This window comes from Saccoglossus kowalevskii, chromosome 12 (assembly GCF_978046115.1).
Source record: "Saccoglossus kowalevskii chromosome 12, keSacKowa6.1, whole genome shotgun sequence".
Classification (NCBI taxonomy): domain Eukaryota; kingdom Metazoa; phylum Hemichordata; class Enteropneusta; family Harrimaniidae; genus Saccoglossus; species Saccoglossus kowalevskii.
In genome coordinates this window covers 26316717-26388805 of record NC_140652.1, presented here as the reverse complement: position 1 = coordinate 26388805, position 72089 = coordinate 26316717, and the positions used below count along the sequence as shown (strand labels likewise).

The window sequence follows — 72089 nt, the reverse complement described above, 5'->3', positions numbered from 1 at the left end:
ACCGTTTTACAACAGGCTGTAGACGAAGAGAATGGACTGTTCCCTACAACCCCAGAACAGTCATCAAATGATCATGTGGAAACATTTTTGGCTAAAAATTCACACAAACATTCGAAAACAAACAATGATGGCAGTTTACAATTGCAAGAAACTCGTACTACTAACCCGCCGTCGAATGGAATATCGATTCTCCCATCCACACTACGAGCTGAACAAACTTCTGAGCGACCAGTCGACAAACAAATGACAGCACCGGAGGGACAGTTTGGAATGACAGACTGCAACACAAAGCCAGTTTCTGAAGAATACATACGAATACTGGCTCGACAACGCCTGCCAGTGCAGGAGCCTGAGATTTACGGCGGTGACCCCGTCATGTTTTGGCCTTGGAAGAGAGCGTTTGATTCCCTGGTGCAGTCGGCTTGTGTGTCAACTGCAGAGAAATTGTCCTTTCTGGGCAAGTACACCACAGGTACAACAAAAACACTGGTAGACAGGTATCGACTGAGAAATGTAGACAACGTAGAAAGAGCATACAAAGAAGCCTGGGAAGAACTGGAGTCAAGATTTGGCAACCCAGCTGTCATTTCCTCAATCATCATAAAACAGTTAAGTACATTCAGCAAAATCAAAGCTGACGACAACCAGCGACTTCTAGAACTTGCAGACTTGTGCGTAGACGCAGTTGCACACATGAAGGACCTACCTCATTTGATTATACTTGATACTCCACATGGAATGAATCCAGTAGTTGAGAAGTTGCCATCATATGTACTGAACAGATGGAGGGAGAGAGTGGCGACTTACAAGCAGATCAACAAGAAATTCCCAACATTTCAATACTTCACAGAATTTCTGACAACCGTAGCAAAAACACAGAATGATCCAGATGTCCCCCGCTTTAATAATACACAGATCAGACCAGATAAAGGTAAAGCAAGTCAACAGCACAGAACCCGGGTTTTCTCCACAAACACAAAGGATGATACCAAACAGTGTGCCTACCACGAGTCTCCTGGCCACGATCTGACTGAGTGTAAAGCGTTCATGAGAAAACCAATCGGAGAACGGCTAGAACTATGTAGAAAAAAGGGTTTGTGCTTCCGGTGCACACAAACACATCTTGCCAAAGACTGTACTGCTGAGATAATATGCACAACTTGCCAGAGTAAGAGACACATAACCTGTCTCCATTCATCACCTGCAGAAAAACTACAAACGACCAATAAAACAGATACAAATCAAGAAGTTACTACCAGGTGTACAAGGTTATCTAAGTGTTCGGCAGGACGTTCCTGCAGCAAGATAATCTTAGCAAAAGTGTACAGAAAGGGTCGGCCGACTGAATTCTTAGAAACATGTGCGGTTCTAGACGACCAGTCTAACGCTTGTATGGGAACTACTAGTCTCTTCAATTCATTGGGAATCCACGGCCCTGACCTAGAATACGAACTTTCCACTTGCAGCACAAAAGGAGAGAACAGGAAGGGACGGCAGGTGTTGACATTATCATTGAATCCTGTGATGGACAGGAACGATACCCACTCCCGGTAGTACTAGAGAACAATGACCTTCCCAGCGACAAAGGTGAAATACCAACACCTGATGTATGCAGAGCATTTGATCACCTCAAACCGATCACTAATAAGATTCCAGAAATTAGAGAAGATATAGGTATAGAACTCCTCGTTGGCAGAAATTGTCCTGATATATTAAAGGTGAGAGAGAACAGAAATGGCCCTGTTGGTGCTCCTTGGGCTCAACGCACAGATTTAGGATGGACTGTATCGGGTGAGTTATGTTTAGAAACAACTAGAGGCACAATTCGTGCTTCTGTTCATCGCACGACAGCAAGCTGCGATGTGACATCATACAACACGAACCAGTGTACCAGAGAAAGATTTCAGTGTCACAATCACATATATGCAAAAGATATAATTGTACCTAAACCAGATAGGAATACTGACATCTTTGAGGAGACAGCAAGGGATGAGAATAAATCGCTGTCAGTAGAGGACAAACAGTTCTTGGATATCATGGATAAGCATTCTCATGTCAATACTCGAGGCAATTTAGAACTTCCCCTACCCTTTAAACAGGAACCAGAACAACTGCCAAACAACTATCAGTCTGTATTTAATCGTTTCAACAACCTTCGGAACCAGTTCAGACGCAATCCAGACTTGTTGAACCAATATGTTCAGTACATGGAGAAATTAATCAAATGCGAACACGCAAGTCCAGTTCCAACAACTGAATTGAATGCAAAGAATACATGGTACTTACCACATTTCGCAGTGCAACACCCTCAGAAATCTCAGATGAGAGTGGTTTTTGACTCGAGTTCAAAGTTTAATGGTATATCACTCAACGATGTCCTGTTACAGGGACCAGATCAAATGAACAGTTTGCTTGGCGTCCTACTTAGATTCAGACGCAACCCAATAGGCATAATGGGAGATGTGGAACAGATGTTCCATAACTTCCACGTCTGCCAAGTACATAGAGACTACATGCGCTTCCTGAGGTTTCAGGATAATAACCCAACAAAACCGGTAATCCAGTACCATATGAACGTGCACATTTTTGGGAATGTGTCATCCCTGGCCATTGCCACATATGGCCTAAGAAAGATCGCTCATGAAAACAGATTGACCTACGGAGATGACGTGAGAGAAATTTATACACAAGGATTTTTACGTAGATGATGGCCTCACCTCTCAGCCTGACATCGCAACAGCAATCAGCATTATCCAACGCACGCGAGAGATGCTAGCAACGAAAAATATTAACTTTCATAAAATCGCATCAAATGACAGACGTGTCATGCATGCTATGCCCAGCGACATTCGTGCCAAAGACTTGCAGCTCTTCAATCTTAACCGAGACATGCTACCTACGCAGCGTTCACTGGGGATCCAGTGGTCCTTACAGGGGGACACATTCACTTTTAAGGTGGACCTGAAAGTGAAACCGTTTTCACGGCGGGGAGTCTTAGCGACTATGAATTCGGTATTCGATCCCTTGGGAATCCTGGCACCAGTTACGTTGGAGGGCAAACTTATTCTCAGAGAACTGCTGAAGGACGAGACAAACGTAGGTTGGGACAACCCCTTATCAGAGAAATACCTTCCCCGTTGGGATCGGTGGTGCAGTAGCCTGACAAGCGTTGAGTGTGTTCACCTGAATCGCTGTTACACCTCCCCAGACTTTGGTTTGGTTAAAAAACGTGAATGCCACGTCTTTTCTGACGCCAGCGACATAGCGATAGGTGCCGTCGCCTACTTACGCTCGATGAACCACGAAAACAAAGTAGATGTTGCATTTCTTCTCGGGAAAGCAAAATTAAATCCAACCCATGCTGTATCAGTGCCCTGTTTGGAACTCTGTGCAGCCGTATTGGCTACACAACTAGTGCAAGTGATTACAACTGAAATGCGAGATGAAATCAACACAGTGATTTATCACACAGATAGCACTATAGTATTAGGTTACCTCCGGAAAAATTCTAAGCGATTTCAAGTTTACGTGGCGAACAGTGTCCAGAAAATACATAGCTGCTTCTCTCCAGTTCAGTGGCGTCATGTACCCTCAACTCAGAACCCCGCTGACCTTGCGTCGCGATCAGTTCCTGCCCAGAAGCTCACTTCTACTATGTGGCTACGGGGACCAAGTTTCCTTTGGCAACCAGACTATGCTCCAGAAAGAGAGCTATCCGATGCTGATCAATACAAATTTGAACTACGAGAAGATGATCCCGAAGTACGCAAGCAACCCGGAGCGTTCTCAATTTCGGTTAGCCAGTCAAAACTAATAGCGAAACTTATAAACTTAGCAATTGCTAACAAGAGAAATATGCGTGGAGAAAAGAACACACCCCATCAGGTAACCTCAGACATTTTGATTCAAGCTGAAAACGTTATACTGCGTACCCTTCAGAAAGAACATTTTCCGGAAGAATACAGCATATTATCTTCCTCAAATAACAGAACTTTAACGAAAAAGAGTTCACTTTACCAACTAAGTCCATTTATAGACAGAGATGGACTCATTCCTGTTGGTGGCAGAATTGGCCAAGCAAACTTCGATTTCGGTGAACGACATCCCATACTGTCTCCTAAGGACAGTCATGTATCCAGACTCATAGTAGAGCATGTTCATCAACAAGTACAGCACCAAGGACGCCAGTTTACAATGGGTGCCGTCAGATCCAAAGGGTATTGGGTGCCCGGTCTACACAACATGGTAAGAAATGTCATAAATCAATGTACAGTGTGCAAGAAATTAAGGGCAAAACCCCTGACACAAATAATGGCCGACTTGCCAACTACAGACGAGAAGCAACTCCACCATTCACCAATGTTGGCATAGATGTTTTTGGACCCTGTAACGTGGCTGTGCGGAAAACCAGGAGTGGAGTGGTAGGAGCCAAGCGATGGGGAGTCATATTTGTTTGCTTATATACCACTGCTATTCATATAGAAGTCATTGATTCTATGGACACCTCTGCCTTTATTAATGCGCTCCGTAGATTTATCGCTATAAGGGGAGCTGTGAAAAGACTGAGGTGTGACAACGGTACCAATTTCGTGGGTGCCAAAAATGAACTCCAGACTGCAATGAAAGAACTTAACCATGGTCTCATTCAAAAATTCTTGGCGGAACAGGCATGCGAGTGGATCTTCAACCCGCCTCACGCTTCTCACTTTGGCGGGATCTGGGAGCGACAGATCGGCACTGTAAGACGAATCCTGAACGCTCTGTATGTGCAGCTAGGTAAGCCACAATTCAGTCATGACCTGCTAACTACACTGATGGCTGAAGTTTCTGCCATTGTCAACAGTAGACCCATCACAACTGTACCCTCAGACAGTAAAGATCCAGTGGCGTTGACTCCAAACATGATTGTGACTATGAAAACAGGCCCAGTGCCTCCACCTCCAGGTGAGTTTAGCCAGCAAGACCTTTACAGCAGAAATCGATGGTGTCGGGTCCAGTACTTGGCCGGCCAGTTCTGAGTACGATGGAAAAGAGAGTTCCTCCAGCATCGTCAAGCTCGACGAAAGTGGAATGTGATCAAGCCCAATATCAATGAAGGAGATATTGTCTTACTTCGAGAGAAGGATCAGTCCCGAAATGACTGGCCTCTTGCACGTGTCATCAAGGCATACAAAAGTGAAGACAACCAAGTGCGTAAAGTGGATGTGATGGTTCACAGGGATGACACAACCCGAATTTATCAGAGGCCCGTTGTGGAGCTTATTCTCATTGAAAAGTGTAACAGAGACAATTTTGAGTAGTTATTATTTCATGTAAAAATGTACTTCATGACATATTTTTAGTGTTCCGCTCGTATCCCCCGTAGATAGACTACGTGTTGACGCCCTCTATGGTACTTTCGTTTTTATTGACATCTTGGAGACTATTATGGGCTGTTGAGTAAGTTGACCACACCGGCGATTGACTTTTCGGGTTTTTGACGTTCAGTACGCCTGTGAGAGAACATTATAGACCCAACGAAATAGGTTAATTTCATTGTAACTGTTTTATCTTTTCGAGTTTATGTTTTAAGAGATTCTGAGTGATAATTGTGAATCTTTGACGTATTTTTCGAAATATCGTTTCACACGTGATTCTGTCGTAGTACATTGTACGCTACTTTTGTTGTTGACAAACTGTCATTTTCTGTTTGTAGTATTCACCGCTTGGAATAAATGATTATCCTACGAAGCACTTGTGGGTGGTTGTTTTTCGAAGTGGTTGATCACAAGTACGGGTATAAAAGCACCTAGACCCCGGAACAAAGTGAGAAGAGGACCAGGGGCGTATGGTGACGATTGTAATTGTAAGAATTTGCTCATCCATAATGCTTCGTAGATGTGGCGACAGTTTCTATCATGTGAGAGAAAAGATCACAGAAACCTGTAGAGCCATTTATACCAAAAAATTAATCACTATGCTCAGAAATTATCTTGATCAGTTGTGAAATTTTAGTCTCATCCAACTTTGAATTCATTAGATAAATTTTTGATAGAATGAGAGATGTTTGAGTTCTTGGTTGAAGTAGAGGGTTGTGTGTCCTCACTTAGTTACATTAATATTGGAAATAAGTGTCAGATGGAAGTGCCAATAGTGGTGCTGCGCTTTAACCTGATTATAGAATTGTTGTGTGCCATGCTTCCTTCCATAAGAATTAACTGGGTGTGGTTTCTCGGAATGTAATCTTTGTATCAGCACATTATCTGAATAAGAATCATCATATGAGGTTTTTAACTGATTTTTCAGTTTTAAATTTTCAGCTAATAATTGTTGTACCAGGCCTGATGCGTCATCGCTATTATTTAAAGCACAAACAGTAGTGGGGTTAAATGTTGTGTTCAGTAATGCAACATATTTTTCTAATTTCTGAGTTAGCATAGCAATGGATGCTTGTAATGAATTAGTAGAGTTATCGCTTTTGGAATCAGACATTAACTCAACCTGTCGACACATTTCCAAGGTTGCCTTCACTGTTAGTTTATCGTCGTGCATAAATCACGTAGTTATGTATCTAGAGTGGATTAGCGCACCGCTCATTCAAACAGAATTTGCTTGCGATGCGTTCACTGTGGGAAATCATTTTACTACGAGACTATGGTGGAAGGAGGTATGCATGGCCAAGTCAAGGTAAATAAATAAACTCGTACTTTTCTGTTTTGGGGAACCAAAACTGTAACTTACACTGAACCTTATGACTTAACATACCCAAACCCGTGCCTGTTTGACGTATGGCGAGAGTTTTCAAAATTAATTGCAAACATAGTATTGTTTGCTCTATTGTAAGCATCAGGCAGTGCTTATCAGAGTATTGTCATAAAGACAACATGTACGCACATTTGGTTCACAAGCCTTTGCACTAATGTTTAGGATCAGCAATTTGCATGTTTAAAGTGTACATTATACACGTATATTACAGGAATCCCAAAATGGCAACAGTAACAGAGACTTCTCTGGCGGCGATGATAAAATACAAACACGGAACCAACAGATGAGGTTTCAACTGGTACTGGTATTATTATACTCTGCAAACATCAAGTACAATAACGCGGTAAAACTCCACTACTCCAATAACTAGATACTTAAACTCCAATACAATTCAACGAGATCTCCGATCTGATCTCAGTGCTGAACAACTCCCCTATATATACCCACACTGTCTATAAATAGACCATTACATCAGCATACATAATGAGTCTGGAATTTACTATAAATTTCTAGAATGTTCCATTACCTTCTATTGTCTCCTACAGTGTTCTATTACCTATTCAACCATTTTCTAAAAAAATATAGAATATTCCACCCAGACACAGTACGGTTCTAGAACATTCTCAGTGACATGGAAGTGGTAAATAAGTCGTATGCGACAATCAGCCATTGAGGGAGGTGATTGCCCATAACACAAAGACCAACTTGATCCCACAAATGTTCAATTGGTGCCATGTCAGGTGAATAAGCAGGCCAATTCCTTCTGTTGAAAATCTTTGACAACACGTGCACGATGTGGTCTGGCATTATCATCATGTAGGACTGCCACAGCTCCTATTCTCTGTAGACAATGTAACACAATAGATCGCACGATCTCGTCCCTGTAACGTAATCCAGTTAACTTGCCATCAATAACATGGGTCCTTTGGTGGTAGCTTAAGCCGCCCCATACCATGATGCTGCCACCACCAAACTTGTTGTGCTGATGGTGGCATCAGTGAAGCGTTCACCAGGGCGTCTTTAGACACAAATACGACTATCCATTGTTCTGCAAAGGGAATCTTGACTCATCTATAAAGACGACAGGGGACCACTGCCGATGTGTCCAACGAATGTGCTGTCGAGCCCAGTCCAAACGAGCCGTTCCATGGCGTGGGAGAAGGACTGGCCTAAAAGCCTGGCGCCTAGGTCTGATATTTCTGCCCCTTAGACGGATTCGCACAGTCTGGTCACTCACGTTGGTATGCTGCTCTGAAGGTCTTGCATAGGGAATTGGCAGTTATGGTTCGGTTACGAAGGGCTGATATGAGGAGGTAGCTGTCCTCTGCAAGAGTTGACATGTGGACGACCTGACCTGGGTCTGCCATGTACTGTATGAGTTACTCTGAATAACAGATGGGCTCACATTTAGCCTTTTGCATCTTCTCGCAAGGAAACGCCCACATTCCACCAGCCTATGGCCATGGCTCTCAATTGTTAAATGGCGGCGTGGAGGCATGCTTGCAAAAGCTGCGACAACGCCATTAGTGAGTGTTCTAAATACCATAATTGGCAGATGTGATCACAAGGATGCATTATGTACAGGGAAAAAACTCAATATTCTTAGAAGCATAAGAATTAGAGCAGGTGTGGGATGAGCAATCTTTTCACCCGTTCCTCCCTCCCCCTGGAAGAATACGTAACTGTCAAATTGAGGGCGCACCTATTCTTATCTACTGGATTGAGAAAGAATTTCAAAATATGTGGCAGATTAAGAACTGCTATTGTGGCAATATTGGTGTTAAATGACATCGATTAACATGGTCCAAACGTATTTGATGTAAAAACTCAGGTGTTCCTCAAGTTGTTTTGAGTAGTATAGTTTGTTTATGATGGATTTGTAAGAGAAGGAGAGGAAAACGTTGGCGAAGTGTATTATTAAACATACGCCTGTCACCGTAACGCCATAAGTTACAGCGTGTCGTAATTTTGAGGTATTTTACGGGGTATTTTCATCCTACTATATAAGAAAATGCAAATCCTAAATATGGATTGAATACGCGTCGGTCGATACTTCCGCTTTACTGTCTTCGTGCATACTTTGAGGTATCCTCGTAATAACCTTATATTCTTTTGGGTCGAATCTGGTGTCTCTACGTGTTAGTATTGTCAGCTAAGCGAGTCAAAGTTTCCCGTTCACAACAAGGGGGAAACAATTATATTATCATTTTACACTCGCAGTAACCTTCATTGGTTACTACGCCGAGTAGTCGTTTCGCTTCGCTCAGATTTTACAGGTAATGTATTGTTTCCAATGCCTCAATATTGTAATTCTACTATGTTAATGAATGTACGCCAGAGCATGTAGCCGGCAGTATTTTAACTAATGAACCATTGTATTATACATGAGCTTTTAATTCCATATCCATTAATTCCTTTCCATTCTTTGTGAGATTCAAAACCTAGAAATTATATTTAACTATTTCCGTCATTGTATTACTCTGTATTAAAAGATGGCGTTATTACAAAAGACCACGTTATTACTAAAGACAACAAGACATGGATTTGATTAATTCTATTCTTGTTTACTAATATAAATGGCGGTCATTGCCTTAGGTGGTCCACACATTGTACTGTCAAAGCTCAATAAGCACAAAAGTTGCCAGTCTCTTGACAAATGCACAACTGCTGCTCTTGTGAACCATCGGGATATTTGCTGCATCTACCAATGCCACGTGTTTCCTGGTCGTGTGCCGCTGCTTTGTTCAACTCTCGGGCATTGATATTCTGAACAGGATCCGATACGACCAGTCCAAACACCAACATACACATGAGGATGGTTATTGTGAAGCGCATAGTAACAGGTTCAATCCGTCAGCTGAAAAAAAAAATATAAAAATACTTTTACTATTAAAACAAATCATTGGTGCGGAAATGAAATTTGTTTTAAATGAATGCTGAGTAATTAAAACATTACCGACATTGAGACTCGTATGTAAATGTATGTAATGGAATTTGTTAGATAATTATATAAGTGGTAGTCAAAGCATGCATGAATACGTATTCATATGTCTGAGCGTTACAACTACCACATTACTCGTGTGTCTATTGCGAAATATGTATATCATATTATGTATCAATCCATGGGAGATTGTGGGCGTTACAATTTTGTTTATAATAACAGCTAAGAGATGCGTCATGTATTGGGCCCAATTATTAGGAATGCCAAGGTCAATGGATCCCCATTACATGTTACTTTATGCTGTACCACTTCGAGACCGGTCACTTATGTTAAATAACTATTATTATCGTGCAATATGCAAGGGGTTTGGGATGCACAGGAAGTCTCAAATATTGATTTATTTATTTAGATATTCGCTTCTAGATTGAAATATCGTTTGTATTTGGAATGCCATGGTGATATTTCAACTATGGATAAACTAGAAAACTATCAAAATTGAACTACTACAATAAAGATCGTCATTTATTATTTAATTAATTCATGTTGACTTAGTAACAAGAACGTTAAATAACAAATAACAGAAATCTGGAACATGTAGACTTCATTAAGCTGACCAGTTGGACGATGACACAGACTATGATTTCATGGTTCATTTATTGTTGATCGAGCAAATTATAGAGTCCTGTTTGTAACCAGTCAAGAAATAATCACAAAACTCGTTCTCAAAATATCTAACCACTGACAGGAAGTTAATTGATTTAAACAACATAACACAATTTTACTTTTGTTTGGATTATTTGAGTAATTGAAATTATGATATATTTTGTCAAATTTATACTGTCAAAATATTCATTGTTAAATTTGTTACTATGTGGCGGAATTCTGAACGAGCGAAAAAAAGACTGCCACCAGGAAATATCTGATTATTTGAAATCTCAATACATTGTCAAATTCTACTACACTATCTGCTTTTCAGTGGGGCATGGTATAAATAGCTATATAAAACTCTAGTTTTTAGATAATCACATCATCAACCTATAGTGAAAAGCATTGAATTGAAATGAACAGTGACCTTTGTAAACCTTGAGAACAAATTTTAGAACTCCCTTGCCAACTGGAGACAGGAAACGCAGATACAACTATATTTGGTTCTATACTAGGAGGCTCGCGATAAGTTACTTTCGCAGTGAGTAGGACTTTGTCGCAATAATTGGTCCTTTCGTCAGAGTTGAGAAAAACGCGTTGAACAGGAAGTCCATTTTGGCTATTTATACACGAGACATTCCAGTAATGAATCGTTTGATTGGCATATCAAAATTCTTCCAAACATATTTTAGTATAAAGTAGTAATCATCATTTCTGTTGGAATTCAAGTACTAGATAAAATCAGATTATATGACTTCGTATAAAATAAATAAATCAAGTTTAGTAACAAAACTGGGATAAGATTCATAGATATAAAATACCTTAGTATTTACAAAATATTTGCACTGTTTTAATTGACAAAAAACGCAATCGAAAATATTACAACACGCGGTATTATTCTGTATTATTCATACAAACTGAACCCTTCTGAGAGAAATTGAACGTGGATTGACGTAATGGCATACGCAAGTGAAAAGGTCGCTGAGAAATAAAATTTACGGTTTTATGCTCGCACACACACACCGACGTTTCTTATACATAAGAATGTTGCTGAAATAACAGTCGTGCTCAATGTCGGTAAAAAAACACGCTGTAAATTTGTATACCAGGCTTACCTTAAGCGTCCAGGAAGAGTATTAAATAATCAGTATCGATAGTGCAAGCGATATTGTGATTTAAAAACTGTTTATATAGGAAATATAGTTGAGGCGCGCGTTAATTACAGTAAATATTGAACAGTTACAGTACAAACAATCTGTCATTTAGGGCGATTAAAATACATGAAGATAGTAGTTTAATAGCAAACAATCATCTTTTGAATTCTGTCTTTTCGTGCGTAATAGGTAAAATTTCATAACTAAATTGTCAATGGTTGGTTAAGAGAATGCGTTTAAAATATATAAAGGTGGTAATTTATTCGCAAACAATCATCTTTGAATGGTTATTTCGTCGTACGTAATCGGTAGAATTTCATAGCAAAATGATGCACTTCAAGGGTCGATAACCCGATAAGATAACCTATAAAAGATGTAATGATTGACACTTTTCGTAATTTCCGATAATTGTTCCGGGAGATTCACCAAAACAAATGATTGATTCTGCCATTAGGGGGTTATAGTTATAGCATGGTATGTGTTTTCTTGTTCATCTATATCTGCACACATACTAACTCGTTATGATTGAATAGGATATATAATCGGTGACCTTAAATATCATTTACGAGTGTAGTTAACGCAGAACTTTACGACAGTTTACAGATCGTTATTTATGTGAGCGCACTCAGCGTGTTCCAATTATTTGCAAGTACTTAATGAAATCATTTATTTTGAAATCGTCAATGTAATTACGATTATAGTGACACATCTGCGGTTTCGCGCATCTTAACGGAAATCGGCAAACAGTTTCAGTACAGTAAAAAAAACAAATCCAGTGCACGGACAGGATATGGTTTCGAGACTTAAAAATGCATTTTGGTGAATATCTTAGACTATTGATATTATAGCAAAAACATTCAAATTCAGCATATATCAAACATTTATCACAATACTCATTGTCGAGTCATCAAATAAGCTATATTTTTGTACTTTTAAGAGATAATCAATCGGTGGCATCACAGTCTCAAATTGTGTTCATGTGTGTGATAGTGCCGGTTGAAATGTCGGATATGAGGTTATTACGAAAATACCTCAAATTATGCACGAAGACAGTACAGCAGAAGTAGCGGCCATAAAAATGTATTTCCCAAGGACGCAGGTCGTTTGGAACAATTTTAAGTTTCAAGTTCGTTTCATGTCTAGAAACATTGTAACGTTGTTATTTTGGTGAATATATAGAACATGTCAAATTCATATAAAGGATTTTGATATGCCAATCGAACAACTCCGTACTGGAACGTTTCCAGTATAAAAAGTCCTCTACGCTCCGAAATTTGACGATACCAGCCCAACATGAACTTCCTTTTCAACGCGTCTTTAATGTAATCAGAGTTGAGGGACTGTGATGTAATTGATATGTTGACGTCGCCGTACGTAAAAACACACTCTCGAACTTGACAACATTCTGTCTCAGACCACTAAGCAAATGGATGGAAATATCGGTTGAATCAATCATGAAAACTGATGATTCGATTGATGGCCGGAATAGCTGTATTGTTCATTTTATATGCAATTGTGATTCTAAATTTATATGTGTAAAATGTCGCTGGTGTGGACAGCGACGGCTTTCTTTCGGGCAGCTGACTTTTACATTTTTTGTTCTGACTTTTTCTCGGTTGAATTTTACACTGATAAGTAAGTATTAAGTAGGACCTGAAGGTAGCATTAATATGCAGCATTAATGGGCAAGTGTCATTGAGTGACAATCCCTTTTTTTAAATCTCATTTATTGGGATTTCCGCATGAAGTAACACGTTATCATAATAGGAAGGAAAAATAATGTCTTTTGTCCAGGTTGTATAATGGATCCCATAATTAATATATCATGGGTATTTTTGTAAAGTGTACCTTTATGTATTACCGGTAAAATATGCACACCTTTAAAATGATAAAAACCTCAAATGCAACCGTAGTACACATACAGAGTAAACACAATTATCGAGAGTAATTTGGGATTACCGGTAGTTAAAATTTTGCAAACATGGTGTGATATTATATATAATTGTTGGTGGGAATTACCAAGCCATATTATAAAATAGTCAACAAATATTATTTGTAACTAACCGTAAAATACACCCATCATTGTCGCTGATGGCATATTTTATATTGCAATTTCTTAATTTTATTTTGTTGTTTTACAACACATTAGTGATACAGTGACCCCTCGCTAAATCGCGGGTGCTGGGATCCAAACAAAAAACGCGACTTATCGGGGTTCGTGAATGGGAGGGGGTTCATGTGTTGAAAATGTAGAAATAGCACATACACACAAGTTTTCTTTATTGAAAAAACATCACAGCTTCTATGCCCACATGGATTCAACTCAATTTTATAGAGCTATATCAAAGGCGGACCAGCCAGGAAGTTTGTAAAGTCGCTATTTGACATTTGATGAGAGGGTGCACTTGAAACTAGCTAGAATATATTACATCTCAGTTAACGTATATGCATTTTTACTACCATAAAAATATGAAATTACACAGATAGGAGAAATGTCTCATGGCATGGAAGAATGCTTTCTTTTGTCCAGGTTATATGATAAATATTTGAGTGTGTATGTAAAAATATGCAATCATAGTACACATGCAAAGTAAACAGAATTATGTGAACTTGCGTTTGACGATTACATTTTTCAGTAGAACCTGCTTGTATTCGGACAGAAAAAATGAAGTTTCCGGGTGACCAAATTAAAAGCTAATAGTGAAATCGGCGAAGCTCCTCGAAGCTTCCTGGTTACAGGGCCGGAAACTGCTGGTTTGGTTTTGATCACTTCTCTTACTTGGATACAATAAATTTGTGCTTTCATTTAAAACATCATTAACTATTTTCCGTGTTGTATTCATATTGTCTTTTGCTAGCATAAACTATGAATAGTAGTATTGTAGCCGATTTTACTAGTTTAGTCAAAAGATTGTGGTATTTTTTGAATTTATTTTTAAGTTCGATATTATTGGACGATCTTTTCATGATACAATACATTAACAACTTGTTTTCGAATATATGATAACAGGGCGTGTTTTGCTGCTACTCGCAGAAACAAGTAGCAGAACGTTTTATACTCTATATCAGTGTCCAAACATTCATACACAGAATTCCATTAGAATTTCAATGACTCGGTAATGACATTTTCCTTATTATAGCGTAGACAATCTTTGTAAGAAACTGCATTTTGGTTAAATACATTTGCAAAATTATTTATGATTGCAAAGGTTGGATAATGGTCACTGTTTTCAGTTTGTATAGATCTACTTTCATTAGAAACATTTACGATCACGTGGTCAATGAGGATATTTGAAGATTCAGTAACTCAAGTGTACGTTTTAATGAACTGACAATAACATCGATTATGACATCAAATGGAGAGTGTTATCGCGTGCTGCACCATATAATACTCCAAGCAAACGTTGCAACTTATGTATTAGAGAGAAATATATTATAATTTTCCAACCACATTACTGTAGTTTAAATAAAAGAAATGAGTTGTTTTTCTTCCTGTTGACAAAGAGACAAATCGTTGCTATGCAACAACTAGTTTTAATATCGTAAACCAACTCCATTGTTATGCAAATCTTAACGCTTATAAGGTAGTCTGTTTTGATGGTTTATTCAATAAAGTCTTAACTCCTGATGAGTGAGGTACTCCATATACCTTACGAAACAGTACTGTAGAGTCAACTTTACTCATGTAGTCGTGTGTCTTAATTTCTCTGTCCACGTATGTATTACTTGGAGCAAAATACAGATCCTAGAAACTTAGTATTTATATTCTTGTGTTTTTGTTTTGTTTTATTCATTTAATATGTTTATGGCTATTCCTTGCTCTGCATATTGTCTGTATCACTGTTCTTGTGGGTTTGTGATGTAAGCCGTGATTGCTGCTTAGGGCACTGGGGCAACGCGACATAATTGGGTTTGGGTCGATTGTCATCGGGCAATGTAGAACCCGTCACCCTATCAGCAGTATGCTTTTATGCTTTTACTATGGGCACGACACTGGTAAGGTAAGACATCGTTTTCACTGGTGGTAGCTAGGTGTTAGTAATTAATAATTTCATCTTTCGATTACTCTTTTATTCACTGTTTTGCTCGGAAACCCGCCACCTCTGCCTACAGTTCAAAATATTCATTTTGACTGACTGGAGTCCACGGAGGGTTTTAACCTGCTCTTCACATAGTCCATAACCACCATAGATTCCGGGTCCTTCCCAACCACCCAACTTTTCTTAGCAATTTGTTTTAAGTCCTTGTATATCAGGGGTGGGTCCAGTAAAATTTACGGAGCGTAAATCGCAGAGAAGCTATGCGTAATCCAGATGATATGAATGATCGTTTGGGGGGATGCCCCCCCTCTGAATCCGCCACTGTCATATATTGAGAAAAAAGGGGAGTGAACAAAAGGCAAGATGGCGCTGACCTTGGTCACGTATTATATGACGTGAAAGAAAATCTATGAGGTCATGGGGCTTCCCCTGACCTAGATTTCTCTTTCCGTCACTGACTGAATCACAGATTAATTCCTACAGTTCAAAATAGTCATTTTTACTGACAAGTTGAAATTTGCCTCTGCCTAAATTTATGACAATTTAATTGTCATCTGTTAGCAGTGACACATGGAAAATTAAAACATATTTTCTGACTTTCCTTTCTGTATGTTTTAGCATATTTATGTGTTTTATATTTAGTGAATTCTTCCATTTCAGTGCCAATAAAATTAATGACTTTAGAAATGAATCTAAAGACCCTGAAACCATCATATAATTGTACAAGTCTGTCAACTCGCATTGGGTTATTTTAATACTGTGATAGCTGAATGTATTGTCAGTGCTCTATTGTAAAAAGTTGTGACTTCTTCAGCTTGCAGAAAATATTAGGAATTTTACTTGCAACTCTTCTATCATGGGATTCTTCGCTCCCATTTACAAATAGTACTATATTTTATTTTACCGGTACTATCGATTCCGTATTATCAGCTCTGCGCTCACCACAAAATGATGTTGACAATTACAAATATTCGGCATCACTATTACAAAATAAACCAGGTGGAAGATTTACTTCCCCAGACAAAATATTTGATCAATATCTTATGTAACCAACCGATTACTATCAGAGTTACCTTTGGTTTGTCATTATTTACAAAAATATCAGATTCATTGTCAATATGATGTAACCATGTTATAGCTTGTGATGTGAATAGTTCACCGTTTGTCACGGGGTGGTTTACTGTTCCCAATATAATATAAGGCCTGTCTTTTTCAAATTGCACAATTTAATGGGTACAGTGTCTGATCCACTCAGTCTTCTGGGTAAATATGTAATGGTTTTGATTACGTCAGCAACTACATTGTGCTAATTTTCTGAAAGATACCCTAGGAGATCAAGTGGGTGCAAGTTGATCATTAAATTACAGAATGTCTATACCAATTACATTTTTATGGAAATTAATAAGCAACCAAAATATTTCTACTTTTACTATGTGGTCTATTCTGACGTTTTACGGTATTGGCTTGTAATGTATATATAATAGAGGTGGTACTTTGTGAAAAAATAATCTATCTTGGAAAATCTTGCTTAGATCAATTACAGATATGTGCACCTTTCCCTTAAATTGGTCTTTCTATTGTGATCGAGGCCCTATATAGTTGAGATCCGTTTCTTTATTTCCGTTTTTTGATGCAGTGGACGCTATTAATGATTGGCCTGTATTCAAATAAAGTCCATTGACAGCTGTCTGGTGTATTACACAATATCAAAATACTCCTGTGACGTGTTTTTAAAAGCCACTTACTGTGTGACTCACACCTTGATATTTCGGCGGGACAGCCACTATGTGGTTTTGGGTACTGCTTGTACCGTTGTGTGCAGATAATTGTGGTTTCATTGTTCCTGTGTTTGAAATATGCCGATTCTTCCCCTGTTCACCGTGTTAACGTCAAAATGGTTTTACGTTGTATGTGACGAGATGCACAATAATAACAATATGTCATCGTTTTTGGTAAGAGCTTTTACATATGTGATTATGTGACTTTATTGGAACTACTTTTATTGTATGCGTTAAAATACATACTTTTGTAATGGTGTTGTATGTCACCTGAGCACCCGAGTGTATTTATATTTAGTTTCATATTTCTTCTATTACAATATTGAAATCAAAACATATTCTGTATTGGGATGTTTTTATTAGGGCCATGATGCGTTTTTCATAAGAATTTACAAACTCGTCGATGTTTTGTGTTTGTTTCATTCTTGATTTCAGTGTACTATTTCTGGCTTTCTTGCCTGATTTTGTACTGAACCATTCAATGTTTTTGCTTGCCATAGTACCCCTTATCTATCAGCTTTCTTTCTTATTTCGAAGATAGCGGAGCTAGATGATTGTCCGTCCGTCATCGCCTGTCAACATTTATTTCAACTTCCTCGCGAAAATTAATATATACTTTGATTCTTTGTATGTATGTATTGAAAATACTTTTTTTTAGTAAAAATGCTATTTTCGACTTGAAACTGCAAGCTTAAATACTTTGGTACTTGGTATCTTTCGCGGACAATTGTCAACTTTGTTGATATCGTGACGAAATCTTAAATATTTTTGTAAACAAATATTTTCGACGTCTTCCTGAAAAAGTACCAGCTCGATTGCTCTGACTTCGGTCAGACATGTTTATTTTGTGACAATATTTCAATTCTCCATTTTAGCCATTGTGTTTTTCATGTTGGGTAAATAAACTGCGGGAACACTGACGACAAAGCTAATATCTTATCGTACAGAACATTATCAATTTTGTTTTGAAGAGGACACAAACTCAGCCGAGGTGTATTGGCTGTTAGGTCACTTGTTCGAATGTTGTTTACATTGTAGTTATCATTTCATCACCGCCCAATCCTAATAACTTGTCCCAAACTAATGTCTGCATTTTATGACAAACTACTTGTTTCTAAAACAATTCTTACAATTCATCGTGTTATCTTATTTAACTTTTATGCAGATATGTGTGATTGTATTGATCAAATTCAGGGAGGGTAAAATAGGTGGAGCACCAACGTTACCATTGTAATTTAGATGGATTCAAGGAGAGTGAGTATACAAATTGTAGGATGAAACAAACGTCACTCAATACTATGTGGGGAAAAACGACTGTGACTAAAGCAAACTAAGACGAATAAGGCTCCCAGCATGCAATCTTGAACAATTGCCACACTAATATTTACACAATCTAGAAAGGAGTAAAAAGTGCTGTGAAGGTATTTATTTTAGCATCCATGTGCAGAAAAATATACTACAACATTTTCTAGTATGCTCCTACTTATACTAATATTAAAGTTATTATGACGTTAAAGGGAAAGGATATTATATATGTATCAGATTTTATACAAATACGATCATCTATTGAATATTCAATTATTGCTGCAGGACACTCTTCACTCAATGTGTATTTATTAACATAAAGAGCCTGTAACGAGAAAAGATATTTTGATTACTAAGCGCATATGTAGCATGTTTGAATTACAAAAGTTTGAATAATTGTTATTGTAATGCAGAGATATTTTTTGTTTGAAAGTGGCGACTGTTTCGGCTCTTGTATATACAAATGATTTACATTACAGTCGGCCATTGGGGCACATTTGTCATATTAAGACAATCGTGAATTCATACTGTCAAACTCTCAAAGGGCAACATACTTGAATCAAAACTCCAGATACCGGGAAATACAAAAAATGTATTTATCACGGCTCTTTGCAATTCTCACAAAAATTGTTTTACAACAAAAAAATAATTGAAATGTTCGTGTTAAAATTGTATCCATTTTAATTGTGGTGTTTTATATGTTTACAATCATTCTTGCAACTTATTTTCTAATGATTCCAATATATAATTTTAGCAACATAATTAAGGTAGAGATGCAGTTTATTTGGCTTGCTTTTTTAATTGAGTAATCAAATTTTCACAGAATGTTCTTTAGATAGAAATCTATATAAAAAACTAAAAAAAAATACTTTTAATTGAAAATCACAAATAAATTGCATCTCTACTTTAAGCCAACTTAATTGTTTAAAATTTCTGGCATTAATCTCTGAGAATATGATATAAAAATACCCGAGGCTATGCTAATGGTAAACACATGCCTGTATAGATTAAATGTACAATATACAGAAATTCTGTTTATTTGACTTTCAAAACAAATACTGTGTGAATTCATTGTTTCGGTATTTTTAACAGCATGCGTATGCGTTTCTTTCCAGGCAACTCAGACATGTCTGTACTGTGTTAAAAGCGCTGTCTATACATAAAAAGCAAAAGTTGTTACTTGTAGGAATAAAAGTGCCGAGTACATGCGTCTATACCTTGACCTAACAGTTTGTGACTGTTTACTGTATCATCTTGCATAATACTAGTGGTAACTGTATGTAACAGTATTTTGTTATGTGATAATGTACAATTTTATTTATTTATATATATATATATATATATATATGATAGTTCATGTTAGAAAAATCTGATCATTTTCAATTGGAAATTTATCTTTGAGCCTTTGTGTTTTTGTGTTAACCAGGGCGGGGAGGTCGGCCTAAATAACGCTTGTTAGCCCGATGCCAACTAATGCGCAAATCCACGTCTTGGTCTCGTTATCCTAAAATAATGGGTGCCACGTCGTCTTTTAGTCCCTAAACGCTGCTACATTTAGGTTGTTTTGCATGTAATCAAGCCTGCTCTATTATTTGCTTTATCAGCTGATGACAAAATAGCAAATAGCGAGTCTGCATGAACATTCGTAACAATTCTATTCTATGCTGCGCTTGTAATGGTATTCCATATTGAAATACGCATCAAATATATTACACGTATTGCTCGACTATTATGTTTCATGACATAAGGTCATTTGTGTCTCTGACATACAAATATTTCACGCAATGTGCGTTATGAAATACTACCAGTTGCATGATTATATATCATTTGCATCGTTGATGTTTCTCAAACTCGCATTTTTTATAAAGTCTTGCCTATTTAACTGTAATAATAACATGTTGATATCCCCAATCTGCGGTTGTTAATTATTACAAGTGATGATCATACTTACTGAGTTCGCAGATGTATCCTTTTTTATGAGCACAATGAGCGTCGTACCATTTCAGCGAACGCTTCTTCCTGTAGTACAATCAATCACCAAATTAGATTTACATTTGACAATGACTCAAATATCGAATAACATTTCACTATGACCTAATACTATTGTTTTCATTCATTGCGGGATGGAACGAATTAGGTGGGGCCGTATGACTTCGACTTAAAGACAAATGATTATACGAGTCTCAGGTGTTTTTTCCCTAGCTGAACAAAATTTCCTCTTAAGCTGTTTTCAGTGTCTTCGAGACTTCAAATATTTATTGACCTAGAACGAAATTAATAAAAAATGATTTCTACTCACGACAACTGAACACAGTCTTGACCTTTAGGTTTTTTGGGGGGCGACTTGTTGTTTGGTTCACCTTTCCCCCAGTTGCTGAAGCTACCAGTAAAAGAAGTCCCGTCGATCCAGACGAACGAGCCTTCAGTGTCAGTATCGTCCAATCCAATCCAGAAGCCACTTTTGACCTCGTCATCTAGATTATTGAACTGTATATAGTTCGTGACATATGTGTTGGATGTCTCTGTGTTCAGCATTGCTAGTTTACCACCGCGGTCTTTGCAGATACCTCTTGCTTCAAACCAGCTGACTTGGTCCGTATTAACCTGGAAATATCGTGAGCCATCACAAATTGTGTTGGTAACTGTAATAAACACAAGTGAGAAGTATGCACAATTGATTTTAGAATGTTTAACCAGCTCGTATAACTACTTCGGAATCAACAGCCGGTGCTTGAATGCGAATGCAAAGCGATATTGTAATACGAATTCAAACAATATGTACTTACTATTACAACAACACGGAATGTCAATGGGTAATACCTCACCATACTGTGAATCAAAAATTGAAAAAAAATTATAACAATTATAAAATTGTTAGTTGTTTCTGTTTCACATCTTACATGAAATTAGAGGTAGTCTCTACTACTAGTTGTACATAACCCTGGACAATATGCAATACTCGTAGCACGGTTATAATATGTATATTGCCCTGTATAACTTCTACAACTAGTTGTAGTATGATTCTGACGTATACATTACCCTGTATAATTTATCCAGATAATAACAGCCGCAGTCGGCTTTCTCAATGCATGTTCCACCTTCATCTAAGAGGAGACCTTCTTGACAGAAGCAACCCTCAGTACACCGTTCAGTACATGATCCCATCGGATAGGGAATTAAACAAGACGGGGGACAAGATGATCCACAAATCGTATATTCCATACCAGATGGACATTCAATCTCTGTAGCAGATAATTAAAAGTTATCATAAGCTTCACTGAAAAACTACGGTGCAAATAGCCCCAAAACAATAAACAAAAATAAAGACAGCAGACAATGTCAACAAGTATAGAATAAGTACCAAACGCAGTAAAGAAATTATTAATTATTTACTTTTTATATGCACTTTATCTCAAAATCACGTAGACGTAGGATTAATCACAAATATTAATGGTTTGTCGATATGAAACAACATTAACCCTTATCTGGTAAAGTCAATGTAAAAGTTCATGGGGTTGGCATGGTAAAACCATTATTAACTGCAACTGAAGAGTATATAAAGATTTGTTTCCGTAATGTGACATTATGTGGTACTATACTATATAATATAAGGTTACAAATCATAACACGCCGTAACGCCATAAGCGTGCAGTAATTTGACGATATTGTACTGAGTATTTTCATCCTACCATATTAGGAAATTTGAATTCCAAATATTGAACGATTACGCGCGTCCTCTACTAATAAAAACAAACATGGCAGCCCCCAGAGTTTGACCAGTCCCCATACAAAGAAGTTCGCTCAATCTGTTCTAAACGTTTTGTATTTCGGCATTTCCATGATGTATCCTTATGAGGAAAAGCGCATCGGTCGATACTCCCGCAGTACTGTCTTCGTGCATACTTTTCGGTGTTCTCGTACAGGCCTACTAATGCCAAGAAATGAGTTTAACACTCATTTGCATTGGACTTGAAGCATCAACTGGTAAGCAATTTTGATTTAATATTAAAAACAATTTTGATTTAATATTAAAGAATACTTTGACACAATTGACTTACAATTCCCCTCTGTCAACGTCATTTTCTAATTCAACTTCCAAACGCAAAATTTCAAATCCAGTCCTACTTCTCTAGGATTTTCGATTTGTGTCGCAGAGTGATGTCAAGATTGTTTGTTAGAATTCTAATATGGTGGAATAAATTCAAGTCATTAAAATGTTTTGTTATAAAAACATTTTAATCGGTATTAATACTAATGTTTACCCACCTCGGTTCCCGGGGGGGGGGAGTGTCACTCTTTATTAAAACCTTTCACCATGTGCGTTCTTGCTAAAAAAAATAATAGGCCCCTAGGACTGGCAGCACATTGCCAAACCATACCCCCTTATTGCGGACGCACTGTAAATTTAGTACCCCCTAGAGCAGACATATTGAAGAAAAAAAACACCCCCTATTGCAGACATATATTGAGAACATCCTACTCCTATTGCGAGCATTCTCTGCCGTTTTTTTGTTCACTCAAGTGGGGTGTGATCAACTCAAACAAGCTATGGATACCATAGGGCGGTGTATGGGAGTGCTTGTTGCAAGAGAGGGCAGGTGCAGCAACTCTGCGAGTTTATACCTGGGGGCATATTGCAGACATTAGAATTTTAAAGGGGGTCTATTTGCCTCTCGCGCGGGCCCGCTTTAGAAGGTGAAAAACACCCCCTTTCCCCGCTAAATTTGGAACGCACATGGGGTAGTAACGGTATATAGAGTGCCCCCCCCCGGCCTCGGTTAACACGGTTATGGTGGCCTTCAGTTAGAACTGTATGTTAACCTCGGGCGGTGTAAACATGTATACATTGTTGACACGACATTGACCATGTAGTTTTAACAGAACACCTCCACATTCACACAATGTCTATTTTTCAATATTTGATAGTCAACTTACCACATTCTGTTCCTGTCCGCCAGTCCCCAATAGTCAAACCTTTATTCATACATTGCGTTACATAATCTGCCACAACGGCGCATCCTCCAGTCGTATCAGGAAGCGAGAATTCGACATCCATTTCACAAGAGAAGCGGTAATTATCCTGATCAACAGTACCCGCACAACTCGGTATATTGCCTGGAATTGATTACATTATTGGGCATTGGGTGACATGAGCAAGAGTGACATAGTTCCCACAAACCCACATGTTTTAATGGGATTGTACGCCAAAACAAATGTATTCATATGGGGATTTACCCGCAACAGGTATATTAAATCATTTGTTTCTTGGCAGTCAACAAGATTCTAGCTACATGGGATTGTAGGGTGCGATTCCTGTATGAATGGGAAATTCCGCTAAAAGAAGTGCAAGATCAGATTGTAGCCGATAGAGAGAGTAAAAAATTCTACCCCAAAACTTGACATTAAAGCAAAAAGCTAATTAGCATAATGAATTGCAGCATACCTGAATTGAAAAGTGTATTACAAAGTTGTTCAGCTTCTTCAGCTAGACCACGTGGTTTCAATTCGTCATCCACAGAACGCTTATTTGTTGGAGCGCAATTCAAGGCCGCTGCCCAACTATCTCCAAATGTATTAGCGGTTGGTGCCTGTTACAAATCATTTTGACAATGTCACAGTGGGTAAAAGAAAATAGTAAATCCTGCAAAGCTCTATAAAATACAGCAAAGTTTATATTTATTTTGTCATCTCTTACCGGAGTGCCATCGGGCTTTATAAACTCGTCTCCGCCGTTGTCATTAAAATTTCCGCATAGACCGCATACTTTTCCTTTATGTTCATTTGATGCATCAATAAAAAGCGAGGACCATCCGTTCCATCTAATTCTTATTCCGAAACCAGTAGTTACCTCCTATCGATAAAAAGACCAATACAGTAAAACAGACACGTTCTCTAATAGACTGAAAAAAACTTGTGCCTTGACACATATTTTTGCGGTAAAATGATATTGGATTTAGTGTGTACCTAAATAGCATATCCCATGATACGTATTTATAAGAGCTGAATGCAATCGCTCAAAATGGTTGAAAGATTAAAGAATTTTGCAAATCTCGTTATATATCCGATTTTAACTACGTTGGCTGTTATTGAGTCCGTCACATTAAAACAGTCGGTACATAAAACGAAATCACATCCATTTGCGACATATAACTTATTTGTAAATTGTGAATACAATCAGTTCATTTATGCATGCAAGACGTTTGATTCAGAACAGTATTTTATAAAACGAAATCCCACAATGATCAATGTGTGTGCTACTTTTAAAAAAGTCCATTATGCTCGCTTGAGATTTTTGTTTGGAATTGCAAATAATCGTGATATTAATGCATTTTCAATACAAAAATGTCCGTCAGTCAGTCATCTTGAATTGAATCTATTTAATATATTAACTCTGATTAGCAAAACAAAATTAAGTGGACTGACTAATATGTGTAATGTACGTACCATGTTTGAAATAGTCACAATTTGGTTCACTTGTAGTGCATCGATCATGGTAAATGTGGCAGTGAAACGAATATATATGCATGTCTATGACATGATAATGAATTTGTCACGTTTGAGATAGATCGATCAGAGATGTGGCTGTACATTAGCATTCATTAAAAAGAAATGACCATCAGTGGGCTAATCTAAAAGACTAAAATACGTGAAGCAAGGCTACAATATGTGTGTTCAATACATTGAACACTAGACGCTGGCGTCAGACAGTTGTTTCAACATTGTTCAATCTCGAACAAATGCACGTGTAACGTAAGTGTGTGTGTGGGGGGGTGTAGTGACGTATTCAGTTGAGACATGGTCGCGATAAAAGTGCGGACGCACGCGTGTGTGAATTATAATATGGTGGCAATACAACCTACCAAAAAGGTCCCAGCCAGGGTTATTTTCACGAGAGGTGTCACTTCATACGGTGCCAATACAGGGATACCATTCACCTTCACTTGCTTTCCTTGCATCAATAGTAATTCCTAAAATACCACACGATGTATGGTTGTAATAAACGAAACTCGTATTTGTTAATATACTTGGCAATGGTGTGATAAATAATCATATACTTAAAGATTTACCAGCTCCAGGGACACGGCACAATTTTAGCTTGACCAGAGTTGTAGCTAGTCCGTATAGAAGTATTGATAAAATAATTTCTGTTTTTGCCAACATCATAAGCATGGAGCAGTCTCATTAAGTTTTAAACTTTAGTGCTATTTATGTCAATGTTGCACATTGTCACTGTAATATTGTGCAACTATGGTTTATTAATTTTTTTGCTTCATTTAAATTAAGAGAAGTGCATTCATATAAATAAATAAATAAATTAAATAAACAAATACAAATACACAACTATACAGTACTAAAAGAAATCGTGAACTAAAATTTCGGTTAACTGATGGTCCTAGCATAGAATCATAACATAGGGAAAAAAGGTGTTATTGAAGTTGCCTAATTTGTATTTATGAATGAGCTTACGTAGTCAAGGGTCGGGCACCAGACCTCCCAGTGCCAACTTTCAGGGTTGAATTAATCTATATTTAAATCCAATAAAACGCTAATTACATACCCAATTGTCAGACACCACACTGATCTCTTTGACCTTGCTTGCTGTAGCGCCCCATGGTTCATTCTGAGTAGTGATTTTAAGATTGTAAGGTGACTGTGGACAATTGGTATCTAACATAGTGTATTCACATAACCCCATGAAGTGGTAATATAAATTGTCGAAAGAAGTGTAGTGAGGGTCGCCGACAGCACTACACGTGGTTATACCTGTAAATGCAAGAATTATTGAACATTGCTCGATTTGTTATGAGTGTCTATTGGATGTCATCATTTGTCAATAACCTCCCAACCTTATATTGCTCGGTGTGCAAGTGGGATGTCATTTTATCAAACTTGTAACAGTATTGCTCGAGTGTCACTGGGATTTCATGTCAATAATCCTATAGTGTTCTGTGTACCAATGAGATGCCATTTCACCAAACTTATAACACTGTATTACTATGATTGTCACTGGGATGACACTTCGTATATACGTAAATTCGAACTGCGTTTATAGTACAATGAGTGTGGCATGTATTTTGCCTGTAGTGGCGAGGGATTGATCGTGACTTCGACTTCTGTATTCCATGTTTTAATATGTATATGTTTGTTTTTATAATTGATTGAATACATGATGTTCATGAAAAAAAAATCGTTAAAATATGAAATGTGAAAATTATATATGAGGTTACCTGCTGAACAGTCATCTATATACTCCGGACAACAGTCGCCATGTTGTATGCATTGCGAGTCACACCAGCAGTTACGTGACATTATTTTCTTTCCACACATGGTTCCACAAAGCACTGTCGGAGACATAACAAAAGAAAAGTATTGATTGGTCGGCATTTCGTAGTTCCAAATTACACTAGCTCAACAATATATGCTTGTGTATATATATATATGTTTGAATAGGTATTGAGACATATTGAATCTGTTATATATCTACTTACCTTCTTCACAGCAAATAATAACTGGGTCGAGTGGCGTGCCGCCCACCTGAATATGACTGTCCCCATAAGTGCAGCTACGCAAGTTATTTTTGATAGGCGACCGACCGTGTGGAACATCAGCAAATCCATAATCAGCGCTATCCGGGCACTTCCAATCTAGAAAATGAACATTCAGCAATAATCTTTTTTTGGTTTTTGTAAACTGTTAGGTGAAGACAATGGTCACTTTCTTGTCTAGCCTGCAATTCTCAACAAAATAGATTAGATATTTTAAACTATTTAAAGATTGAAAAATGTTATTAAAAATGCGGATTGCATTGAATCCTATCGCGAAAGTTTTTTTTAAAAAAAAAACTTTGATTGGACAGTTTCATTACGAGAAAGGTGTTATGATCAAAATCCAATCAGAGGAGCGGGGTTTGATTAATCGAACGTGTGAGGTAAATAACCGAGTGCACGCTTCAGTATCAAAATTAGGTTGGTTACTTAACCTTCAATCTTGTATACGTCCATAGCCCCACTTGTTCCCAGTCCGGAACGACACCATTTAGATTCCCCCAAGTTATCGTAGTCAGCTGATGTTGCTGCAGCATAACATTTGTCGTTCAAAAACACGAAATAAGTGTATTTTTCATCGTATGCTGCTCTTGCGCAACTCTGGAAAATTAACAATGTTTTCAGTCATTTTTATCATCACGCACCAATTAATCATTGACCAAAAAAAAAACAATATTGTAAAACAATAACTTGAAGTATTGCAAATACATATTTAATTTTCATCCAAACCAACGGATGCCCAACAGATACTTAATGTGGCATACTTATGAATGTTAAATAATAATAAAGTTCCCTCCATTATACGCGGTTTCACCAAAGTGGGACAAATAAAGACACACACAGTTTTCCACATATTTTGAGGCTTTTTTTCTTTTCACAATTCGATGGATTACTCGCATTCACCCGGAAGACAATAAGTTATACCTAATATGGGCTTAGGTTACTATCAATGATCACAATGTGAAAAGGTCGTAGTAATACAAGGGTCACCACGGGTATATGTAAATTACTGATATGTTTATATACCAGACACTAATTTATATTTTTATTCAATGCTCACCCTAACTTGATCATTTGGATCCAGATACATGTTACCATTGCCTTCCAATAGTTTGACATGTGTTGTTTTTTTCCAGCATCCTTCGTGCTTATAATCTATAACAAAGCATATTTATAACACTTTCCATGCAACTTCAGTTATCCGAGTGGTATTCGATGCGCAAAAATAACTACTCTTAGCTGTTATGTGAATGAATCAACTGGTGCGAACTAATTGAATGTTTCATTCATTTATGTAACACTTGCCTATTTCCAACGGACACTCGATTGTCATGCAGCTTCTACTATTCCGACCAGTGCATGGTCCTGTGTTGCACGTTCTTGTTTGGATTCCACGATCACACGTTTCTGAACAATCTGACCATCTACTCCACGCTCCATTAACAATTCCTATTCAGGAAAAATAGAAAATTTCACTTGAATAGTCAATATTTCAGTTTGATAATAATCTATGGTTCGCTCTTTTTAATATCTCATGACATGCACAGCAATTATAAAGGTACTAGCGTTTCTGATTCAATTCTCGTATCCCTTATAATAATACATTCTGTATTATGAAACTGCCATACACCATTGGCCGTATACCTACCTATAGTTGCCAATAAGCACAGCATTCGTAGAAGTTGTACAGAATTCATATTTGACTGAAAAGACACATTATCAAAATAATAATTCCAGTTAAACATAGTAAAAATACGTGTATGTGCATAATGCCCAAGTAAATGATATTTTCATGAAGTTTACCGCATATTATTCTTTCTAATATTGTAATACTATATTTCTTAAACGATTGTGTGGTTGTGGTGACATATAAAATAGTGGGGTGAGGCTTTACTTTTCACAGGTTCAAGTTTTTCAATTTACCCCTCAGGCCTGGACTTGCTTGCAGTCTGCAATCCCTGTCTTCTGATTGGTTGAAAAATATTAGACATGTCAATCTAATATGAAGGCGCTTACCTACACTGATTGCAAGTCTGTTGAGATTTCGCGGTTACGGGATATTCGCGTTCACCCCTCGTTCACGTAATTTATACTTATTTTTCAAAAAAATATCATGGGAATCGCAACAGACTGAAAGCAAGTCTACCTTAGGCCTTAAATTGTGAATGCAATTTTTAAATAGATCTGCCGCCTTAAAACCACATAGTCATGGCGTGGATATGAAAATGCCTTGACGAATAATCGATAAGTATCGTTTGGCCGAATATCTTTAGGCGGTGAACTATCTTTAGGCGGTGACATTACATTTTAGTACCAGGGGTCGCGGATTTCATCGAACGTACATTGCCAACTATCTAAATCAGTTTGTTTGGCAACATATGAAATAGAAAACAAAACACCAAACACGTTGTATTCATTTTACTGAGATTCCAGCTTGTGATCAAATAAATTACATCATTTATATTTGTAATCATCGTGATACAAGATGACAATATTTTCTTGCGCTACACGAATGCGATAATATAATGGGTCAGCTACCCCGGATTAAAATATGGCAACCATTTCTATGTTGAAACTTGCTGTCATGACGTGGTTTACCAAATAACCGTGTTATGATAGGTGAGCATACTAAACAATATGAATTCGGTGAAGACCATAAAAAATAAAAAGCAGTTGCCTACAATTTTAAATCATCTTAGTACGACAATAATCAACGTCGGTTTTGATGACCAAATGGGAAATCACAGTAGTGCAACTCGGTAAAAAAATCATCGCACAACAGTAAAGAATGATGCTATTCATTGGCCAATCACAAGTGTTTTTAGCCGCCGGCGCCGGGTTCAGCCTCCCCTAATTCACGATGTCTAAACTTGCTATGTTATGTTAGAACGCTGTTAACAAGTCTAACACAGGCGTTTATTCATCGAAGTTTCGAGGTTTAAGTCGCGCAAGCACACATCGTTTATAAACGAACATTCTACATTTTTTATAAAAATTGGATCGTTGTTAAGACATATACGGAAGTGGTATGAGGAAAATTAAATTTAATTTGTTTAATTTAACCTTTGGGCAGTAAATTTTGAAACTGTGTAAAAAAGGCAAGTTTTAAATCGCTCTGCCCCAAGACGTGGAGATGACAAATTGATATGCGATTCTCTCAATAGTTTTTAATAAATTGAGGACTGATTAGAAGAATTAGATTAAAGGTCACGTTTTGGAATATCGAGAACTGTATAATGTATCTGGCAGGTATTTTATGAGCATGTTTCTGCAAAAGGGTTGTCATATTGTGCGATGCGTTTCACAAAGTTAAAATAATTTTCAGCACACGGTTTCATTATCTCGAGTTTCCAAAACACGGTACGAAAATAGAATAGGCATGTTTACCCCCCCCCTCCCCACCACCACCACCACCACCATCACCACCACCAATGGAGTACCGGGCATTAAGACCTTGTGTGGAAAATCTATTCACAAAGTATCACTCATTTCCAAATACTTTGGTGAAACCTTGGTTTTGATTAGCTCTCAGGTGATAAAGTCGTCCGCCTGTTTCGTGGGTAATGGATTTGTTATCATTGATCACCCTCGTTAAAGTTTGACGAAAGTCGGTGGGTTCGAAGTCGACGCAAAGCTTTCGGGTGATATCGCCCCATGAATTAGTACAGGGTAAACTACGGAAACCTCTGTATAAATCAGATCCCCTTCCTTTTTATTTTTAAAAATATAGCTTCCGACATACTGTTTGGTGTTCAATTTAGTTTCCAAAACGCGGATTTTTTTATAGTATACTGTTGCGTCTAATCCGCACCTCAAGAAAGTTCTAAAATTAATTTTAAAATTAATTAATTTCATAAAACTCAAATAGTTTCTAAACTAGTTTGTTGATGGAATATTAAGAGCACCTCAAGGAATTAACAAAATACTCACGTTTCGAGTAACCGGGTAGTCGATCCACTCTCCCACTGTGACGAAGTGGTGATATCGCGCAGCGAACACTCATATATAGCAAATTGTGTGATATGTCAGGTCTTAGCAGATGGTAGGGACACTTTAATTTGACGAAACATGTAAATATGTTGAAATAATATAAAGATTCGTGCTTGATTATTTGCTGGTATGGATTGTTTGAAGTTTGTTGAGTAAAACACACAGGCAATGTCGTGACGAGAACGGTTGATCATGTTTACCGACCTATTGTAACCCCCCCCCCCCCCCACTGTAGGCTATCGGTTGCTGGACTGACTTGAATATACTCAGTCTATCGTTATGATATACCACCAAAAAAAAGTTCGGTGTCTTTTAATAAAAGTATGTAGTACTAGTAGTTTAATTTAGCAGCAGGAAGACGGAAAGGTCGACTCCTACCCTGGGTGAGTATGCCACAGACTCAATGGGAAGGCCAATTCCACTGGCCGAGATTCGGCCACTAACGAATGCGACTTTGGGAGAACGTTGGTTAAGGTCCGCAGGTGCTTGTGTTCGACCGAGCCAGGTTGACGTCAGCATAGCGCATTAAACTGCCATTTGATAGGAAGCTGGCCGCACACAGCCCTGTCATGTAGTCCCAAACATGAATATGACTTCTGTGGCAAAAAATGCACTGTGTCAGCCCAAGCACTTGCAATTTGCACATACAAAAAAAAAGTCAGGAGAGACAACAGTGACATTCAATGTCCGGAACTGTCGCCTGGCACAAAAAATTAGTTAAAAAATAAATAAATAAATAAATAATAAACAAAATAAATAAACAAAAAAATAAAAAAATAAAAAGGCTTTAAGACGGAACAGTCAATAAATTTGTAATATTTAAATAAATATACTTTATCACGTGTAGTGTGTTAAATGTCGCTCAAATATATGTTTTCAAATGCTATATAAACAGAAGCTTTGGTCTTATTCTACCCGTAAGACCTGAGCCGAACGAAACGAGCACCCTGCATAGTAATCAATGTCGCGGTTACAGTGGGAGTAAAATAATACTATTTTGATAGTTTGGTTAGTGACTACGCCGGGCAGTTTTTACACGCCGCTCAAGTGCTACTAGTAGTAACGCTGAAACTACATTTATTAAACATCTAATTATGAATCCCGCTAATTGTGTGAACTGTTTTACCTAAAATAAGCTTAGAAATATAAAATTGGAGTTGGTTAATTGTCTCATAAATCATAACTCTGAAAACTGACTTTTCGATCACATAGCAGGCTTCTTTAGATAGTGGACGTCGAATTTGTCAAACTTCAAATTATAACTGCGACAAAAAATCATATTGTAACAATAAGTAATATAGCATGTACTATCATAGGTGAAGCAAAAATATCATGTCATCTGTTTTCAAACCAATACCTTTGTTTATACAACTGGTAAACGACATTTACCTATTTTGTTGGCCAAGATAAATAGTGCCACAACATTGGTATGAAGCAAACATACAGAACATTACTCAACATGACATGTGTGCATCGTATATGTGTGAATTAGTTTACCATTACAATTATCGAATAATACAAACAGTAAAACGAAAGGGCATCGTAAACACAGTTTATAGACATAACATTTTATCTGTGTGAATCGTGAGTATAAAGTATGTGCTCTATCAACTACAGATCACGACTGCTCTATGGAATGACAATACTGCACCCAAACTCCGTGTACAATGAATACTAACATGATACGAAATGCCAAATTAATCCCTTATCACTAAACCACTTAGGATGTATTGCTAATCACGTCACTAAACCAGATAAATGTGTATCCTTGATATTGAGATAGTTTGTACTGGATAATGCACTAAACCTTATTAATGTACTATACAGAAATATTTATTACAGTGTCGCAGTTTTTACTATGAAATACAACGGTGCTACTTTTGTTAATATATATATATATTTTCTTATACACAAGGCCAACAATAGTATTTTCAGTATCCATGCACCACAATCATTAATATCATATGTATTAAATAATGCACGAACATTTTGGCTATTAGCTAATTTCCCAAATTACGCACGTATACATGATTGTTTTCTTTTAAAGTCGTCACATGTGTTACAATGTTTCCATCGTCTTTCACACCTTGAGGGCGGGTGTCGATACTGGCGATGCGACTGTCGAACTCTGTGTCCTTTACTGCGTAAATATCTACTTGACTTGTTATTGAAAAAAAACTTAATGCTGCCTACTCCGTAAGCTCTGTCTGAATGTCAATGTCGATCGGTCATGATTCTCTAACTTACATTTCATTATTAATAACTACAACTGGAATAACAGTATCATTACCGATGTGATAAAAACTGGGAAGAGGATGATAACGTGTACACAATAGTATGTGCGTGTGTGTGTGCGTGTTATAACTCGACGGGAAAAATAGGTACAGACTTCAAACTTAGCTGTCACCAGCCCGATACGAAAACGTTTTTGGGACAAAAGGTCATAGTAACAGCATGTTTGGTCGGTATTTGGCTACGCAGAGTAACTGCTAAGAACTTCTAACTATGACAAGTAACCTGTAGAATGCTGTGTGGGTAATATTTTTATATTGATTTTTGTTGCATTTGCAGCAAATAGTTACCAAACAATGAGAAATCTATAGGATTGGATATACCTCTCAGCTGGCTTCACATGCATAGTTCAAGACAGCCTAACCGGTGCTTATACCAGGATTTAGTTGCAGCACTGTGGTCTGTGGTTACAGCTTCATTTTCCGAGTAATCACAAGAAATTGACATTACAATAGAAAATAAAAGACTGGCACTCCCATACAATTAATAGCAAGTGAAATTCCTGGAATTGAAACATAGATTTTGAAGTCACTGTTGTAGGCATTGAATAACTTCAAGTTGGCATAAAGACGAGGTAGTTTATTTAATCAGTGCTGAACTAGAGGTTGAAATTATAATTAAGTTCGTTGTCATATAATTTGTTTATTTAAATTTCTCCTGAATTCAAATAGAATACACTGGTGAAAGGATGTTTTTGAGGTGTGGTTACATTGTGTATGGAGTGGTAGGGTTGGGTGTCATATAATTTTTTCATTTTCAACTCTCATGAAATCACACAGAATTTCACTTAATTTATTTTCGATGAAAAGTTTTCAAGCATACGGTGTGAATCAAATTTTCACTGTGCTGTGTCAAGTCTCAATAGAGTATGAGGGAAATGGCATTTTCACTGGAATTTATTTTAGCGGAAAAATGTTCACAGTGAAAGGAAGTATTCCACATTATTACATATATACTGCAGTTTATTTTGATTCGTCCCTGAAATCAAAATCGGTACTTCCACACCCCATATGCAAATGAGATCTGAGAGCGAATAAAGTAGTCCGTTCAAGAGTAGCGTTTTTCGAAACATAGCAGAAATAAACAATATTTAGAAGTACGATACTTTACGTTTGGGTACATGAATATATTTGCCGAGTGAAATGAAATTTGAACAACAGTAATGGTACTTCTAAGCAGTAACTTATTTTGACTAAAACTAATTTGCATATCACCCATGCAATGATGTTTTTGGTATTTTCACGGTCAATATGCAAATGAACATGGTATTGGCGATTCGCTCCACTTGGATTGCCCTTAAAATCACTTTAATTTTGTGTATCTGTGTGTGTGTGTGATTTCTAGTGTTTTCACGTATTAATTCTTCTGTGATTTGTTTGGCTTGGCCGATTTCGCTCAAACTTAGCAGGTAGGTCACACCTTCACCCTAGTTATCAGGAAATGTATCTCCTACAAATTTTGGATACAACACCTCAGACATAGCTCATTTTGCTCAGCTTGAGTGTGGGCACAAAGTCACTATTGGTAAAATCTGAAAACAAATTCTGACCATCGTTTCCATGGAAACAGCCAACAACTGAATTCTGTAATACCTTCACGCCAAATGTATCACACCCTACATTTCTATGATTAAAAAGCATGGACGTAGCTCATTCTAATCCGCTTGAGTGTGGGCAACAATTTACTGAGATTTTTTTTGGCTTGGCTAATTTTGTTTATAATTGACAGGCAGGTCGTACCGTCACTAATTGGCAAAACAATCCTGGTCCAAAGCTACCATGGCAACAGCCAAAAACTGTTTTTTGAATACTTTCGACCCCAAATTTATTACCTCCCACTAGTCTTGTATTCATGCATTTTATGTTGGCTACGTTGCACACCGGTAAGAGATCACCGACGCCGACATTGTTACACTGTATCAACGTAATCCCGACGCAACTTTGAACTTTGAATGAACTGTAAATGCTGCCTGCAATCTAGAAAATACTATCGGTTGGAAATAATAAATTTAAGGGATTGTTCACAGTTACTCTGGCCTGGGGGGGGGGGGGTCGGCAGATTCCATTTTGTCAGCTGTAAATCTCAGTTGGCCCACCCCTATCAACAAAAAAAAGTGGGCGACCCCCTAACATTATATTTTAAAACATGCTGACCCCCCCCCCGAAAAACAAAGAAACATTAACAGTTTTGGCTCTGACATGATTACAAAATGTATGATGTGCATTGAAAATATCGTGGTTTGCCGTAATTTTTAGTGTTTGCATTTAATAGACCAGTCACCTTAGGAGGGGAGGGGAAGCATAAAGCCAAAAAACGACTACAGAAAAGGCTGCAGGAAGTAGGGAAATCTATGCTGCTAAAGATAGTAAATAAAAACAAAGCTGTGGAGTACTCACTTGATAAACGCCCTTATAAGATAGGAAAAGAGGATTTGAATCTAGGCGGTTTGAAAACTAATTTGGATTTAATATATCTTTCATATCTTATAGACCAGGAAAGCTTTACACCTGAAGCACAGTCTGTGCTTATGAAAACAAAGGATTTTTGTATAAATTTGTGTTGGATTTTGGTATTTTACAGAGCAAAATATGCATATTTAAAAGTTAAAAAAACAAAAAAAACTATTTATTTATATACATGAATCCATTTAACTTTTTTGATTTGCTGAACAAAAACTGTCACTGCTCTTTGTACTAATTGCTGTGTTTTTCCGTCTCCAGCTACAATTGGATAAATCCAGTAAATATCTTATACAATGGTGACTTCAGACTTTAAATAAAATAATCTGATATCACATGGACTTGGGATGTGTTCAAAACTTAACTGTATAATTGCATGGGGCTCTGCCGCATTGCATAATCTGTTAGTTATTTGTCAACTTCAACCCCAAAATATTTAGCCTATAACATTTTTTGCATCAACAAATTTATAGGCAATATGGGTAATAGTTATTATTAAGAACACATTTGTACGATTAACTTTTTAATCTATTGTTCTGAAATAAAATTTAAAAAAATATATGCATAAGCGCGTGTGTGAATTGTGGAAAACAGGGTGACCCCCCCCCCATTCGCAAAATCAAAAACAGGGTAACCTCCCTACTGATCCACCCCCAGGCCGAAGTAACTGACCAATCCCTAACAACAGCATACGTCCTAGCAATAAAATAAAATGACTTCTAAGGACTGAATGTTTTTTTGCGAACTTTGTATACGGTGCCCGGTTTTAGTTATAAACCGACGTTAGCTTCACGTTCATGTCCTACCATGGCAACAGCCGAAAACATATTGCTAGTTTTTTTTTAGTGGAGTGGATCGCCAACCGGCTTGTTTTCATTGGCAAAATCGTTCAGCAACATGTTTGGCATATTAGGTGTACATCACATGGACTACTACGATTGAGAGAACTTTATGTATGTTGAATGAGTTTTATAAACCCCGAAGGGCTCTTGGAAGATCCACCCGCAGTAAAATTAGTGATTGCCATGGAGGCGCAACCATCAACATCAAACTCCCAGGAGGTTTCTGCTGGCGAAGTTACCCAGTTCCAAATAAAGATCACCAACGCTAAATAAGCAACATTTTAACCGGTAATCAAGATTAATTCAATCCACGGCTAACAAGCAACATCACAAGTGAAGTTGTAGCGTGAAGCTCAGCGACTACTGCTGACAACGTAAGTCATGCTTGCGTGCCTTCACCATTGTATTCAAACGAATCACGTGGTGTGCCGTTCTCTTTCAAACCCGGGATTCGATCAATAGGGGAGTTTCAGTAAAAAAACACATTGCAAATCATGCACATTCAACATTTTCAAACCAGTATACTAAAACAGAAATGCTCAGCGATGCAAAAGAAGGATATATGTTACTTTTCATTATACACATCTCTGTTGATACAATCCCTCACATATTCTATTCCCAGTTATACCTGCGTAAATGGATTAGCCTCTTTTGATGTTGACATTCAGACTAAAATCACGTGACAGGCTGTTAAAATTGGCTGTTGCATACACTTTCGCCGGTCTGGAAAATGTGTTTAGTTAGCTCTCATTCAAGTAACAATGCAGATTTCCCAGTGGGAGTGAAACTATTCGACTCTGCCATTAAAAAATAGGGGTGTTTTGAGCAAAAAACGAATAACCCTGGAGTGCACACAACACACTGAATTTCGGAACAAATCTTGCATTATTTACAGCAGCACAATACCACAGAAATATCAGACGAAACATGGAAACACTATATATATGTATTTCGGCCTGAACCCTCTCTATTGCAATTCCAGGAATTACCCCCCATATGTGCAACCATTTTCCACCTTGGTACCACCCAAGCCTGAAAACAAAATCTTAATACCACGCTGAAGCGTTTGGTAATAACCCACATGTCATTTTTAAGAACGAAAGGTTTAAGGTTATGTGTATGCATGTTCATAATATAAATACCGGAGAAAGATCGTCATTGTTTTCAAAACTTTGCACACATGTTTCTTTGCAATCCCAGTACTTCAAGATCATGTATATGTGTAAGATATCGCATGACTACCGAGGCGATATTCATAAGGCGTCGGTCGATATTATGGATATCGTCTAGGTAGGAATACTCAGTCCCTCTATGATAGAGGGACTGTGGAATACTATACTATAGATACCATTGAATAATTATGACGTCACGAATAAATTAGCATACATTATTGTCTAGTTCATTTGTTTTAATGACAACGTCGCGAACGAAGAACGTGACATCCGGTATGACATCATTTTTGAGTGATTACGACGTCGTGAATTAATTATGACGTCACGCCCGCCATGAAATTTATGATTGAACGGTAGAGAGCGCTCACACATGTACACGCTCATACATACACTCTGCCCACGTTAATAAATACGCGGCGTTTATATAGTAACAAAGTTTATTATCTTATAGTCGTAAAATTGATGAAATGCTTACATGGACTATGAATTTATAGCGTGGTTAAGTATTTTTAACGCCACGAAATACGAGAAACATAGAAAAGAAAAGCCAATAAAATAATAAACAGCAATAAACAAAACAAAAAAACATTATTTTTTATTTATTTCTTGCTAATCCTAAAGTAGTCTGTACACTTTTTTTATTCAGTCACTCTTTGCACACTTTTATCTAATCAAAATATATGTCGTAAATAAAAAAGAGAAAATAATATAAATTGACAGTTATTTACATAGAGTATAAGTTATGTGTTTGTTCTTATTTATCTTGCATAAAGAGGTAGATTGAATCCAGTGAAATTTTCGATATATCTGTTCACATAAACGTTGTTTAAATGTCTATCATGCAAGAAAGAGTCAACTACAGAGTGCATGGTTTTCCTTCGGCATCTGGGCAGCAAGTAATACAGGACGTATTAACCACACACTGTAGAGAATGGTGTTTGAAGTATGCGATGATCGTATGTCCACGTACAAACGTTTCTGTCGAGAAATATCTTAAATTCCACGTAATGGGACGGACGGACTACCGTACGAGTCAAAATATTTCGACACTCTCGTCTCAGGTAGTTAGTCTCCAGCGTAAACGCCGAAGAACGCATTTCTCCGTCGTGTACGGATTAGTCAACAGAATACGATCCAGTTGTTGTGTGTCCGTCACAGCTAGAAATCGGTCAATACGTTTCTGTCTTTGTCAATCTCGATAACGTTGTCGTATACAATATAAATCAAAATGGATACAGTCTCCCTCATCTGTCAATGCCTGTCTAAACTGATTAATCTCATGAACGTCGGGAGTGAGGTCAAATGCGAAGATTGTGTACCCTTCGGGATATTCGTCGAGAGTGATGCCGTTGCTTTGGTCACGAAACACGGTGTAATAGGCCATGATGCAACTTCTACCACCACCTGCTGCGGAGTCCAACTTAAAAGGTTTGCGGGTACTTGCTCGCCTCTATCATTGACTGACGAGTGTCGTCGGTGATGAATACTTTGCATGCGGGATTTGCGGTTTGTGTAGCATTATCCTACCGGGCGGGCGGAACATTACAACCTCCAGCGCCAGGGGTACGGTTGAACTGGCCAAGCACAAGTATTTTTTTTCATTGGTGTAATTTCAGTCTGATTGCCACGCCGGTGTATTCGCCCGCTCATGTCGACCGTCTTACTCTGGGTCTTACTGCGTGACGTATACGCGTATCGACGTTTGAGTCGCATGTTAGCGTCATCATCGTTGTCATTCAGGTTTGCAACATTCATTTTTCTAGCGGTATCCTTAAATATCGATCTGAATTGATTTGGTGTCTCTTCGTAATTCTATAGCGTTCCGATCATAGCTCTGTAGGAATAGGTGGATCCGAAATTTTCTTTCCATTCAAGTACACGTCAGTTTGAATGATAGGCATGATAAACAACAAGTTCACGGACCTTATAGCGGGTTTATCTCGTAATTTCCTTTTTCGACACTTGTCTGTGTCGGAGGGATAGTGAAGAGATCGAGTTCCGTCTTTGCGCATTCGCAGGAGTGTTCCTGTACAAAAGGCATGATGTTAGTCGAATATATCCCGAGATCTTCTCATCTTAGCCTTGGAAGAAGTGACGCGCGTCTCGTCGTTGTCTTCTTATCGGAAACATAAATCCTAAAATTTGTATGCTAGAGCTAGACTTCACATGCGGATTCTGGTAGTGATTTCTTTAGCCAATCACAATTACTGTAGTTAATTCGGACCAATCATGTCCAAGGCTACTGATAGTTACTGACCAATCCCACATGGGATTAATTTTCGCGCTTTTTACCGAAGGTCAAATATAAGTCTATTTAAAAACAAAGCAAATGTATGTTTTTCAGTAGTCTTTGTTCCCGTCATCAATAAACGTTGCTGCTCTGTTCTACGTAATTGGTTGTGTCTTTGCTTAGTCGTCTGTTGCCGAACCGTCCCCTAAAATACAGTTTTTCTCGTACGCTGCACTTCTTCCCTTTTTAATGACGCGTCCACGACCCGATAGAATAAATTGCTCTTTTGATGTTTTGACGTTTTCCTTGCACAAAATCACCTAGAATATCCAAACTAGCATCGAGCGCTGTTTTTATGGCAGCTTTCAAACCGAACTTGGCAACCCTGAAACATACTTCCGATTCCATATCCGCGTTGCAGTTTCCTTCTAGGAAATACAGGTCCTCGTCCAATCTGATTCATGTAGTAATTTCTATAAACCCCTACGTGTGGAGTTGTACCACGAATTTGAGTAATGGATGTCGACCAACGCTACTTCCCAATTGCCATCTAACGAAAATGTTCTCGGTAGTTTGACAGCGTATTTCGTCAACGTGTTGTCCGGGAAACATCGAGCGAGGAAGAAGAATCCAGCCCCGACATGATGGTCTGTGAAATGAATCGGTTCGCCGTGTGAGTGAGTGGTGTGAGTGAGTGAAGCGTATTTATAAACGTTGCAAGTCTGTGATCCAAGAATTACACAACTCGTCATACCCACGTCACTTAACGAAATATTTAATCGCACTAACACATAAACAATCGCACCCCTCTTTTGCAAACAATTTCAGCTGTGACAATTCTAGGGACTACAATACGTCTAGCCGTCTCTTTGTTGGTAATCTCTATTGTGTCACATGTCTCATGTCTCCTTTTTTTATTGAGATTAGCGTCCGTACGCTCTGAATGCGAGCATGAGGGTAGTCTCTTTTCTACCTCCATGATGCGAGTGAATATAGTTACGATTTCATGGGTTTGTTACGTTGCCAATTTGACAATAATGAAGTCTAACATCAAGGAAGCTGGTTGTCATATACATAAATATGCTATGTTTACTATTATGGCGACAGTTGTTGTACTATCATATATTTCATTTCTGCAATCAGTTCGTATTGAAACAAACGCCGAGCCGAAACCACTAATGGTAAGTAGACGTTATTTATTATAAAGTACTGCATTATGCATACTAGGCAAAACGTTCGATTGATTACATTGTTCTATGACAAGTATATTAAAGTTAGAGTACTATGATCACCATTCACCGATACGTGTTTTCAAATCCAAAAACTGTCAGCATAATTTACATTCATTGTCTGTATTGCATAATGGCTTCGTCTCTAAGACAGACCGGAAACGGAAACGAGACAAAAACAAAAGATTTTTCAAGTTAGCGTGGGGGAAATAACGTTGCTAAGTATTATCGTCAGGGAAAGCTATATAGTCTGTGATTGGTTGCTGGCAGTGTTTGGGGGATTTTGACCAGTTTGTGACGTAGGCTTGTCTTAGAGAATATAGAACCAACAGTAACTATATAATACACTTGTTTGGTAACGTGGTTAGCTTACAGGTTCCTGCTACTTTTCTGCTTTTTTGTCGCCTAGGGTTGGGGTAGTTTGGTCACAGTCCCCTATTCCCGGTCTGGAAACGGTCATTGTATTAGGTGTGAATTGGCCTCCTTCCCTGGCAAAGGCGCATTGCGGGTATGAGCAAAGCATTGTCACGTGATCAGTACGCAGCCGGCCACTATTTTTGACATCGTCAGTGTTATGTATTTTTTTTATAACTTAGTTGTTTATTCCAGAATTCGTGTTTTTCCCACATAATTTTTTATTCAGAATATCTGTATAAGGTCATATTTTAGCCGGCGAGTAGTTCTTTAATTTATCTATTTTACCAGCAGCAACACATTTTCACAACAAATTTTCATACCTTTACCCAGATATTTGTCGTTTTTGATTTTGGGGATGATTGAAATGAACTCTATTTTATTTACCATACTTCTCGGCGCGAAACCAATATTTGTCTTCGATTTTGACATTTTATGATCGAAACATATCGTTAAAAATTGGTGGGCTGATTTGTTATTTGTCACACCGCATTTTATTAATGTTAAATTGAGCGACTTTTGTGGGTGCTTTTTAGATCGTCAATGCAAATGGCGACGTTTTGAACCCCCTATTCCAGAATCCTAGATCCGCCCCTGCCAAATTCAGGAGCTTGGTACTTGCCTTCAATACAGGTCTAATAATAGACATCTCTGGTAGCATGCTTATCTTATAAGTCTTTTCTCTTCAGCTCGTCTGCTACCACGGAGTGGGGATCATTTGGTGAAAGTATATCACCACAACTGAGGCAGTGCAGGGAAGAAAAATATACCAGTAACGAATACAATAAATCAAAACACAATATATAAGGTTTCCTTCCATTTAATAAACAAGTAACCTGTAGAATGATGTGTGGGTAATATTTTTATATTGATTTTTGTTGCATTAGCAGCAAACAATGAGAAATCTATAGGATTGGATATACCTCTCAGCTGGCTTCACGTGAATATTTCAAGGACTGCCTAACCGGTGTTTACCCCAGGTTTTACCTGGACAGTCTGATTACAGCTTCATGTTCCGAGTATTCGCAAATAATTGACATTACAATAGAAAATAAAATACTGACACTTCCATGCAATTAATAGCAAGTGAAATTCCTGGGGTTGAAACATAGATTTTGAAGTCACTGATGTAGGCATTGAATAACTTCAAGTTGCCATAAAGACGAGGTAGTTTATTTAATCAGTGCTGAACTAGAGACTGAAATTATAATTAAGTTCGTTGTCAAATAGAATACACTGGTGAAAGAATGTTTTGGGGGTGTAGTTTACATTGTGTATGGAGTGGTAGGGTTGGGGTTCATTTCCAACTCTCATTAAGTCGCATAGAATATCACTTAATTTATTTTCGATGAAAAGTTTTCAAGCATTACGTGTGAATCCAATTTTCACTGTGCTGTGTCAAGTCTTAATATCAATAGAGTATGAGGGAAATTTTCACTGGAATTTATTTTAGCGGGAAAATGTTTACATTGAAAATGTATTCCACATTATTAAATATGTACTGCAGTTTATTTTGATTCGTCCCTGAAATCAAAATCGGTATTACCCCATTTATTACCCCATATGCAAATGATGTCTGGGAGCAAACAAAGTAGTCTCTTCAAGAATAGCGTCTTTCGAAACATAGCAGAAATAAACAATATTTAGAAGTATGATATTTTTCCCTTGGGTACATGAATATACTTGCCGAGTGAAATGAAATTTGAACAACAGTAATAGAACTTCTAGGCAGTCACTTATTTTGACTAAAACTAATTTGCATGTCACCAATGCATTAATGTTTTTGGTATTTTCACGGTCAATATGCAAATGAACATGGCATTGCGATCCGCTTCACTACGATTGCACTTAAAATCACTTGGGTGTGTCTGTGTGAGATTTCCAGTGTTTTCACGTATAAATTCTTCTGTGTTTTTTTGGCTTGGCCGATTTCGCTCAAACTTAGCAGGTAGGTCACACCTTCACCCTAGTTATTAGGAAAAATCTGTAAAAAAAATTCGCCCACCTTTGCTATAGCAACAGCCAAAAAAAACTGATTTTTGGATAGCTTCGCGCTAAATGCATCTCCTGCTACAAATATAGGATACAACACCTCAGACATAGCTCATTCTACTCAGCTTGAGTGTGGGCACAAAGTTACTATTTGTAAAATCTGAAGAAAAAAAATTCTGACCACCGTTTCCATGGCAACAACCAAATGAATACCTAAACGCCAAATGTATCACACCCTACATTTCTATGATTAAAAAGCACGGTCGTAGCTCATTCTACTCATCTTGGGTGTGGGCAACAATTTACTGTTTATGTCTATCTTCATTACCAAGAAAATTGACCCCAACGTTGAGGTAACTTTTCACCAGCAACGGCTTTTAACGCCTCTGAGATTTTTTTGGTTTGGCTAATTTTGTTCATACTTGACAGGCAGGTCGTACCATCACTAATTGGAAAAACAATCCTGGTCCAAAGCTACCACGGCAACTGCCAAAAACTGTTTTTTGAATACTTTCGCCCCAGATTTATTACCTCCTACCAGTCTTGTAAGAGCAGTGTTCAAATGATCATGCCTTTTATTTTGGCTACGTTGCGCACTGGTAAGAGATCATCGACGCCGACATTACATATCTCAACACAACTTTGAACGTTGAATGAAATGCAAATGCTGTCTCCAATCTAGAAAATACTATTGCAAACGGTTGGAAATAATAATAATAAAGTGACTTCTAAAAACTGAACTTCGTATAGGTGCCCGATTTTAGTTATAAACCGATGTTAGCTTCAACAGTCGATAACATATATTGTATTGCTTGTTTTCATTGGCAACAAAACTATTTTTATTTTGTAAACAAATTTTCGTCTGCTAATTTTATCCAGTTCAAATCGTTCAGCAACATTTTTGACATATTAGGTGTACATCACATGGAATACTACGATTGAGAAAACTTTATGTATGTTGACTCAGTTTTATAAATCCTGAAGGGCTCTTGAAAGACCCACCCGCAGTAAAATTAACGATTACCATTGAGGCGCGATCATCGAACATCAAAGTACTAGTATCAGGAGGTTTCTGCTGGCGACGTTGCGACGTTACCCAGTTCCAAACAAAGATTACCAACGCCAAATGAGCAACATTTTAACTGGTAATCGGGATTTGTTCAATCCACGGCTAACAAGCAACATCACAAGTGAAGTTGTAGCGTGCAGCTCAGTGACGACCGCTGATGACGTAAGTCATCCAGTCAGTGGAGTACCTCAGTAGTACGGCATGTTTGCCTCCACCATTGTATTCAAACGAATCACGTGGTGTGCCGTTCTTCTTCAAACCCGGGATTCGATCAATAGAGGAGTTTCAGTAAAAACACATCGCAAATCCTGCAAGTTCAACATTTTCAAACCAGTATACTAAAATAGCTATGCAAAAGAAGGATAGATATTACTTTTCACTATTCACATCTCTGTTGATACTATCCCTGAAATATTCTACTCCCAATTACTCCTGCGTAAAATGGACTCGCCTCTTTTCATCTTGACATTCAGAGTAAAATCATGTGACAGGCTGTTAAAATTGGCTGTTGCATACTCTTTCTCCGGTCTGGAAAATGTGTTTAATTAGCTCTCAATGCAGATTTCCCAGTGGTCGTGAAACATTTCGACTCTGCCATTAAAAAACAGGGGTGTTTTCAGCAAAAAGCGAATCACCCTGGAATGCACACAACACACTGAATTTCGGAACAAATCGTGCAATATTTACAGCAGCAGAATACCACAGAAATATCAGACGAAACATGAAAACACTATATATTGGAGTTCAGCCTGAACCCTCTATTGCAAATCCAGGAATTAACCCCATATGTGCATCCATTTTCCACCTTGGTATCACCCACCCCTAAAAACAAACTCTTAATACCACGCTGTAGCGTTTGGTAATAAAAATATTACTCACACAACATTCTACAGGGTACTTGTTATTAATTAGAGGTTGTCTGACCCTTGTATAATGTAATATATTGTGACATAAATTGTAAGTGAAAACTACAGAGCCCTAGCTGTGTGAATAAAAAAACACAGATGTTGCAACAACCCATTGCACATGTTTATTTTTAGACTCCTGATACAGTCACTGGATTGTGTTGTCAGCAGAATTTGAGATATGTATCATAATGATATGTCTCAGACAGTGGCATGGTGTTTGTGAAATACCTTGGAATGAGCTTAGCTTAGTGTTGTTGGCAATGAACATAAATATGACATCATTGGCCCGAGTCTCCTACTTTAAATTGGTAGAGTTTGGATAAAAAAGTGGTTTATATAAATATATAGTGTTTTCATGTTTCGTCTGATATTTCTGTGGTATTCTGCTGCTGTAACTAATGCAAGATTTGTTCTGAAATTCAGTGTATTGTGTGCACTCAAGGGTTATTCGTTTTTTGCTGAAAACACCCCTATTTTTTAATGGCAGATTCGAACTAGGTTCACTCCCACTGGGAAATATGCATTGTCGCTTGAATGAGAGCTAATTAAACACATTTTCCAGACCAGCGAAAGAGTATATAACAGCCAATTGTAACGGCCTATCACGTGATTTTACTCAGAATGTCAACATGGAAAGAGGCTATTCCATTTTACACTGGAATAATTGGGAGTAGAATATGTGAGGGATTGTATAAACAGAGATGTGTACACTGAAAAGTAACATATATCCTTCTTCTGCATCGCTGAGCATTTCTTTTTTAGTATACTGGTTTAAAAATGCTAAATTTGCATGATTTGCGATGGTTTTTTTTATTGAAACGCCCCTATTAGTTGAATCCCGGGTTCGAAGGAGAATGTAACAGCACACCACGTGGTTCGTTTGAATACAATGGTGAAGGGTTGGCGCGATAGGGCACCGTCCGATCTTGATGGAATGTTTCTTATCAGTCATATGTAGTTTAAATTAAGTTAAAAGTTTCCTCCACAGAATTGTGCATTGGCAAACATGCCGTCACAACTGCGGTACTCCACTGACGGAATGACTTTCGTCTACAGCGGTCGTTGATGAGCTGCACGCTACAACTTCGCTTGTGATGTTGCTTGTGGATTAAATGAATCTTGATTTCCGGTAAAAATGTCGCTCATTTGGCGTTGGTAATCTTTATTTGGAACTGGGTAACGCCGCAACGTCGCCAGCAGAAACCTCCTGGTACTTTGATGTTGATGGTCTATGATAAAGCTCAGTCAACATACATCAAGTTCTCTCAATCGTAGTATTCCATGTGGTGTACAGCTAATATGCCAAAAACGTTGCTGAACGATATCTTACCAGTAGCCAAAATAAAAGGCATGATCATTTGAACACTGCTATTACAAGACTGGTAGGAGGTAATAAATTCGGGGCGAAAGTATTCAAAAAACAGATTTTGGCTGTTGTGATGGTAGTGGTGGGTCAGGATTGTTTATCCAATTAGTGATGGTACGACCTACCTGTCAAGTATGAACAAAATCAGCCAAGCCATACCTGGTGAAAAGTTACTCTAAATTTGGGGTGAACTTTCTCATTGATGAAAAAAGATATCAAAAATTCAAATAGTAACTTTGTGCCCACACTCAAGCAGAGTACAATGAGCTATGTCTGAGGTGTTGTATCCTAAATTTGTAGTAGATACATTTAGCTCGAAGCTATCCAAAAATCATTTTTTACTGTTGCTATGGCAACGGTGGACCAACATTTTTTTGCAGATTTTTCCTAATAACTAGGGTGAAGGTGTGACCTACCTGCCATGTTTGAGTGAAATTGACCAAGCCAAAAAATCACAGAGCTAATGCGTGAAAACACTGGAAATCACACACACAAATGATTTGAGGGGCAATCTTAGTGGAGCGGATCGCCAATACCATGTTCATTAGCATATTGACCGTGAAAATACCGAAAACATTATTGCATGGGTGATATGAAAATTAGTTTTAGTCAAAATAAGTGACTGCCTAGAAGTACCATTACTGTTGTTCAAATTTCATTTCACTCGGCAAGTATATTCATGTACCCCAATGGTAAAATATCGCACTTCTAAATATTGTTTATTCCTGCTATGTTTCGAAAACGCTACTCTTGAAAGGACTACTTTGTTTGCATATGGGGTGTGGAAATACCGATTTCATAGACGAATCAAAATAAACTGCAGTACATATGTAATCATGTGGTATACTTCATTTTTACTGAAAACATTTTTCCCCTGAAATAAATTCCAGTGAAAATGCCATTTACCTCATACTCTATTGAGACACAGCACAGGGAAAATCGGATTCACATGTTATGCTTGAAAAGTTTCAGCGAAAATAAATTAAGTGAAATTCTATGTGACTTCATAAATTATATGACACCCGACCCTACCACTCCATACACAATGTAAACTATACCCCCAAAAACATCCTTTCACTCACGCTTACTACCGTGTTTCACCAGTGCATTCTATTTGACTTCAGAAGAAATTGAAATAAACAAATTATATGACAACGAACTTATTTATAATTTCAGCCTCTAGTTCAGCACTGATTAAATAAATTACCTCGTCTTTATTCCTCAGCTCCTGAGAGCGAGGTTATTTGTAGTTATGTTGGCGATCGCCGCTGTGTCTGCGGAAGTACTATGGGAGATTGCATGATGGGAGTGAAAGGTCTTTTGATCAATAAAATAATTTTAGAAAAGTGAAATAAAGGTTGGTTGAAAATATTAAATTTCATGGAATCTGGATGAAATAAAAGAAATTGAACTGGTATGAAAATGAGGTAAATGTAGCCAGAATGCAAGGTCAGATTCCGGGGGTCAAAATACGTCACGATGCAACAATCATTGCGGCTGCAAAGTGTTAACAACTATGGATTCAGTAAACGACTTGATTTGCAGTTTGCGTGAATGGCCGGGAAAAAAATCATGCAAATTCAGTGCTTCAGTAACAGTATTTGCTGCTTTTTTGTGCAATGAAAATTAATACACGAAATGGTGCTAAAAGACATTTTCTTCTAGTAAACAAAACAACCCTGGGATGTTTATCTTGAGAAAATTGAGAAGACAGTCGTTCTTGTGAAACAATGGACTTACTTCTCCAGGGTATCAAGGGTATTTATGATTATTTGAAGTGGGAAACTGATGCTTTATGGAAGAGCAAAGTTAATTAACCCCGCACATTAGTGATTGGCCTAGGCTAGTTGAAGACGTTTATAGAGGGGTGACTTTCTAGAAGTATTCACCGTGAGTCCGTAATTTGTATTCGGGTTTTTATTACAACACATGTTACTGTCAGGAAGGTTTAATGTCTTGTTTGTATTTGCATAATGTAAAAAAGTGGTTTATTGTCAAAATATATACGGGTGCGTGTATGCGTAATGAAACTATACAAATTTCGCTCTATGCACACCCGTTTCATGTGTTAAAAGAACATTGCGATTTTCTCATGGAATTGTTAAATCTTGGTATCATTCCCAACTGTCACCAAACTACGTTTTGACGACTCGTGTGCAATTGCAAGAGTATATTTCAGGTATACTCGAATTGAATCTCAGCACTGTGCCTTTTATAAATGTTATGGTTCTGTTGCAGCAAATCTCCGAAATATTGGGGCAGCAAATTTGCAAACTCGCTAGCGAATTAGCTAACTGCTTGGGTTTTGTCTAAACAGTTGGCTTTCGAATCTCAGTTAACCCAAGCAGTTAGAGATGCTGAAATGTTCGAGTTACGGACATCGAGTTACGAAAATATTGAGTTACAGAAATGACCACACCCATATTTTTAAAACCACGCCCACTTTTTGTGAAACCACGCCCAAATTGTAACTTGATGTTCAATCAACAGTTAACAGAACTTCGAGTTACAGGCAACATATATTTTTGTTAAATGTTATAATTTGGGCGTGGTTTCAATAATATGGGCGTGGTCATTTCTGTAACTCGATGTCCGTAACTCGAACAATTCAGCATCTCAAGCAGTTAGCCAATTCGCAAATAGGCTATTCCAATACTTCTTTCGTTGCGTAAAACTAGCTTTCGCCAACGTTCCAGTGCTGTAGGTTCATTTTCCAGTCACAAAAGAGGTATTTGTGATCGCTAGATTGGTCGATAGATGTTTTAGCTGGTTACAATCATGAAAACTGCAGAACGGTTCTCCGCCATAAATTTGTAGGCGGGTGTCGAATCCTCGGTCTATGCGACTTCTCAGGACTGTAGGGGCCGAATGATCAACGGAAGGAGGCCAACCGACAGGACTGTACTCATGGCTAGTTTCATGGGTTAATATGCCACTCCTTTGCTTCAATTCCAACTATATCTCTGGAAATATCACTTGCCGTTTATCATCAATATTTGGATATCCCTCAATGTCTCGATTGCGTGTCTGGTAATTCTAACTAACTACTATTTCACAAAATTTTACCAGCCTTGCTTCCACCAGTCATGTAAGTCAACTCCCATATTGTCCTTCACAGTGAAGGGTAATTACTCTGAACATGAAGCTATAACCACAGACCGTCTAGGTGCTGTAATTAAACCCTTCTATAAGCGCCGGTTAGACAGGCTTGAACTATGCATGTGAAGCCAGCCGAGAGGTATATTCAATCCTATAGATTTCTCATTGTTTGGTAACTATTTGCTGCAAATGCAACAAAAATCAATATAAAAATATTACCCACACAGCATTCTACAGGTTACTTGTTTTGTTGTAAGTTTGGTAATTGCTCAATTTAAACAACTGGATGTGATTGGGCGTTCTCATATGGGCACTTCCAGGTGAAGAAGGCGTAGAATGGTGTTCTCATTCCGTCCAAATACAGGCGCGCTCACCAACCTGCTCTGGAACATCTAAAACTTATTAGTGTACTCGCTGTCTATTTATGGAACATCCACACTTGCACGTATATTTGTACAAAGACTTAGTGTGTTTAGTCTTTTGAGGGACTATCGTTTTTATTCCCTGCATGGAAACAATGATTTAAACCTTTCGTGAGTGAGTAGTCTTGTGTGATTATCATTTTTATTCCCTGCAATAAATTAATTTCTGAATCACAGCCTTCGAGTTCACTTGTATAGCATACGTATTATTTGGGTGGTCACTGGGATACCAACGTTGTTTTCTATATTGGTCCAAATCCCTTTTCCGGGCTTGCCAGTTTGGAACGGTCAAGATTTCCGATCTCCGGGTGCATTTATCACGTTCACAATGATTACATCGTAGAATGACTCCCTTGTGCAGACTTTAGTTAAAATGGCTACATTTTGATACAAACATGTAGCATTCCACTGTTCAGTAGTTCATTGTTTTGGAAGGTCCAATTCCCATGCGTGGATTCTGATTGCCGCATGAACTTCCAGATATTCAGGGGTGACTCACAATGTACAAAGTGTTACAAGAGATTGTTATATAGGCCAGTTCATACAAATATTATACTTGTACGAAACAAAATCTCTTGAGTTTGCTAGACCACCTGAATCCGCTTGCAGAGCCATTGCCCCGGCGCAACACTTGTGTCATGATTTATATTTTCAGGTATTTAGGTGAGGCCGCTTTTAGCAGTTATAGCGACGTTCACTGATGACCCCCGGATAATCCTCACCTGCTCACAATTTGTCATGATCATGTTCATTTGCATGTTAGTGAGATTAATAAGGAGACAACTGGCGGATATAATTGTCGACAATGGAATGTTGGTTAAGACAACGTGGCGCCTATAAGAGTTATGTCCCGAAATCGGGGGCAATTAATCAGAGAATTATGGCGTGTTAAATACTTTGTGTGATTGGCTACATGCGAATTGAATGTATGGAAACTACGCCTTACGCTCTTAAACTCCTCTGTAATTGGCTAAGGGTTGAGAAGTGAATAAATTTGATCTCAGTTATTTTTGGCAAGCTCACCACGAGAAAAGAGTCTCGAGAAAGAGGCGGTTCCGACATGGCGCTGAGATGAGAAGTTGGAACGATTCGAGTCTCTGTATATCTTTGTTCAGTGATAGGTGGTGAATTCTCCGATCACTGGTACCTGACTACCAATCAACCCATTACTGCATCACCAGAGAAACCCCACTCCACAGGGATTTTTTTCATTATTGTGCTCCAGCTCTTGCTGACACGACTGGGACAAGACCTACGTATTTAGGCTGGACGATCATTTTGTATTAGAGCTGTTACAACTGCTGCAACATGTCATATTCCCGACCATCCTATCAAAACACTGAGTCCATCTTCCTATCGGTATTACATCCGCACACCTCAGCAGCTTTTAAGAGAAACTTTTATTTCTTTAGCAACCGGATTAAAAAAATTGCCTTAATCCTGCAGGCAAGGAGTTTCACCCCTCCCCATGCCCGAGTTTCATGCAACGCTATGTGTTTGTACTTTTGTCGCCGGCATCTTGGCTGCACATGGATGTCTCACAGAGGCGCTTTCCCTTCCCCTACATTTCACTGTTTTTTCTGCACAAGTGAGTTTGTAAAGACAAGTAACCTTTGAGCTTTATTAAGATTCAGGATTCTTAGCTCTAAGGCAATGAAAGCCAGTTTATTTTCAGCTTGTCTTGTTCAGCCAGTTCAGCTCATCATGTAGCAAGCTTCTGCATATGGACTTTAACATCATCTATCTCTTTTGTTTCCTTATTTTTACGCGTCACTGCTCATGCATTGTTTTCCCCATCACATACTATCACGCCGCTACCCCTTTCTTTCCCCTTACCTTTGGCCAGCTTCTACTAACCAGCCTGGCCATTGGTTTTCAACCTAACCCACATCTAAGGTCGGGTGGCACCATGCAGGGTCCTTCTTCCTTCATTTTGGATTATTGGTTTTAGATTTCAAATAACTGTTTAATGTTTGAATAAAGCCAACACACTAATTAGTAATGCAATATAATGTTTGAATAAAGCCAACACACTAATTAGTAATGCAATATAAACGGCAAAATGCCCTTTTGCGGGAGTTTTCAATTGCTGATATTGCTTGTTAGCACCCCCTGTCATCTGTCATTGCGTGCCAGCTTTTCGCTCGCTGGCCATGTTGGTTTCTGGTTATTTTTTTTTATCGTAAATAATTCATTTCCAACTCAAATAAAGCACCACTATTTATTAATTGGACGTGAACTGATCATTTTATTGTCTTCTATTCATATAATACAGGTGCGATGAAAATTGTATGCATATATGAGAACGTACGTGGGCATTATATGCAAATAAGATAAACGTGTGTGCAAATTATATGTATATAAAGAGACTGCGTGCAGATGATATGCATATAAATTTAACCAGCTTAGAGATTATATGAAATTCTGAATTGTTATGGTTCAAAAATCATTTTTGTTATAATGGAAACGTTTCGAATGTTGTACATTTATAAGACATAAATATTTCAATTATTAAAATAAAGTGGTTTCAACACGACCATCAAGCAAATTGCGCTAAAATGAGTCAAATATCAGTAAATCACAGATTACAAGATATTAACTGGGCCTTCTGTTTACTTTAACATAAATAGAAAATAAAGTATAGTGGCGAGACAGCCAAAAATCCTGAAAGAACAATGTATATAATATAATATTATATTATAAATCTTTAAGAGGTTGAACTTATGTGGGTCGAGACTGTAGGTAGTTTTTGTTTTCTTTTCAAAAGTATTCCTAAATTGTATATTCCTGGTATAAGTTGGAATGCTATTCCATAGATTTACCCCTGCATACTTATTGGTGAACTCTCCCGCTTGGTTTACTTTGGGGGATTTTAAGATAATTTTTTTGATTTTGCCTGGTGCGTAATGGTGAACAAATTGGGCGTAGTAATCTTGGAATAGGCATGGATACCTGCTATTAATAACACTGAACAAAATAATGGTGCTGAGGGTACATGTCTATCACTAAAAGTAATTATGATACGATCACGATGAATGAGGCTAATAAAACACCAATGCATGCCGATGAATACAATTGTAATACAGAAAGAGCTACACAACAATTTCAAGATGTTTACTGAACCTCGTGACAATAACAATTTTCCAGCCATGACGCCTTAACCTGACATACTGGAAGACTGGTGATAGAGCACATTAGCCATGCTGTTCATGCACTTCACATCAACTAGCAGAATGCTGAACATTTGCCACGAAACATAAACAATGGAAGGAGTAGATCAAACTAGAATTAGAATTCAGAAATAGTAGCTGTCAATGCATGATTCCGTCCCACTTTGCGAGTGAAAGTGGATATGAGCCATCTGTTATATTAGAGTGATCGACCACAGGAATGTGATTAACTTCATCTTACTTACTTATTTGGAGAGCTCGTAGAGTGGCACCACAAATACTGATTCTGCATATAGAATTGACTACAGCTACGGTAGCCATATGCTTGGACAAAATGTTAAAATGAGAACTAGACATAGTCATAGATAACTCGCACTCCAAGCATTAAAACTGCCTTTAATAACACTGCTAATAAAGCTACGAGATTCCACATATTTATTTTATTCATATCTATGGAGAAATTTCTAGAGAATGAGCAAATTGACAAGAGGACCATCGTTCTTATGGGAAACACAAGACAAATGGCGAGCTGAAAAATGAAACTGGAATAAATGACAATGAGATGGACTCGAACCGTACAAGATCCATGGTCTGCAGAGATCATTATAATACCAAAAGTGCAAAACATAGCATTCTCAGAAAAGAATCAATGACCTAAAGCAGGACAACTATGATCACTGCTTCAAAAAGAGAAGGAACGCAAGGAAATTGGACCCCACAATTAGACAGATTATTAAGTAGACGGGAGATTGCGATTTGTGGAAATGAGAATCTAAAAATGCTTTGTTAACAAATAATAACCAATCATAATAATCAGTTAATACTCAAACACAAACAGGGACAAGACTTCGGTCATTTATGCACGTTGCCGCAACTACAAGAAAAGCATGAGTGTGAAATCAGCAACAAGGAATCTGATATTGAAATGTGGTGTGTTCTTTTGACTGTGTGAAAAGCCGGAATAACAAATGATAACAGATCTACCAGATTAGCTGTGAGTGACAATTAACAGTTGACTGATAACTTCACTATGGGCGATACAAAACAAATCAGAGCATTCACATCAAACATGATGCTAAACATATCAAGTACCAAATTTACTGGCTTACATAATAGACAAGAATGATAAGCATTTGCAGATGGAAGCAGGTGTAGCACTTGTCGAACATGTTCTGGACAAGGCGGGCCATAGCATACCAACCATTACTGCAATCATGACAAAATTGTTTTAACGAGGAACAAAACTTGGAGATCAACGAAATTGTGTTGGTTGAAGCCAGAAATAGCGTGAAATGTAGTGCCACTTGGAAAGATTGTGCAAGTAACACCTAATGCAAGTAAAACGGTGTTATTGAAAACACGAAGCAAGACTGTATCAAGACTACACAATAAAATATTGTAGGCTATAATAATATAGGTTAGCACATTCATTGTATCACTGACCAAAAAAAAACAGCTGGTATACATGCAGTAAAAAATAGAATGTCAACCGTCAATATTGCCTCGTAACTTACTTGTGATATAATTAGAACAAGATCAGGTTAGTACGTATTCTGAATGGAAAGCAGAGCGAAGGGTCATGTTTTTTTACTAATACGCGTGGAGTGTGTGGAGTGACTACCTGATTGAGTGTCGAGTTAGATGTTATTTTTTATGTTTGTGTTAATGTAGAAGAAACAATACAATTAACAGAAATTGATCAACAGTCTTGGGCTTTTTTATGAAGTACAGCGATAAAACTGGAATCCACTTGCAGTAAATGCAACACACTGGAGTGTATTATACATGTGAACTTTCGGACTCGTAAAGGGACATCTCGTACGGATCTCGCTCAACCACAAACTCTCGCAAACGCAAACGCAAACAATCAGATTGTAAGGTGAAATGAGAAAATCCAGAAAATTTTTTGCAGACGTAATAGGTAATGGTTGGTAAAAAATAGCACCATCATTTAAAACCCATGTGCAAGTAGAGGCACAACATGTTTGTGCAAGTATTATATGAAACATAGATTTATTTTATACAATATATATATAAACTATTCATTGAATTATTTTTTCATCTCCATCACAAATATACGGGTGTCAAATTGGTAATGGATCAGTAGTAATGTTATGGTTAAAATATATTACAATATATAACATATATGACAAAAATAATTTGTGCATGCATGGATCGTTGCATTAATCCGACTTTCTCACCTGTAAATATATAATTTGTTCAACTGATTTCGATTATTTTACTAACAGAATCTTCGCAAATAATACAAGCTGTCAATTAAATTCTGACAATGTTGAAGTGACCTCATGTTATTTTTCCAGTTTTGTGACGAGAACATGCTGTGTGTGCGTGGCCACTGGAGGTCGTCATCCCTGTGTATAATGATTGTAGGTGGGAATAGACCCAAATAGTAATGACCATTAAAAGTAGTCTCCTTTGTGTAAAATGACTGCCCTAGGTAGTCAACCCTGTATATAATGGTCACCAGACGTACTTCAAGAAACTGGTCTTCATAGACAGAAGATTGATTATTTCGTGAATAAACACTTGTATTTGACCAATCTGTATATCTCCAATAAATTGGAAATGTTAATGTGGAGAATGCTGTAATGCACTGACATACAATCAACTTCCTTCGTGTTGGCCTTCATATACTGTATCTGTACTTGGGTTGTCGCTCGTCAGACAGGTGGTCACCTAAAATGTAAATATCACGTGTTTGTGATAAGTCACTTGTATATTCAACCTTTTGGAAAATTATTGGCAAGCACGTTTTCTTGAAAAGTAATTATATAATGAATCATTATGTTCTGAATATGTTTTTTTTTTTTTTTTTTTTGATTTTCAGTTCTCGCCTACCTTCAAAACCGACAATTCCAACACACAAGGTAAATCAAACAATCCGCCAAACATTGCCGCTGTGTTGTCAAGGGTTCAAGATGGAATATCTGGTGTAAAAAGAAAGACGTTTAAAAATCTAGAGGAAAGTCATCATGTCAAGACTAAGTCTGAATGTCACTCAATGCAAAATAAACCAGCTGTTGGACGTGGCAGTAAATCGAAAATTGTAGACTCGCCAAAAGAAAACGGTCAGTCAAAAAAAGGAGGAAAAACCTGCTAAGATTAATAATGTAAAAAAACTAGCTGCGATTATGCCGAAAAACATTTCAAAGAGTCGTTCAGCTGTTAATACTATTGGACTTGGCAGTAAATCGAAAAATGTAGATTCGCCAAAGAAAACGGTCAGTCAAAAAAAGAAGGAAAAACCTGCCAAGAATAATAACGAACATAAACTAGCTGTGATTATGCCGAAAAACACTCCAAAATCTCGTTCTTACTGTTCGCTCGACAACTATCCAGACAGTTTCGTTCTCGATTTAAATGGAAAGCGCTCACTAGATGCTTGTCGAGAACATACATTTCGCATTACAGCTTCCAGTTTCTTCAACAAGACTCTAAATTGTGATCCCTGGGCAGATATTCACGCTCGTATATATGAATTGGATTCAGATTATCAGATGCCTGGTCGTTTTGAAATGAAGTTCAATGCCGCCAAGGTTGTCTATGTGGGAAATGGTGTATTCTCATTGTCAATTCCAGCGCTTTTACCGGGTAACTATCTGTTAGAGGTACTCCAAGTTCACGACGAGTCGATCCGTGAAACAATGTTCTCTATTGACATAATAAGATGGAGTCGATGCATGGATAAAGCTGTTAAAAATACGCCAGCTACAATAAAACTAGTTGACAATGTATTGTGTCAGAGAGATTTAAAGACACCCCTGTGTGCTTCGACATCATCATTTATGCCTGGCCGATGGTTAACTGTTCCTCACGGAAAATGTGATGGCGTCATCTGTGAAGGAAACATTGAGGCATTTCAGAGTGAAAGGGTATGGGTACCAAACAAGTGTCACTTTAAAATATTTGACTCAAATGACATGAACATGTGCTTAGCAAACAAGAACGTATTAATAATCGGAGACTCTATTACACGGGAGGTTGCTAATGCGTTTATGCAAATATATATGTATAGAAAAGGAAAGAAGCTGGAGAACTCTCAGGGTCTGCAAACATTGAAATTGCTTGTCCCCCGAGCGCCTCCAAGATCGTATAAATTAGGATACAATACCACAATTAGATTCAGTTTTATCATGGCTATACCTCTCGGATGTGGCGTACCTTGCATTGTGAAGAATCCCAATGTGGAGAAGCTTTTGATTCCCAATGGAAAAGTAGATCTAATAATTTTCGAAACGGGTGTTCATGATATCGCACCATTTCAACGAATCGAACGAGTCAAAGATTATGATGTGTTTGACCATTACACACAAATGCTACCTTTGGCAATTGACATAATTCAAAAACTAGTCAAACCTGATGGCCACATGTTCTGGATCAATGCACCAGATCCAAGCGACAGAGCAAGATGTGACTTCATGTCAAGACCACGAGTAAAAAAAGTAAATCAGATAACTGAATCATTTGCTCACTCGTATATGGTCAAAGATCCCAGAATACATTACATTGACTATTTTAGTATTTCGGAAAGTTGTTACTGTGGGAACATACACAAAGGTTTCGACTATTACTCAATTTCTCCAATAGGTTACAATGGATTGTTTCTAGAATGTTAAACCACATGATCTTAACTGTATACTGTTAATATGAGGTTATAATTTCAAGTCGGGTACAGCTATATGTAACATTTATCGAAATGTATTTTCAACACAATAACATGAATGTTTTTAATGAAATACTTTGTTTTCTTTATAAATACAGGCGTCCAATTAATAGATATGTCAAGAAAAGTGACATATGACTTAAACATGATTGAAGTTAAATGTGTCGTGTAGTTTGGAAAGTGAAATTAAAACAATTCACTGTGTCAAAAGTTATATTTCAGGGGAACTAAATAGAGCCTATTTTGGTGTTTGTATTTATCAAGTTATGTATATTGATTATAAATTTGAAAAAAAAATTAAAAAAATTGATTATCCTCAGAGTTATGATGATTTAAATATGAGAAACCATAAACCTGCGAAGGACTTCCGTTTGCGCCATCTTGCCATAAAAAAACGCCCTCATGAGGTATAAACAGGTAAGGTAACAAAGCATGATGACGAAATAGTATCTGATTAAATATAAGCAACTTAGGGAGCCACAGGGGAGCCATAGCTGGCTGGACTGGTGAATTGACTTCTAGTCTAGGTTGTTTCGACTTTTACGTTAATGTTATTTACAAGCATATCAACATACAAACATTATGGATGTGCGATTGATCGAGACAGGCATTTTGTTTTGTTTTTTGTCTAACTGTCTAATAAATGCTGTTTCCAGTACTGCACTGTGCGGCGTGCAAATTATTCAAAGTATGGATGCTGGAGTATGCAATCTTGAGTTCGTAGGGTGGTGGTCGAAACATTTTCGTCCATGTATTCACGGGGCTGCACTGGCAAATCATGGGACAAGTGTCACAGGAACACCAAGCAGATTGTTCACAGACTTCCGTGTAATTTCCGTGTTCATCCGAACAAGGGGCATCGTCGACGATATACTCTCATCACTCACACTGGACTGAATTGAATCTTCACAGTATACCGTACTTCCCTGATCATAAGCCCGGAGGCATGAACACGTAAAGGAAAAGTAAGGGATGAGCTTATACTCGAGGACCAACTCAGAAAAAATAATTTTGTTTTGGGGTTGAACACTGTAACCTTCTTGCAAACAACGAAAAATTATCCCAAAAAAATATTCGTTCACCACGCCGGGATCGGGAAAATAATACTTATTTTTGAAAAAAAATGCGTCATTGATTTGAACGATACTTACAATGAAGAAACAAACATGTTCATAAAAAACACACACATTTTATTACAATACGATTTACATACCGTCTGAATTTACGGTGAAATAATGGGTAGGGTCTGTGAGGAAACAGTGGACGAAAGCATTTATCATTATCTTCGTTTTGGTATGTTTTCGATCGTACGCAAACTCCCGACGCAAAACAATTTTCCACCATGAGGTTTTTCAGCACGATTTGACCTGGAACAACTTCCTTTGACATAACAGGTCATGTTTTTCATTAACCAATCAAAATGATGTGTCGTAATGATGAAATTTTCCGATTACTGACGATGATTTTTTAGCGTTATGCGGAAGTGAATTACCGCAATGTTAAAATGCGATCTGTAGCACTGATTGCAACGAAAAAACGATGATTTGTTTTCCCTAAAAACTGGCGATTCGCAATTTCCGAAATATAAACGACGGTTAATAGTAACTGTGGGTAAACCGAGTGTGGAGGAAAAATTTAAACACCTTTCTCGGTCGCCAACATGTCTCATCGTTCAAACCCTAGGCCTTTCATGATAAACCATGCCCAATAACCAGGTACACGCCTTGACGATCACATTTTTGGCTTTTCGAAGGCTACTACTCAAAGAAATATGGATTACTCCAGAATTGCAATATCGATGTTCATCCTGAGTAAATGATGCGAATCACGTTGTGTACGTTCGCCATGCACTCTGAACTTGAAATTAATGCGAGTTTTCTCATAAAACTAAAAGCATGAACCAAACTAACATGCCAATCACGATTATTATGAAATGAAACACACCTTTTACACGCATATTTTAAAGAATATCGTCGACGCCCAGTAAAAACACTCTGGGCTTATAATCGTGAATGCCCTCAACTAGATAAATACCAATTAAAAACATAGGGATGGGCTTCATACTCGGGAGGGGCTTACGATCGGGGAAGTACGGTACTTTAACGCAATTGGGCTTTCACTCTGAGAATACTGTGGTTCAAACGCATAAGGCTCTAACCCAAGTTTTAAAAAGCACATTGTGCATATAAAAGTTGAGTTTATACTAATAGTACACAATGCTAGGCAGCATGAACGGCTATGTACAATGGCGTATACGAATGCGATCAGATACTAAAACGTCATAGCTTTGAAAAGTACTCGGATGTTAAATATGTTCGTTCGTTAATTATTCCCCTCCATGAATGGCCTCCATGGCAAGCACTTCAAATGCCTATCCAAGCTACAGTTATAATTAAAACAAAATTAAACCACTGCAATATTATTTCGAATACAGTTTAGAATATACACAACTATAAATTAAGGCCGCATTTAGGTTCGCTATAATACATTTCATTTCAGCTACATCCTGTCTATCGAATCTACCCGTTCTTATCGCCGCAATGTCAATATATATATATACGCCCAAAACTGTGCCTTACCAAAAAATGTAAATCTACAGAAAAAAGCTTACCGATATATGGTTCAGAGTCTTCCAATATACTGTAGAGCCGAAGTTTAATTTTTGCCACAATAGTGCTTTTCCAGTTGTGTTTACCAATTTGCATATTGTTTACCATCTTCGCCAGCCAAGGTCATTTATTCGATCATCGCCTCACCACTGCACCTTGGCAGATATTATATCGCCAACGTATATTTACGTGCGCCCTCTCTGACAATACTAGAGTTATTTTCTTCGAGGCATTGGCCAGCTCGTTATAGCTGCACCACGTACAAATATGTACTTTAGAAATTGTCTTCCCAGACCGAGATTCGGATTGTGCTAACATTTTAGTATCTGTTACTTGAGTGCTAAAAATCCAACTGATTAGATCATTTCAATTTATTAATTTGTTTAATCATTTTTTCACTATACTAAAATAATGAAACACAGCTATGACATACGGTCACCGTAAAATGCACGGTAATATTCGTGTGCATGATGCAAGCTACACGCTCTCACTATATGTGAACATAGATTTTCAACCGTCACACGTTTGAAAAAATAGCAACTGTATTTACGGTATGTCTCTAAACTGTGAACTGATAAGACTTGAGGAATTATTTCAATATTTTTCACAGACCAAACGCCAAAACTGCAGATTTGATTTTTTGGCCAAGTTAATTAAAAATTGAAAGGGCTGTAAATACTCATGGTTGATTAATAACAGTGTAACATAATTTGGTTGTCATGTAGTCTCCGTCCAAAATAGCATACATCTGATTGGATTGACAGGATTGCAGTCAGAATCCTAAAACGAGTGTATACTGCGCAGCAAACTAGCTTTCACCTGTCTGTCGACATATTGAGAGAACCATGTTTTTTCAACTTGCTTATTTCTAATCTTATAGATTTTTTTTTTTCAAAAAAGGTGGCCTATATATATAAATTATCGGTAAATTAATCGCATTCATTATATTATCACATGTGCTCCAGCTGACTATGATTTTGTTATACACGTCAAAAACTTGAACAATTTATGCCAATGTGATTATTTGTTCGTGTTATTTGTTTTCTCTGTAAACTAACACACATTGTAAAGTATTCTATTTAAAATACGGATAGAAATATAATTAAAATATGTAAATGACAGGTTTATATTTGTGTGTATTCCTGGACCATGTACGATATGGAATGCTTTATATATATTATATACACATTTTAGTCAGCCATAATGTATGCTGCTGCTCAGTAATCATTGGACGGCGTTCTGTTGATTCAAATGAGTGTGATGGTCGAGTCGATGAATAGTGCCATCTGTGGCCGAACATTGCACTACCTTCGTTTAGGTTGCCCACCAACCACTGGAACAGAAATCTGCGCTGTCGACAGATCCGCCATCATGGCTTTGCGTGTGATCAATAACGCGATCATTGTGTATACTCATGCCATTCTAACGTCAGTGTTTATCTGTTCGCTATAGTGCTTCAGTTTTCGTAAAAGTTCGTGTAATTTTTCTTTGTTCTTGTTTGCTTGATTTTTTCTCTCCTTTGGGTCTTCTTTTATGTTGTACAACTCAACGCGACCGTGCTTCTTTGGTCTTATAAAACGCAATCCTAACTCAACTGGTTTTACCCAATTTCCTTCAATAACTGTGGGGTTAAAACAAAGATGACAATTCATCAATTAGAAATTGAAATGATGATAACAGAGTTCTAATGTTCACAAGTTCGAAAATAAATACGTGCTATACAGGAACAACAGACGGGCTTCTACTCAGCAAATTGAATAACAACGTCATGATATATTTGTTTCCGTTTAGTGGCGCCATTTAGCATCGCAATTGTTCAATCACGGGGGGTGAATGAATGTCTATCAGGGTGACATTTGTGTTTTGATGTGTAGTCATTTGTCATTTCAAATATAACATATCGTATCATTTTGTACTGACATGCAACTGCAGATAAACTCAATATTGTCACTTTCCCCGGAAGTCAAAGATAAGGTGTTTCACATGCGCGCGCATGCCGTTTGCGGGTGTAACGTAAATTTGCACGCGTAATATTGTGCTTCTGAGTGTATCAATCAACGTCACAAAAATAAAATTCCCTTCTATCAGCAAACTGACACATTTTTTTGTGTTTTTGTTTCAGCCTGACAACGCAGGAGTATTTTTGCATCCAAGTCTTGCTACTTCCGGGAAAGTCGTCTATGTAATTTATTTTGCATGTGTACCTCATAGAAGCTTATGTCGGTAGAGGGCGCGCTTCGTTATTTTCCGATGCAACCATCACCCATGCTGCGGTGAAGCATTAGTATGTAACATGACTCTAATTGCATTATGTAAAATATAGCTTCAAAAAAGTATTTAAATAAAATTATAATGAACTCATGAAACAAAATGGTCATAATTAGATATCACATATTGTATGACCTATCATAATAATTTTCCAACGAGACGAAAATGTATTTCTTTTGACACTAATCAGTGTAATACTTAAAATAGAAGTTTCATGAATTTGAGTTATGGTTAATATTCTCCCACGTGACTGATATTACGTGCAGAAAACATGAAACCCGTCCACGCAATTCGCCCCACACGGCGTATAATGTAGATATATATGGTATCTGAATTTATTTTCATTCGACATAACCTTCATTATAATTTTTTTTTTCAACACTGTGTTCTCAATGACATACATACTGAAAACACCTTGCAGCTTTTTAAGCTAAAAATCAGTGTGCATCAAATACAATGCAACATATGGTGTAAGGGGACAATAACGTATAACAATTTGGCAACACATGTTAACGATTACATGCTGTAGCCATGCAATGAGTCAATAGTATATAATTTACATATTGTATAGCACTACATGTTTTAGTACTATCTGTTTAATATTCAAAAAAACAGTACGTAAGAGAGCACATTTAAAAGCGAGGCTGTAATTATTCCCAAATGTTGACAAAGTACCGAAGCATTATGTGAAATCTGTTTAAACAATTAATACGTCATTAGTAGCAACGATTATAATGCAGACTCGATTATTCTGACGAGTTAAATCCTCTTATTCATCAAACCAATAGTGCAAATAACTATTATCACTGCAAACACTTTCTGCGGTTGTAATTATATCATCAAAACTTTGCCGAGCATAGTGGTTGTACCTTCAGACTTATGATCGGTAGATCCAAGTTCAAATGCTACCTTAGGCTGAACAGCAAAAAGGGTCGGATGAGTGTGCCGCAGATCAATGGGAAGGCCAAATTCCACTAGCCGATTATTCACTAACAAATGCAAATTTGGACGGAGGGGGTATTTGGTTACGGTCCGCAGATGTTTGTGTTCGACCGAGCCTGGTTGACGCCAGTATAGCGCATTGGGACTACCGTGACATGATTGTGCGGCCATGAAATGGTAATTCAAACGTGAATATGGTTATGTGGTGTGTGCTGACACTGTGACGACCACCATTTGCATTTTGCACATGGATAAAAAAAGTTTCGAGAGACAACAGTGATATTTAATGTCCGGAACTGGCGCCTGGCACAAAGAAAAATGAATTCGCTCTATTAAATCTATTGTCCGCTTTCCGTTCGCGCGCTTACGCCATCACGGCAGCTATCAGTACATTTATCTATCGTCTTTATTGCAATTGTATTTACCTGAATTCCCTGTTAGTAGTTTCCAGTCACCGACACGAATCGCGGAAAACGGCATCGTATCAAAATAGTCCGCCGTTGCCTCACCCTCGTGGTTTTCGTTCACGACTCCGTTAGTATCACCAGGTATGAAATTCAGCAATACTTCTTTGCGATTCGTCACATTTCCCCGACTGTAAAAATAACAACAAGCGTGAAACGGCTGATTGAATTACGTCATATATGAACAAATCTCACTCAGTAGTGAGATAATTCGCCCAATTTGTCAAACACATTCGCGCCAATATTAATGTTCATTCTATGATTTCTGTAATTTTGCTTTGTAGTGAAGACAGTTGTATGTTTTTAATGGGCAAAGTGTAAGTACAGGGTACTTGACAGGTAATGTCATATCGATGCATGTTAGCTCCTGGATAAAATAATGGTGTAACATTTGATCAAAATCTGAACTGTGAATGGAGTTTACCGTAATCAAGTTTCAAAAACTGAGAAAATAGTTTGGTAGCCCACTTATTATATAGAAAATACTAAAATATAGTTAAACCGCTACAGTCGTCGCGTCGCGTTCTGTTCGATACTGGACCCATAGCGAAGTTTATCACATCTCACTGCTGTTACGCCTGCTATGATTGGTTGAAACTCGGTCACATGACATTGAATAAAAATGGATATTACATGGTATATTGCCCGCCAAGTGGATATTACATGGGCATATCACATGAATGACGTCACTGAAACGATACTGCGCATACCAAATTGTCGTTCGCTGCACTGGTGCTTCCCCGGCCGTTGTTGCTTTCGGGGTTCCTTTCAAGGTTTTGAAGGAACTTTAGCCATCCGAAATAGACAGCGAACGTGTCAGAATGGATATTAAGTAAGATACTCTGTTTTGATGTTTAGGGTATTTTTATATGAAGCAAAAATGTACGTCAGAAAGCCGCCACTGAAACAAGATCGCTGCGGCGCGTTCTAGGCTGTGAGCATTTCTACACGTTCAAGTTCCATGCCGATGCTAACCGAAAACGCTCTAAGCTGTGTGGCTTGTATAAGGTGTAGTACGTTCGTGAGAAAGTAATTTCAAACACTTCTATTTGGCGAGTGGTTCAATAACTGGCGTTTGGGAATTTTCCAATGCATTTAAAAAATGTTATACTCGATAAAATGAGTGGTTCACTTTTAGCATCCGTGGCGGAAAATAGCGTTTACTGTGTGTATTTCGCAATTTTTTCAGCAAACAATGTATGTATGACATTGAGTAATGTGACACTTGTTATATTAGATAAAATAAAGTATTTCATACTTCAATTATAAGTGTCATTATTTTGTGTGAGTGATCTATGGTTAGGTGTATTTGTGCATGGCGGATGTCTGCTCGATGTGATAAAATAAATAACACATGGTCATTCGGGCAATATCACGATTCGTTGTCTGCCCTCGGGCTGTAGGTCATGACCATAATATTGATGATGCCCTCGCCCTCGCCTTCGGCTCTGGCATCAATCAATATTGGGGTCAAGACCACCATCCCTTGGGCAGGCAACAAATCGTGATATTACCTTCACAAACATGTGTTATTATTTAAATAGTACACTTGTACCACATAATATGGTAAATGTACCACATGAAATGATGATTGCACCAAAAGTGTACGACTGAAGATTGCAGTTTGTAGAAGTTCTGGTTCGACCAATCATAATGACGTAATAAAGTAATCCCTAGAAATCCCTAACCTAATTTTACCTTATCGTTTCCCATTGGTCAATTCCATCCAATGGTTTTAATCCATGCAAATCGGCCTTCGCCAGGCGTAACAGTGTGGGGAACCAATCTGTAACGTGAATCAACTCGTGATTGGTTGTTCCCGTCACGTGATCGGACAGAAGATGACTGTTCACAAATCCAACAGCTCGTATTCCTCCCTCGTACCATAACCCTTTGCGTCCACGTAGTGGCCAGTTGCTTCCACCGTCTGTCGGGGTGGCGCCATTGTCTAAACAGAAATCATGTTTGAAGTTCAGTCTGGCTGGAGATTAATTTAAATTCTGACGGAAGATTCATAATTGTTTGTTGAGTTACTGAATTATGTGTTAAAATTGTCAACTGAGTGCTCTTTGTATTGGAATAAAAAGATCATCCACACTTTTTGTGTTGACACGCTGACCTGGGACACATTTTTTAGACCTTATATATGACTATCCTGTTAGCTACCAGTCTTACTGAATGATGTTAATTCAGATGGTAGTCTCATGGTCACATGATCACAACACAGCATAAATTGTTAGCAATAGTACCTACTAATACAAGATTTATATTTTGAGGTTTTAATTACCAATATGTTATGCAGTTGCCATGGAAAATATGCTAATAAATGTAATTGCATTTATATGTTGTTTTCCACACAACTAACATCAGCTTGTAGTGACGTAAAATAAATAAGATTCATGGTGAACTATATTCAATAGATTGCTTTTGTCAATTTCACTATAAAGGGGAGTCAATTTATAAGTGTATACACTAATGCATTTAAAGACTGTAAAACTAAAATGAGTGAATATTTATGAATTTATGAAGAATATAATAAATATAACTATATATATATGTATATATACCTGATGAGAAAATAAACACAGTGTTATTCCAAAGACCTTTTTCTTTCAACGTAGCGGTGACATTTCCGATAGCCTCGTCCATGCATGACGCCATTGCGGCGTATACGCGCCTTTTGTCATCCTCGATTAAAGACCTATATTGGTCTTCGTAAGATGGCGGTACCAAAAGTGGCACGTGTACAGCTTGGAATGACAGGTAAAGAAATAATGGCTGCAAATAAAAGCGTACACATTAGGGGTTGACCATTCCATATCACGGTGACTGGAAATTGCAAGTTATACACTGCGAGGGAAAAAATGCATGTCAGGCAGTGCAGGGGAAAATGTTCAAGAAAAATGTGCACATAAGTCACCCTGAACAAAATATGCACTGGTCACATTCTTTTTAGCGACCCTCCCCAAGATTTCAAATGGTTGACCCCTCAGTACAATGTACATAATAATATGAGGTGACTGCAAAGTATGCACGAAGACAGTACAGCGGAGGTCGATGCGACCGCGTACTGTCTGAGTGCATACTTTGTAGTGTTCTCGTATTAACCTTATTATACATCTTTTCCACCATCATAAGAATGCTGAAATCCGAAATGTTTGGAACAAATTTGGCGGATTTCTTTGTGTGGAGTCCGGTCAAATTCTGGGGGCAGCCATGTTTTTTTTTATTATTATTATTAGAGGACGCTTACGCGCGTAATCGTACCATATTTGGAATTAGCGTTTCCTAATATGGTGGGATGAAAATACCTAGTGCAATGGCATAAAATTACGGCACGCTGTAACTTATGGCGTTATGGTGACAGATGTATAATAATATAATGTACGCAATATAATACTTGAAATCGTCATCTACTGTTGTAAACGTGGTCGCCACAAGAAAGCGGCCCGATAAAATACGAACCCACTGAATTCAATTGAATTCATTTTATACTGTATTAATCCCAAACCATTGCAGCCTCTTTCTTCAATTTTACTTCCCGTTTCGAGTTGTAATCCATTACCTGCTTTGTATTGTGTTGTCGTATTATTCTTTGCGCTTCGTCTGCGAATATCATCGTGCTGTATTGTCCTTCATATTTGACAGCAATTGAGGTATCATTTGCCCAAAAGTCATAAGGGGCATGTGGACCGCCTCTGCGATGTGTAAAGTAGTTTTGACTACCCCCATGGTAACCTGTAATGTGAAAAACGTGGTGATTGAATGACATTCAGTCCACATTTGTGTCAACTGTTCTTTGATCACATACGACTTCGATTTGGAGAGTTGTTTTCAAGTTGACGTTTCCATATTTGGTATATGAGAGAAGCGGACTGAGTCAAAGTGCGTGAGTAGTCTGAAAGGTACACTATAAATTTGGACAAACTGCTAGACTTGCTACATCTAAATTGTAAACTAATCTAATAAAGTATTTGTAAATTTATCGGCTGTGGTTGCAACAAAAGACTGGGAAACAGGAAACATCAACGAAGAACATTAAAACGGTGGAGTCGTCACCTGGGCATGCGTCAGATGGCCATAGCGTGTCACTGTTTACAAACAAGCGTCTACCCACAAGCCTTTGCGTTTTTTGAAATGCCAGGATATGTAAAATTGATGAATGCAAAACACAACTATGGGATAGAAATGGACAACACGTTTCCGTGCTGCCGCACAAAGTCAAGTGTATGACGGAATTACCAAGAAATGTCTGAAAACCGCGATGTGTTGGATAACATTCTGCGTGTTCAAATCCACTGAGGTGCCATTTCCCAACCATAGCTGTATAGTAACCAGCTTCGTAGAGCTTATCAGCTAACGTTGTCTCGTGTATACCCATGAAGTCACATACATCACCATAGAGACCAGTGCGAATCTGATAGAAAAAACAATAGTATCGCATTATTTATCGTTGGTGGCGTTCCTTAATTGGATCCGTTATGTTATTGAAGTACAAAAACAGTTTAGAACAATCGCATAATCGAAGACTAATTCCTAATCAGTTGAAACTGACACTTTACCCTATATCTCCCTGTCATTAAATTAACTCTAGAGGGCGCACACCAGGATGAAACGTAGTAGTTCTCCAGTTTAACGCCTTCTGCTGCGAGCTGGTCAATGTTAGGTGTTTTGATGACGCTGTCATGGTAACCAACATCATGCCATCCAAGATCATCAGCGAGAACAAAAACAATATTTGGACGAGAGTCAGGCTGTATATCTTCTTTGTCGCCTGAGTGGGCGTTCGACAAACTGGAATCGGGTTGGAAATTGACAACTGGCTTTTTAACACCTTCATCTACTAGTTTAGTAACACTATGAACTGCCTGAAATGTCCTTTCATCTGATTGGACGTGTATATCTGGTGTAGAGCAGTTTTCTATATCAGTGTTTGGTGACGTCATACTGTTCACTGATTGGTACATAGAATCCAACGTAACGTTGTCATCTGATTTGGTTTCAAGTGATGTCAAGTTGAATGAAGATTGTGATTGGTCAGGTACAACCGAAGCAGAATCCCTGATGGAAAGATTGAAGAGACTTGAATTACATTGGGTATTTTGAGCATATTTCAATAACTATGTTTAAATGTTATGATTTATGGTAAAACCGAAAAGTTGATTTGGCAGATTATTTGTTTGGTGTAAGTTACACAACTTAAGTGCGCGTGCACTTCGTATTACTTGTAAACGTAAGGTAAATCCGTCGTTATGGGATATTAAATGGGGAACTTCTCTTTATATTCCAAACCATTTTAAGCAAAACAGATAAAATACTTCTCTAAATTGCTGAACCATATCATACTAATTATTAAACAAACGATATGATCAGAGCTAGTTAAGGGATAATATAATCTACATACATTTAAAATAGTGAAGGCAAATGTTTTGGCCACCAAACAAACTGAAAAATTAATACTGAACAAGAATCCTTGGAATGCATCCTACGCAAAAATGTGGCGGCATTTTCATTAACATCATGCTTGTTTCTGTATTGTTTTGAATACACATCATGTAATGTAATTTTATTTGAAGTGAAACGCGTCTTTGAATAAAAACAAAGGAATTCAAGATGCATTTGCGAAGGATTACAATATGTACAATATATTATATATTTTTTTTCGAACCAAAAAAACAGAAAAAAAAAACATAATTTTAACTGAGGACTTAAATAATCAATGAAATCAAAACATCACATTTTACTCGTAAGCATAAGAAGTATGGTATATATGTGGTATAAGCAAATTAAAAAAACAGAAACAATTTGAATTCTTCATCTTTCAAACTTCTTTTTTATTCATATATAACAAGTTATCGAAGTTAATTGGTGCTCGTTTTTTTTTTCGAAGTTCGTGTATTTGGGACAATTATTCGGATAACACCCATGTTACCTACATGTGTCAGCGAGAGATATGCAAATACAAATTTAAATTTTTGAAAATCGCAAATTAGATTTAAACTTGCAATTTATTTCCCACAGGCACTTTCACAGACCTGTCATGTGGGCGGTAAATCGCACCTACTAGTCGATTATTAAACACTAGCTACACCCGATAATACACTTCTAGGTTATGTTGACCTTCTCTGAAACCCAAACAATTTACTAAATATTGCGATATTCTAAAGAAAACTTGTTTTATTCGTCGTTATTGCTAAATACTGAAATACGCTCAACTGTTGTTGAAATATACATCATCTGTTTCAATTATGTTAATGGGTAGTGCAAGTATGGATATTATATTGCCGCATCCGAGTCACTCCGCTGTCCGTCAGTATTCTTCATCGATAAATGCGTGTTGTGTGAAATACTATTACGAGATGGATGCCGCTCTCCTCGAATTTCACACATAATTTTTATTATAGGAATTCGATAGACATACCTCGTTGAGTTCGCCTCTAGATTGGTCCTATACTGCGCGGAACGCGTGTTGTCATGGAGATGCACGATATTAGGCAATGTGAAAATAAATGAAAACAAAATGAGCAGTACGAGAAGAAGGATAATTTTCATACGAATCATCCCGCTGGTAGTGTACATCAACTGCTCGATGGCTATCTTAGATAACGACCTCGTCCTCAGTCGGTTGATGCCGTCACTGGTGAACAAAGAAGGAACTTGAAACGAACCTTACAGTATGAATTGAGACGTCATACAGACCTCATATTTGACTGAACAAACGGGAGACAACTTTTCCTGTCAGATTTTTGTATATATATATCTCTCTATAGCTATTGAGAGTGACACTATCTGTCAGAAATGAAAAATGATGACCTGTCGTTAACAGAGTAAATCTATATATGGATTACGTGCCCAGTGTGTACGACCACGTGACTGTGTAACATGCCGACGTAATCTGCACATGGTGTGTATTTCGAACGATATGTAAATGTCCTTTGTATACGCTCGTTAGTATGACCCTTGCACAACTGTGCATATACACGGGCGGCAGCGGAATTGATTCGAAAATTTGATCTGAATTTGAGGGCTTGTTTACCACGCATGAGCTGGAAATGTTTTTAATAAATGTATAACATTTATTGTCGACTGCCGGTCTTTTTGGCGACTATTTTTATCATGGCGTCCTGCAATCGATAGTATGGGTCCCATACTCTGCATAGCAACGTATAACCACGCGGGTGAAATATGTTGTTTGATTACACAGACATCGAAAGCACGCAGCCGTTTCGATCAGCGCCTTTTAAATTGGCACTTTGTCAACCACTTTTTGTGTTGTATGTTTGAATTATGGGAAGTCCCATCCCCTCCTATATGG

The 72089-nt window shown here is 37.7% G+C and overlaps 6 protein-coding genes and 2 long non-coding RNA genes across 8 annotated transcripts; 4 read left to right on the top strand and 4 right to left on the bottom strand.

Annotated features, from left to right (window-relative positions):
• The first annotated feature begins 2769 nt into the window (after positions 1 to 2769).
• Positions 2770 to 4371, top strand: LOC146735673 (uncharacterized). Its single transcript, XM_085505999.1, has one exon. The coding sequence runs from the start codon at positions 2770 to 2772 to the stop codon at positions 4369 to 4371; it is 1602 nt and encodes a 533-aa protein (XP_085362125.1).
• A 125-nt stretch (positions 4372 to 4496) lies between these two features.
• LOC144353755 (uncharacterized) lies at positions 4497 to 5018 on the top strand. The gene has a single exon (XM_078010047.1). The coding sequence runs from the start codon at positions 4497 to 4499 to the stop codon at positions 5016 to 5018; it is 522 nt and encodes a 173-aa protein (XP_077866173.1).
• A 4269-nt stretch (positions 5019 to 9287) lies between these two features.
• Positions 9288 to 11502, bottom strand: LOC144363562 (uncharacterized). The gene is made up of 2 exons (XR_013422757.1): positions 11446 to 11502; positions 9288 to 9601 (listed from the first exon to the last, which is right to left on the bottom strand). It is a non-coding gene; the product is annotated as an uncharacterized LOC144363562 (long non-coding RNA).
• Positions 11503 to 19582: 8080 nt separating this feature from the next.
• LOC146735672 (uncharacterized) lies at positions 19583 to 21699 on the bottom strand. The gene is made up of 5 exons (XM_085505998.1): positions 21647 to 21699; positions 21394 to 21436; positions 20907 to 21249; positions 20559 to 20626; positions 19583 to 19605 (listed from the first exon to the last, which is right to left on the bottom strand). The coding sequence occupies exons 3-5, from the start codon at positions 21140 to 21142 to the stop codon at positions 19583 to 19585; spliced, it is 327 nt and encodes a 108-aa protein (XP_085362124.1). The 5' UTR covers positions 21143 to 21249; positions 21394 to 21436; positions 21647 to 21699.
• Positions 21700 to 22114: 415 nt separating this feature from the next.
• LOC146735671 (BMP-binding endothelial regulator protein-like) lies at positions 22115 to 28850 on the bottom strand. Its single transcript, XM_085505997.1, has 11 exons — positions 28802 to 28850; positions 28459 to 28602; positions 28214 to 28308; positions 27588 to 27753; positions 27097 to 27252; positions 26166 to 26371; positions 25468 to 25575; positions 24303 to 24458; positions 24051 to 24195; positions 23543 to 23722; positions 22115 to 22152 (listed from the first exon to the last, which is right to left on the bottom strand). The coding sequence occupies exons 1-11, from the start codon at positions 28848 to 28850 to the stop codon at positions 22115 to 22117; spliced, it is 1443 nt and encodes a 480-aa protein (XP_085362123.1).
• A 12215-nt stretch (positions 28851 to 41065) lies between these two features.
• On the top strand, positions 41066 to 42625 carry LOC146735670 (uncharacterized). Its single transcript, XR_014931248.1, has 2 exons — positions 41066 to 41319; positions 42471 to 42625. It is a non-coding gene; the product is annotated as an uncharacterized LOC146735670 (long non-coding RNA).
• A 14331-nt stretch (positions 42626 to 56956) lies between these two features.
• LOC144363566 (uncharacterized) lies at positions 56957 to 58812 on the top strand. Its single transcript, XM_078014178.2, has one exon. The coding sequence runs from the start codon at positions 56960 to 56962 to the stop codon at positions 58442 to 58444; it is 1485 nt and encodes a 494-aa protein (XP_077870304.1). The 5' UTR covers positions 56957 to 56959; the 3' UTR covers positions 58445 to 58812.
• Positions 58813 to 61461: 2649 nt separating this feature from the next.
• LOC100377698 (arylsulfatase B-like) lies at positions 61462 to 71587 on the bottom strand. The gene is made up of 8 exons (XM_078014177.2): positions 71196 to 71587; positions 69337 to 69835; positions 69017 to 69191; positions 68340 to 68512; positions 67342 to 67552; positions 66473 to 66722; positions 64736 to 64905; positions 61462 to 62721 (listed from the first exon to the last, which is right to left on the bottom strand). Exons 1-8 carry the CDS (start codon positions 71351 to 71353, stop codon positions 62513 to 62515), a joined length of 1845 nt encoding a protein of 614 aa, XP_077870303.2. The 5' UTR covers positions 71354 to 71587; the 3' UTR covers positions 61462 to 62512.
• Between the last annotated feature and the right edge of the window lie 502 nt (positions 71588 to 72089).

Bases quoted from the DNA above. Each gene is read 5' to 3' on its own strand.
- LOC146735671 (XM_085505997.1), bottom strand. From the start codon at position 28,850: ATGAATTCTGTACAACTTCTACGAATGCTGTGCTTATTGGCAACTATA. The intron at 24,196-24,302 runs GTAAGAGATGAC...GATTTGTAACAG, and splicing joins TAAAGCCCGATGGCACTCCG to GCACCAACCGCTAATACATT. The intron at 22,153-23,542 runs GTAAGTTGACTA...TATACTCTTCAG, and splicing joins GCGGACAGGAACAGAATGTG to TTGCAGTTAATAATGGTTTT.
- LOC100377698 (XM_078014177.2), bottom strand. From the start codon at position 71,353: ATGTACACTACCAGCGGGATGATTCGTATGAAAATTATCCTTCTTCTC. The intron at 69,192-69,336 runs GTAAAGTGTCAG...TTTTTCTATCAG, and splicing joins TAATGACAGGGAGATATAGG to ATTCGCACTGGTCTCTATGG. The intron at 66,723-67,341 runs GTATATATACAT...ATTTCTGTTTAG, and splicing joins TGTGTTTATTTTCTCATCAG to ACAATGGCGCCACCCCGACA.
- LOC144363566 (XM_078014178.2), top strand. From the start codon at position 56,960: ATGCCGAAAAACATTTCAAAGAGTCGTTCAGCTGTTAATACTATTGGA.
- LOC146735672 (XM_085505998.1), bottom strand. From the start codon at position 21,142: ATGCTGAACACAGAGACATCCAACACATATGTCACGAACTATATACAG. The intron at 20,627-20,906 runs GTGAGTAGAAAT...ATTGTACTACAG, and splicing joins CAAGACTGTGTTCAGTTGTC to GAAGAAGCGTTCGCTGAAAT. The intron at 19,606-20,558 runs GTAAGTATGATC...TAATCTATACAG, and splicing joins AGGATACATCTGCGAACTCA to GCATGTGTTTACCATTAGCA.
- LOC146735673 (XM_085505999.1), top strand. From the start codon at position 2,770: ATGCTAGCAACGAAAAATATTAACTTTCATAAAATCGCATCAAATGAC.
- LOC144353755 (XM_078010047.1), top strand. From the start codon at position 4,497: ATGGACACCTCTGCCTTTATTAATGCGCTCCGTAGATTTATCGCTATA.